Source organism: Talpa occidentalis, unplaced genomic scaffold, assembly GCF_014898055.3.
Source record: "Talpa occidentalis isolate TD23 unplaced genomic scaffold, MPIMG_talOcc4v2.1 talOcc4.14, whole genome shotgun sequence".
Taxonomy (NCBI): domain Eukaryota; kingdom Metazoa; phylum Chordata; class Mammalia; order Eulipotyphla; family Talpidae; genus Talpa; species Talpa occidentalis.
The window spans coordinates 76079923-76152011 of NW_023601433.1; the positions used below are offsets into that span (position 1 = coordinate 76079923).

At 43.0% G+C, this 72089-nt stretch overlaps 2 protein-coding genes across 5 annotated transcripts; one reads left to right on the top strand and one right to left on the bottom strand.

Moving 5' to 3' along the window:
- Positions 1 to 8479: 8479 nt before the first annotated feature.
- On the bottom strand, positions 8480 to 44660 carry MORC2 (MORC family CW-type zinc finger 2). 4 transcript variants are annotated; one of them, XM_037510906.2, is made up of 27 exons: positions 44042 to 44660; positions 37570 to 37623; positions 35831 to 35865; positions 30772 to 30840; positions 30171 to 30261; positions 26347 to 26455; positions 22872 to 23031; positions 22642 to 22753; positions 22023 to 22148; positions 21397 to 21476; positions 20639 to 20721; positions 19700 to 19785; positions 18412 to 18552; positions 18160 to 18314; positions 17903 to 18031; positions 17270 to 17375; positions 16825 to 16957; positions 14927 to 15001; positions 14462 to 14842; positions 13771 to 13902; positions 13265 to 13319; positions 12729 to 12870; positions 12377 to 12601; positions 12194 to 12287; positions 10021 to 10209; positions 9835 to 9897; positions 8480 to 8741 (listed from the first exon to the last, which is right to left on the bottom strand). In XM_037510906.2, the coding sequence occupies exons 1-27, from the start codon at positions 44107 to 44109 to the stop codon at positions 8673 to 8675; spliced, it is 3162 nt and encodes a 1053-aa protein (XP_037366803.1). In that variant the 5' UTR covers positions 44110 to 44660; the 3' UTR covers positions 8480 to 8672. The 4 variants fall into 4 exon arrangements, with proteins under 4 accessions (XP_037366803.1, XP_037366802.1, XP_037366805.1 ...); XM_037510905.2 differs by having other exon boundaries at positions 9835 to 9927; XM_037510908.2 differs by lacking the exon at positions 9835 to 9897 and having other exon boundaries at positions 10030 to 10209; positions 44042 to 44659.
- Positions 44661 to 45075: 415 nt separating this feature from the next.
- On the top strand, positions 45076 to 55252 carry TUG1 (taurine up-regulated 1). The gene is made up of 4 exons (XM_054694683.1): positions 45076 to 45174; positions 45576 to 47938; positions 48991 to 49704; positions 51149 to 55252. Exons 1-2 carry the CDS (start codon positions 45076 to 45078, stop codon positions 46038 to 46040), a joined length of 564 nt encoding a protein of 187 aa, XP_054550658.1. The 3' UTR covers positions 46041 to 47938; positions 48991 to 49704; positions 51149 to 55252.
- Positions 55253 to 72089: the final 16837 nt, after the last annotated feature.

Genomic DNA, 72089 nt, shown 5'->3' on the forward strand with positions numbered 1-72089 from the left:
TTCACCCCCCAGCATCTCTGGCCTGTCCCCCAGCTCTTGTATGCATAAGTAAATCTTTAAAAAAAAAAACAAAACTCAAAGTCAGTCAGTGTGGTGTTGACACAGAGGAAGAGACAATAGCCCAACAGAATTAAATAAAAATCCAGAAACAGACTCATACACATAAGAACATCTGATAAGAGAAGTAACACTGTAGTTAATGGAGAAGCGACTTCAGTAAGGAATGCAGGGCCAATCAGAAGGGAAAGAAACTGAAGTTCTATCTCACATACCAAAAAAAAGTCAATTCCATATTAAAGTCAATTCTATATTAAATCTATATTTAATATAAAGATCTATATGTGAAAGACAAACTATAAATGTTTTAGATGATAATATAAAATACTATCTTCATGACCTCAGGGTAGGGAAGGATTTCTTAAACAACTTATATGAAATGGAAACAATATAAAAGATTGTTAAATTAGTCTACATTAAAATTAAGAATGTCTATTCATTTCAAGAGTTTTTTTAAAAAAAAAAAAGCGGTTGAGCGCTGAACAAGCGCCGGTTCGGAGCTGCTGCCACCGGAGGAGGGTCCCAATGGCGCGCAGAAGCAACTGGTGACAGACTGTACCCACTAAATAAATCTTAACAAAACTATGACAAGGAGTGAAAAAGGATTGGAACACAGATAACTTATAAAGAACTTGTATCCAGAATATTTAATTAAAAAAAAAAAACCAAATCAGTAATAAGAAGACAAAAGAATAGAAAAGTGGTTAAAAATTTTAAGCAAAGCCCTGTCTTAAGAAAGAAAAGATGTTCAATCACATTAGAAATCAGGGAAAAAGAAGTTAAACCACTACACATGCATCAGACTGGCAAAAAAAAAAAATCAAGTATACCAATAGAAGTGTAACTGAGGAAGCAGGATAAAGCAGCACTTTGTGTCCCTGTTCATGTAAATTGATAAAACTGTTTCCAAAGACAATTTACTATCACCTAGTAAAGTTAAAACAGGTATGACCTATGATTTGGCAATTCCAAGGATTCTAGGGAGAAAGCCCAGCATGCAGGCAACAGGAGACAGAAATGTCCACAAGATGTAGTGCAATATTAAAAAACTAGAAACAACCCAAATGTGAGTCACAGAGGCACAGATAAATAATTGTGCTGTTCACAATTCACTCATTTTCATCACTATATAGTATTCAGTAGTGACGGGCTATGCAGCAGTGGCGATGAATACATTACAGCTACATCCAATAGCACGGATGAATTTCTGAAACATACTGATAAGAAAAAGCAAATAGATAGTAGTAAATAATACATTATGTACAGTTAAGTCCAAAAACAGACAAATTTATTTAGGAATACAAGCTGAATATAAAAAGTACAAAAAGAGCAAAAGAAAGATGAACACAGAATTCAGGATGGTGGTTACTACTGAGCAGGGAGCAAAGGGGAGAGGATCCAAGAAGTGGACACAGGAATTTATATAGTAAAATAATGTGTTTTCTTAAACCAGGCGATGGATATGCACACTGTATATTCTTTCAAGTATTTTATATTTTTACAGTATTCTCTTGTAGCCACTGTCTAATAAAAAAAAAGTAACCGGGGCCTCCCCGGTGGCGCAGCGGGTTGAACGCCGTGCTGTGGAGCTGTCTGCAGCCTCTGCAGCACGGGTTCAATCCCGACCAGCCAGGGAGAAACCCACATGGTGCGGCAGACCTCTCCTGCCTCGCCTGCTGCTCCCCTCAGCAATGTCTTTGGCCCATCTGCCTGTTCTGCACCCTACTCTGTTCTTTGGTGAATTCTCTCTCCCTCCCACACCTCTGACCTGTACCCCAGTTCTTGTATAAATAAATCAATCTTTAAAAAAAAAAGAAAAAAAATAACTGTTAAAACAGTATCTTAAAAAAAAACAAAAACAAACCCATAGAGTTTTACCACTAAATCCTGAAAATGTATTTGACAATCTAGTCAGGGGTGGGGTGGGGTAGACCACAACCCACATTTCATTCTGTAGGACTGGTGCCCCTATGCCACATGGGTGGGGCAGAACTAGCAGCCTTGGCTCCATTCCAGAGGCCCCAAGTTAAAAACAAACCAAAACAAAAACCAGGAGGAAACTCCTTTCATGCATTTTAAAGGTGATTTACCAAAACCAACAGCCAAAATCCCGACCAGTGATAATGTGGATTTCCATCCACATCAGAGACAAGACCAGGACATTCATCATTAAAAGTATTTTTCTTTTTCGGATGGTCTCCCTCATAGCAGGAATTTAGAAAACCTAAATAAGGGACCAGGAAAAAGACTAATTATAATAAAATCAAAATCAACAAGCAACTATAAACCAGAGACACACTGGGAGGGGCGGGATGTGAGGGGAGAAGGGATTACAATCAAAATAAGGGGGGGTGGGAATTGTATGGGGACTATAACCAAGATGAAAGTGCATACATTGTGCAAAAATGAAAAATGATGTAAAAAATACATACAATTTTTTAAAAGTACATATATTTTTCATCATTTCAGAGGGCCTAGCTAAAACAAAATGGAAAGTATTGCTATATTAGGGTACCAGCAAATTTGGACACTATATCTAAAAAAAAAAAAGTAAGTGTATTTAATTACCAGAGTTCATAAAATAGAAAATAAAACTACTGAATCTTTCTATAGATTAATAATCAGGAATACAGCTGGATATTCTATCAGGGCTATCCCATCCACAATAGTGACAACCACCAAACATTTAGGAATATAGAGTGATTTTAAATTTCAAGTAAGGACAAATTCTAAGAATAACCTGGAAGCGTGTTTAAAAAAAAAAACGAGACTGAGCCATCGAAAAGCTGATGACGTACAAAATGTAAGTCTGGCTAGGCCCTCACTCGCATGGGAACAGCTTGCGATGCTGTCACTGCTATGCTTAGGGGGGCATCTCAAGACCAACAGTCCCCAAGCCAAACTGTGAAATATAAATAATGAGCAAGGGGCTCATTTAGACCTAGTGTGCTTTATGGTGACCAACGCAAGAAAAATTACTTTGGGCTGGCCAACCACGGGTGAAGCTTGGAAACCACGTTGGGCGCCAGCTGTTAGAGCAGCCCCCATATAGAACGGGTTCCTGGCTGTGGGTCCTCACCCGCACGCTTAAAAGGGATTTATGAATACTCCACTGCAGGCACACACAAAAGGTTAATAAAAGGTTTATTGACAAGGGAAAAGGAAATAAGGAAAATGTACAACTCAGGGAGAAAATAGGAAAATAAAGTCTTTAATGCGTCCTACCCGATCTGACGACCTGGAAACCCAAAGGCACTCTCAGAGCTGGCCGGACGCTGAGAGCTGGTGGAGAGCCAAAAATGGGGGATCCCCAAAGCCCACGTGTCTGCCTTTTATATCCACCTGGCGGCTTAACCCCACCCTCAGGTCCCAGCCTCCTTCCCTTTGGTGGTGATGGGATTTGGAGTTCCCAGTGTCTTTGGCTTTGGCCTGGGGTGGGGGTGGAGTCCACAAAGCCTGTATGGAATTAGCTTTAGGTCATCCTTTCCCCCTAACAATTTCATGAGTGAGGCCAGCATACGTGAATTTCCATTTGGGGAAAACAAGAAGACCGACCATCCTGCCTCACTGCTTGTATTGAAATACACTCCACAAGGAGTGGAGGTTGAAACAAAAATAAAAAATTATTGCAACAATATGTAAGATTGGAGGGTGGGTTAGGGGGTTATTCCAGGTTGATAGGAAACCCCCCAAACTAAAAATGTTTGCCTTTCATACTCCAAGCCGAGGATAACCGAGCAGGAAAGGGACCAAAGCCGTGAAACCCAGGAGGCCCGGGTGCAGGGGGGCGGCGGTCTGCAAGGGGGCAGGACCCGCCAGAAAATTACCTGCATGTGGCTACTTTAAAACCTGCAGCTTCCTCTCCAACTGTCTTGTAGATACAAAAGCTCCGCACTCTAAGGATGTTTACACCAACAAAATGTTTTCTATAGTGATCAAAAGAAGTCGGAAAACCACCGAAAAAAGAGGTTTCTCCGGCTTTAATTATGAGACCACCAGAAAAAAATTCCCCAAAGGGCGGAACGCGGCTCCACTGACTCCCCAAGGTCTTTCGCTAAGAGGTGCCCCTGGTCACATGCAACCGGGTCGCCGCAACCCGACCTGTAGGCCCCACGGGCCACCTCGCACACCCAAGTTAGATGTCGCAGCCCTGCACAGACTCTAGTCGGGGCGCCCACGCCCGCGCACCCCTCCCCTGGCGCTGGGCGCTTCCAGGGCGCAAGCGCCCGAGCAGAGGGGCACGTGCTGGGCAGGCAGGCGCCGTGCCTCGAGGGTCCGAACTGGCCGCAGGGGGCGCCCTCGGCGGACAGCAACCGTCGGCTGGCTGGGGGTTTGCCGATCCTCACTCAGGGCTGTGCCTTGGCCACCGAAGCCTCTGGAGACGGCCGACTGCCAGGTTCTGGCTGCGTCTTCCGGGCCAGGTGAGAATTTGCAGGCAGCCCTCGGGCTCGAGGTGTATCTAGGCAGCTTGTGATTTAGTGTGAGGAACTAAGATTCTCTTAAGTAGCATCTCTCCACCACAGCCGCTCACACCCAGCAGCTTGCTTAACATGGTGGCACACTGGGGAGGGGAGTAGGAACCCAGAGCTTCAGTAGAGGGGCAGAAAGAAGTGGGGGAGGAAGGGCAGTAAAACTTTAGTGGATTAACGCTAGTCACAGCTTCCCAAGAAACATGTTGCCCAGCAGGAAGGGGCCCTAAAATAGCCCATGGAAGCATCTCAGCAGAACCCAGAAAGGACAAGCAAGGAGGAGGGATCTGTCAGCTCCTCCCTCAGGTCCAGCTTTGCCCTACAGCCCCAGGAAGGCTGGATTGGAAGCCTTTCCCGTCGCATCTTTAGGGGATACTGAAACTGGCCAGATGGTTAGGACAGACCCGCCAAGACCTGCAAGCAAGCAGGTGACAAGCAGTGAATCTTGGAAACAAAGATCGGGGGTCAGGGAAACAAAGCAGCTTTGGACCCAGTTCCAACATCAGTCAGGACCAGCTCCAGATTATTGGCAGTCTGAGCCAGAAAACCTTTATTGTCATCCAAGCGCCTTTATTTTAGAAGAATGGGGAGTTATGGGTGGACAGTGATTTGTCCGAGGCCTTGCTGGACCCAAGAACCCTCCTTGGGCCAAGCACATTCCACATTACTGGATGAAAATCGCCAGACTGAAAAACAGGCCTGGCAACATTTTGGCTCATTGCTGAGTCCTGTGCTTCCTAGGCCCTTCCACTGTTCAGACCCTGTGGAGAGGGTACCCCAGCAGTGCCTCATTCTTTTGGACAGGATTGTAGTTCCTTTGGAGCTCTACAAGCCTTGACCAAAGCTGGCTGTTCAGCTGCTCAGAGAACCAAGAGCAGTGTGGCTGTTGCAAGGGAAGCCTCAGAGGTTCCATCTTAAACAAAGGGCAGAACCCTCCAGTGGAATTCTGAGGCTATTTCAGACATGTGGCATCCACCATCCAGTCCATTACAGCCTAGCAACAGACAGAATTTCCAATAGAGAAAAGTAGCTGTGAAGGCACCAACAACTCAGGTCAAGCCTTGTGTTCTATGTAAACGGCAAATAACTTTGAGCTTTTTCATTTATCAGTCCTTACAACTGTGAACTCTTGGCCAACACTGCTTGAACCACAGGTCTGAAAGACAGTCTACTTCTTGTAGGCCAGTGGACCCAACAAGAAGAGCCAAAAGGCAGTGTCACGCATGGATATATAGGAGGACCCAGAGAAATTTTTCTCAGCCTGTTATCAATCCATTTCTTTCTTTGGTAAACAAAAATGTCAAACTCATGTCCTGACCTGGAATTGATCCTAAAGGGGTGTTTTTAATTCTAACCATGGGACAGTTCTGGGGTAAAGGGGCTTGTAAACAGTGAACATTCCTCTGAGTTGTTCACCCCTGTTTTTCATCTGATTCACAAGAGTCCCTGACAACCCAAGATTCAGAACTATAGCCCTCTACCAGAAGAGAAACAACTGGCCAATGAAGATGCCCATTTCATGTTAATCCATTTTTCTTTCCAACTAGTAAACAGTTAAGATGGAAGAGACTGCATACTGCCAAGTGAATGGAGGAAACACACTATTAGTAGCTGAACTGGAACTAGTTTCTGTAACCTATCTTAGAATTAATGCATCCATCACTTACCAGCCATCTCCTTCAGATTTTATACTATATATACACAGGTCTGACTTAATCAAGACACACCACAGCATTTTCAGAGAGATTAGAAATCCAAATGTTTGTATGATTGTTAAATGACAGTACATCCAAAACATTGAAATGCTATGTGGTTGTCCAGAATTAAGTAGACCCATATAAGCTATTCTGAAACAGGTGGGAGACGGAAACAGAACAGAGTAGGTGTGTGTTTGGATACTCTCTGAGGGAGGAAAACAGGTGTTGGGTGGGAGGAGATGCCCTTGCTTTTTATCATCTAATCTTTTATACTGTTTATTTTTACCATGTACATGTATCACTTTAAAAAAAAAATTCACATCCATCCGATTCCTTGAAAACAAGGGTTTCTGCACGCATTCACCTTCTTGTGGCCTTGTACCAAGAACTTTCCTGCCATAGACCAACCAAACCATCTTCCTCCTCCCAAGTCATCAAAGTTCCAAGATTGGTCTCATGCTAGGGAAGGGAAGAGATTCTCTGCATTTGCTTTTCTAACCAGAATAGCAGAAGCTGTGCCTGTGGAACAGCATAGGCATTCAGCCTAGCTGTGGATTTAGTCAAGGTGGGCACACTCGGAAGTGAGTATTTAGAATGTGCAGTATTTCAGCTTCTGTAGGTGTTGAGGGTGAAGACAAAAACAATGAAGATGGTGGAGATGAGAATGACGAATTCAAAGCCACAGCGGTAGAAAGAATGAAGAGGAATGTGCTGGATTTTACAAGAGAAGAAAAGAGACTGAGTTCCGGAGTTGCCAGCAAGTTTATAGTATTGCATTTTGATTACAGATGTGTCAATAAAAAACTTGAGTATTACCCTCTGGTAAAAATGCAAAACCAACTTCCTTTTAGATTAAAACAGTAGGTTAGGGGACAAAATTAACTGTATATGGACTGGTGTGGAGAGAGCTGGATGGGAGGGGAATCATCAGCTCAAGAAACCCCAAGACCTCAAAGGAAGAGGCCAGGTATATGAGCAGTTATTTCCCCAAACTGCCCTCCCTGAAGATTGTGGTTCAGGGAAACCCTAAAGTCAATAGGTGCTGTGCATGTACGCAGGTGGGTAAGAACTTTCGATTCCAGTGTGGCTTGATTTCCTCACCAGTATGCCCAGTCTCTGCAGACAAAATGGGGTGGCATGTGAGCCATGCTGACCTGGGGTGGGTGGACACCAGAATCACAGACCAATAATATAGTACCATAGTTCTTGTGCCTTCAGAAATCCAATGTCCCCAAATAAAGAGTATAGAGAAGAGAGCTGGGAGAAATCAAACCAAAAATTTTCCAATGGCCATTCAAAAGAAAACTCAGCAATTCTTGCCTTTGTCTTTAACCCTGAGAAGTTGCTGGAGGAATACAATCATACGAGTTTGAATGGACAGGGAGGGAAGGCATAGTGTGCTTCCTGCAGGGCTGTCTCTGGAATCCCTGCAGCCCAACCTCCCATACCTGTGGCTCAGTGACCTCCTCCCCGTCTGCCCCAGAGCAGGGACACTGACTGGGCACAGTGGGACCAAGAAGAGGGGAAGCAGTAAAAACAAAAAAAAAAACCAGCATCAAACTGCAGATCAGCTAGCACATATGTGGCAGCTGTGCCTCCCCAGGACCCTGCCACATTCAGAGACCACCAGATCAGCACCAGGGGTTCTGAAATGCAGGGTCCTACTGCATTCAGACATTTGGTGTGCTACCCAAGTCCACAGTCAGACCACAGTCTCATCTCTCTACTTCTCCACCTGGATTCAAATAATTTGAGGCTGAAAACCTCATTGTCCACAGTTACCAGAAAATCACTCCTGCGGGGAGAACTTGGGGAATGGACAGGTGAGCTGAAGGACTTTTCTTTCCCCAAGTGTTTGGACAACATTACAAACAAGATGATTGACAGCTGCTTGGGCCACCACTCAAATCTCTAACCTGAGATGTGAGCCATGAGAGGGACAGCCACTAAATGCTGAGCCTCCTCCAGATCAAAGTCCCCTTGGGGGTCCCTGGATCAAAGCCCCTAGGGGGAGCACCACTCTGGGGGCTTCTTTCCCAGCCCCATCCCTCAGATCCCAACTTGTTCATTCTCTAGAAGAGAGACCAACCCTACCCCTGAAACCTCTCCAACCACTGGATGGTGCTGGATTTGCCGCATCTAATGAGGCCAGGAGTGAAAAGCAGCAGCTTAGGCTTCGTTGGCATCCTGGTTCTCTGTCCTTTGCCCAAGTATTACCAAAAAAAAAAAGTATGGTCTCACAGCAGGCACAGCATCTTGTTTCTTTTAAAAAATAAATATTTATAAACTTAGGGAAGAAGATTCAAAGAATCAGAGATCTTTTCCTCCAAAAGCACAAATGTCCCACATGAGTCAAACCAAGGCAAGACGATCATCCCATGAATGAAATACCACCCCCCAGGGACTCTGCCTTTAGGGGCAAGGGAGCTGATCTCTGGCTGTCAATCCTTTAGTCCCCCTTGGTGATCAGGTCCTCAATGTAGGCATCCAGCTCATCATCTGTGTTGATGTCAATGTCCTGGAATAGAAAGCAGCAGAATCAGCTAGGGGGCCAAAAGGCAGTGGGAGGCCCACCTCTCCACCCTCTTTGCAGCCCATGGGGACTGACCCAGAGTCACCCTACTTCCCTCCCACCCCACCTCCCCCCATATAAGGGCTGTCCCATCTCGATCATGCTCCCCTTCCCCATCCTCTGTGCACAGATGACGCCCAGATTTCTTTCTCCTGCACTGCCTTAACCCAAGTTCCCAGCTGCCTTAGATGTGCTCAGGCTTCTCAGACTCCATATGCATCCAAAACAGCTTACCCGCACCAACCCACCCCACGTTGTTCCCATCTCAATACAAGTCACCCCTTTCCCTCCCCCAGGGATTCAAGACAAACCAGAAAAATCACCATTTTCTCCTTTCCCTCAGTTACTGCAAGTCTTCCCACTTCTCTCCCTGCCACCACTTAAGGTTCAGGCCACCAGAATCTCTCACCCCAGACAACTATGGAACTTCCTCACCAGTGTCCCAGATTCTAACCTCCATGCTCTTCCAGGCCCTCCAACACCACCCGGAGTAAATATCTTAGATTGCAAGCTAGACCATGCACACCCCTCCAGTGACTTCTCACCTGGAACAGGCCCTTTCTCTCCTAGTATCACCCACAACTACCCACCATGGGACATGGGTCCTGCTCTTACCTCTAACCAAAATTCTCACATACTGATCTTGCAGGATTGGTTCTGCTCTCACTTCAAACAGCTCCTCAGATAGGCTTCCCCTAAATACCCTAGTAAAGTGGCCTCCCTGATTTATCTCCTATTACTTCACAGCACTTCCCACCTTCAACAACTGTCTCTTCAAAGAACTGTTGGGCTGTGAAAGCCAGGGAACTTATCTCACTTGTCTAGTTCACTTGGTATCCACAGGACAAGCATAGAGCAAGCCCTCAGTATTTACTACCTGGATGAAGAACTGAGACCCTATGGGGCACTACCAGCTTCTGGGTTACCCAATTCCATCTGGGCGTCATCTGGAAAAGTGAGAACTTCTGTTTTATGGCTTGGAGGGCTCTCAAACCAGGTTGTACAGGAAAATATCTAAACAAGGGCAAAAGTCTGATACCGTGGGTCTGGCTGGGATGAGGCCCAGGCAGCCGCACCACCTCCAGCCCTCCTGGTCAGGATGCTGTGCAGCCAGAGTTGGAACCACAGATTCCTGTGAGTGGGGAGAAGGGAACAGGAGGTGCCCAGGCCCCCCTCCCTTAGACACCAGGTGGTCCAGCTGCAATGAGAGGGCTGCCTGGCTCACCTCCTGCACCTTTTGCAGGAGCGCCACGATGTTGGTCCTCAGCTTCTGCAGCTTCTCCTCTGTTTCACGGAGCTTTCTCTCAGAGGTCCGCAGGCTCTCCTCAGAGGCCTTAGCTCGTGAGTCAGCGCGGCTCTGGTAGGAATGGCACAGATTCTGGAGCCCCACTTCATACTGCTTGAAGTACTCTTTCTGTAGGGAGAGAGGCAGAGGGTGAATACATGAGCTACTAGAGGTTCCCCCACAACCCTTCTAGATGGGCACTGGTGCCCCAAACTAGCTGAGCACAAAGACAATTGATCTGAAGGGATGCTAAACCCAAGACTAGTAGTAATTCTGGCTCTAGAGTAGAGAGATCTTAATGCCAATCTCGGGGGACTGCCATGAGAACAAAAATGGGAGCGCACACTCAGCTTTGGCAGACAGAAAGCTGTGGTAACCCAGGTGACATGAAAGAACAGCAATCACTCTCCCAACTCAATCATACCTTTCTAACATCAGAACAGTCCTTTCAGCAATCTGTTTCCAGTCACACCCAACAATATCAAGACCAAAAATTCTCTTCCACAAATATTTATCAAATACCCAGAAACCACAGATACCTCTAAATTTGCGTAATATATTTATGGAGCATCAGATTTTTACTGTCTTTCCTAAGTAGTTAAAATGTCCAAGAGGTGGGATATTAATGTTAATTGGCAATTACTAAGGGCTATGGAATTCCTAGTCCAGCATAATGGGGAAAAGGACCCCATTCACAGAATAATGAACATTAGAGTCCATTGTGTGTATGTGACAGAGGAAAAAGTATATATTCATTATATTCAAGTAAAGCCTGAGTTACTTTAAACATTACAATTTAAGAGACTATAAAATTGACACATTAGTGGTATAACTCCATTTCCGAAAATAAGCTAAGCTGCTACTGCTCACTATATTTTGGTCTGAGCACTTTAGTCCACTGCACTCAGGCTTTATTCTGAGTCTGGCAAAAAATGTAGGCCAAAAGTAATAAATCTGACACAAGGATGCCAGGTTGACCTAGCCAACCTATAAGCCATTAATTCCTGGGATCTACAAAGCATACCTGCAGCCTAAACGAGGGCAAGAGTTGTGGCATGGACCTTATTAATATGACTCCCTGAGTTCTCCCATCTTACAGGGAAGCAGAGCGGCACCGTGAAAAAAGCAAGACCATTGTGCTAAGAAGCACCTGCATTCAATTGACTTCCTCTCCCTGAGACTAAACTTCTTTAACTCCTAGCCTCATTTCCCTTTTTACAAGGTGATAAAACCCCAAATTTCTTTCTCTGACGGGCTTTTAGCAAGAATATAGTTGTCACACAACGGTCCTCTATCTTGAATATATATGCTAATGCACAATTTTTAATTCCAATTCTCTTCTCCAGAGACTGACCCCAAGCTATTTCTACCATAAATGCACCCCTATTTGCCGTGGATAGCTTCCAGATCCATCTCCAGCCCTGGCCTTCCCACCCTCTTCACATGCCAGTCTCTACCTGCCCACTGCACATCACTAAAAATGTAGTGCTAATACTTAGCTCTACACAGCAAATCACAAATCATCTTCCTTACCCTCACCCCAAAGTTTTCTCTCTCAGCCAACAGCTTTGTGATCAACCTCAATTCTCACAGGACTGAGAACTGAGAATTCTCACTTGCCACTTGAAGGCAGGCCTCTCTTAGATGCTCACTACTGAGGTCCAAAGAGAGTTCAGGGGAGGCATCACACATCAGCATTTTCTGGGTTAAATAAGACCCAGTGCTTACTTCTACATGTCATGAGCAGCTCTACACCTCTTTCTAATAGTAGGCACTTTGAGCCTAAGCTCTTCACTGTTGCCTGGGACAAGTTTTATTCCCTCTGCTAAGAGAAAAAAGGATATATACATTATAAAATGTCAGATAAGAATGACATTATAAAATGTCAGATCAAAATGCTGTTCCTAAACGATAACTAAGCCCTAGCATCTTACAGCTTTCTGCATACCAGAGTCATGTCAAACTAAGCCACTTCTTTTTCCACATCAAGTCTCCTCTAAGTAGAAGAAAGGGAAACTGGCTTGGGAGTGGGGTTGGACATGGCTGAAAACTGACTATCACAACACCAAAGGGGGCTTGCAGAGTACAAAATCAGAGGTCAGGCCAGACTCACCAAAGGAAATGATATTAGCTCATCTGAATTCATAGCACTCAGCTCCTTCTTGGAGATGGGGAAACTTGGAGGCAGGAAATACCGTAAACAATTCCTAAACAAGAAAGAAGGTGGGGTCAGGAATTCAGAATGGCATGGCAGAGTGGAGAGATACTGCCAGTTCCACAGTGGGGAGACACGCACCGGAGGATCTGGACGAGCAGGTCAATGGTCTCATGGTTGGTGCTCGGGGCAGTGGTGTCAGGCTCGATGCGAATGCAGTCAGAAGTAGAGGGCTCTGCCATGGCTACAGCCTGCTGGGCCACCACTGCCTCCTCCTCCCCCCCACCCTCCTGCTGTGTATCAGGGGTCTGATGCTCCGGAGAAGGGGGTTTCATCAGCCGCACATCCTCGCTGCCTTTCTCCACCCTAAGGAGGACACAGGGCATGTGTCGTGTGTCCTGGGCTCCCAGGATGAGCTTCCTGCAGAGGGGTTCGGGGATACCGCCTCCCCCTGCCCTAGCCAGCATTGTCAACCTCTCGGAAGGGGCATTACCAGCGGTCTCTTGGTGTTGTATCTGTGGGCACGTAGTCAAACTTCACCTTCCACCTCACCACATGCTTGCCCACCTCCACTGCTGTGACACGGCCCGTGTACCACTCCCTGTTCACACGCACCTCCACATGCAATCCTTTATCTGAAAATGGGGACAGGGTACTAGTCAGGAAACTAAACTATAGTCCCCTGACTCTTGACTCAGCCAGAACCATATTTATCCCAGGATTCACAGGGACAAAAACCCCTAAATGCTTGCCCCTGCTATGCCAGGGACATGGAGCCCAGCCACCCTGGTCTCCTTTCCCATCTGCAACAAGGGTGCTAAGGAGCACTAGGATGAATAACTACCAGAGAAAAATGCCAAGGAATTTATGCTAAACACGAGGGTCTGTTATCTACAGAATTCTCTCTGGATTAGATCTGAAACCTGTATTACATGAGAGCCCAGAAACACTTCAGGGTAAGCTGCTAATGGCCAAGGGATGTCACTTTCCACTTCTGCACTGGCTGTCAGGTACCTCCCCCAACCTCACCTTTCTGAGCCCTCTTGAGATCAGCTGGGTCCTCTTCCCCAGCACTGTCTGAGAGCTGCAAGGAGAACAGACTCTGTTAGAGGTATCTCCAGTGTCGCCCAGAAGTGTATGATCGCATAATCTGCCGTCATCTCATGTTGTCTTATATGGCAACTTAAATCACCATGCCTTGCCGACAACCACTCTCTAAATCACCATCCTTAGGCAGTATTATCTACCCTTTGCCACTGTCATAAACAAGAGAGCAGGTAAGGGCAGAACGTCATAAATGGACAGTAAAGGGTTTCAAGGCCTCTCTGATCTTTGTCAGTGTAATCTCGGGACCGTGATTAGAGTGAGAAGCCAGTCTCACTGAAAAGCATACCTGATGCCATCCTGTGTGACTGAGAGTACTTCCAAGACGAACTGGGCCTCAAGTCACAGAACACAAACAGAACTGGTGAAGACTGCAGGTGGCAGATGGAGACCCTGCAGAGGGAGCTGAGAGCCTCATCACCACCACCTACCTCATTTGAGTCCTTCTTTTCCTCCTTCACAATAAACTTGCCCCGCTTGGACCTTTCCTTCCTCCTATCAGCCTCCTCCTCAGCTTCTTCCTCATCAGAGACCGCAAGAGTTCGCTTACGACTAGGAGTAGCCTAGAGTAAGGAGAGAAAATGAGGGGTTAGTAGCCCTTGAAGTGCAGGAAGATTCTATATGGTCCACAGAATCTTCAGAAGAGGACTTAACTATTCCCCAGTCTCCTTCAGGAACAAGTCCCATCCGATTATTACTCAATATACAGCAATCTCCTGGCCCCTATGTCCATTAGGATATTTGCTAAAAACTGGAATGGGAAAAGCTTTCCCTGTCAGCCTACCTGTCTAGCCAGCTGTGACCACCCTGAAACATGTCAACCAGTGCTACAGCCATCCAAGACTGTCACGAGGCCAACAATTTATGCTATAGATGAGAAGCCAACAGAGGCAACTTAAAACATGGGGGCAATGAAGACGATCTCTCTGGACAGGAAACCAATTCCCTCTATACCCCTAACCAAGTCCTCTCAATTATATAGATGTCATCTTTCCATAGATCGCAGGGACACTTTGGATTCCATAATCTCCCCTGAGGATCCCCCAGTATAGCTTTGTCACTGCTCAATTCCAATTTTACATCACTGAGAATGAGCTAGAGGCTGGAGGAAAAACATCTCACCGGAGAGGGTTTACTGGGTGGCTCTGGCTTCTTGACCACTGGAGTCTTGATGGCTCTGGGGACAGGGACCTCCCGAGGACTTTTGGAATTAGGAAGTGGAGATGGTGACAGTGGCTGCACCAAAGAGGCAATCCGAGGTGATGTCTTGACTGGATTATTAGCAGGCTTTCGGGGTACCTCAGGTGGCTGCAGCAGTCTGGAAGTACTGGCCTCTTCCCGAGCTGCCAGGGCAGGGGGCTTTGGGGTACTGCTGATAACAGGAGCCTTTCGGGGCTGGTTGGTTGGCCTAGGAGTATGCAGGGAAGGGGGTCTGCTTGGGGCATTCTTGATCACAGCAGGTAATGGGGGTGACCGAGGACGCTGAGGTCTACGTGCTGGTTCCTAAAAGAGGCCCAGAGACAGTAAAAACTTGATCCTAGCTTGAGACACCTAAAGAAAAGCCCCTCTCCTGTCCTTGGGCTTTACCTCTGTGGAAGGTCTGGTGGTCACTTCCAAGGGCAATTTCTTCAGGTCAGCCTGGGAGCGGATGGGTGTGGTTTTCTGCAAGGAAAACAATTATGAGGTTGTTTGCATATCTTGGTACATGTAAGCAAATTTTTTTGGACTCCCACTATGTGTCTGGGAGAGTGAGCAAATAAAAAGTAAGGGTTATTGTGCATTTCCTATTCTCACTGGGGAGACAAAAAATACGGTCAGTCTTGAATGTGGACTGCATAGGTAAAAGCCCAAACATGATGGAGAATGGAGAACGCTCATCTGTGGCAGCCATGTGACGCAGGCTGTTTCAGTGCTGCTGCTCTGGAGCCTTCCGGCAACTATCAGCTCCAGCCTGGCTCTATCAGGGGTTAATAACTATGAAAATCCTAGAAACATGGGTTCCCTTGACATCTAAAAATGCTGGCTTGGTGGTGGCATGTGATGTGATGAAATTACAGTCTAGTGGATGAAAAGGGAAGGTTATGGATGCCAGGTTTAAAACATTTGGCTGTGGTTCTGCAATGGAAGAGAAAGGTGGTAGAGGAAGCCTTGACCATCAAAAAAACGTATCTCGCCAAGGAACTCTGCCTTCTTCCTGTGAAAATGCACTGCTCCAAGCTGGCGAAAGAGGCAATCAAGGCCACCCTGGCTGAATGCAAACTGTAATAAGACCCAAGACAGGAGAGGAGGAGAAGAAATGAGCTTTGGTAAAGCCCCCAAAAGGTGACATGCTATTTGGCCTCCTGCCGTGCAAGTACAGATGTTCAGAAGCTCCTCATGCTGGTAAAAAAAAAAAAAAAAAGCCCATCACACTATGAGATGTGCACATCTGCTGTCGAATCATGGTTCTCATGCAAGAAAAATACACAATTCTGTTGTTCTGAATCCTATGGTTTCATTCAGCCCACTTCTATGGTCTTAACCCAGTTCATTATATTTGAACTGCGTGGCCTCAAAACTGAAATGAGTAAAGTCTCAAAAGTTTTAACAGACTAGGGCCTCCCTGGTGGCGCAAGGGGTTAAGCACTGCACTATGAAGCAATCCACAGTCTTTGCAGCACAAGTTCAATCCCCGGCCAGCCAGGGTGCAACCCATATGGCAAAGCAGACCTCTCCTGTCCCGCCCACTGCTCCCCTCAGCAGTGTGTGTCAGTCAGTCTGCTCCCCACTCTGTCTCTGGTGAATCCTCTCACCCTCCCGCATCTCTGGCCTGTACCCCAGCTCTTGTATGCATAAATAAATCTTTTTTTAAAAAAAAAAAGTTTTCACAAATTATAAACTTCACAAATATCATTTTACTTGGATCTCTTTTAGAGAAGATTAAATAGGACACCTTGTTATTATGTGAAAGAACTAGTTATTGCACATAAAGTATATCTGCACATATATAAGAGAAAAAATATACAGACCATCAGCAAATTATGAGATTCCATGTGGTTAATCCAGCAATTGAGACACTGGGAAAAAGTGTAAATGGACTAAATTCCTATATAGAAGGAACCAACAAAAGATGTGTAAATATTGATGGATTAGGACAGAAAGGACAGGTGGGATTCAGGACAGGGAGTCATACCTAAGACATTCCCAGACAGGGAAAAGCTTTTGTAATAAATACATTTGGCTGATATCATAAATATGTAAGACATTTATTTACCAAATTTTAAGACATTCTACATGAACTGGACCACATCATAATATATAAACAAAATAGTTTTTTGGTTTTTAAAAAAAAAAAAAAAAATCAAGGCATACTACATAATCACTGTAGCTGGAGGTTGGGATTAAAAAGTTCTGACAACACACACAGGTGAGTGGAGAGCGTGAGTAAGCAGGGGTCATTCTACTGACACAGGCTGGCTCTGCCTGCTATCCAATAACCCACATACCTGAAGGGCCTCCAGCTTCTCCTGCTGCTGGCGTATTTTCTCTGTCAGCTGCTTCTGCTTCTCTTCCTGTGTCTTCAGGTCCTTTTTGAATGTTCCCAGGGGAACCTTCTGCTTCTGTTCAGAAGCTTCACACCTATACAGAGAAGATATTAGGGACATTTTGGCAAAACAGGGCTCCAGGTAGGCGGGTCCTTCTTCCTCAGCCAACCATGCTGTCTCTCACCAGAGCAACCAACTCAGAGTTCTCCAAGTACACTGAATTAACACTCACTGTAGAACACAACCTGCCCTTACTTCCAGAGCACTTATTACGTGTATCAAGACAGAGATGTAAGGATGTGAACACTGACCTCAAGAAGCATAGTGAGTTATTTACCCCAAAGAGAGAAGAGAATATGGGTGTGTGTGAGGGGCACCCACAATCTCTTTGTGAGAAAGTGCTCACCGGTCCTGCTCAGGATCAGGGTTCATGGAGCAAACCCAGGTGTCAGGGTAATCTTTTTCCACACTACTCAGCTGGAAGGGGAGGGTACGCCACTTAAGACACAAATCTGCAATACAGAAAACATCCCACCCAAGCATGAGCTATGCCCACCAACAATATCTATAATCTGGCTCCTCCCAGTCAAGCCCAAGGCAAAGATGCTTCAGCCTTTCCATACAAGTGTCTTCACACTGGTTCCAACTCTGTGTTCCTTACAGAAAGTAATTATTCTCAGAGATAGGGATTCCAGCAAGGATGGAAACTATATGGTGGACTCTCAACACCCCCTTAGACCCTGCCCCACTGCCTCTTGTGGCAGGATCCTGGCTCAGTCATCACTCACACTATAAACAGTGTGGCATCAAACCAAGTAAGATCTGGCAGGTTAGATGACTTTCTGCCTCATTCAGCAAGGACAGTAGATTTGGGTTCCAAGACCGAGCTCAGAGCCATCACCAAACACACTCATGTCCCTTGTGAGACCCTAAGTCCCTGAACGTCAGTATGGTCAGGAGGCAGGCATGGGGATGGAGAGAAGAGGGTGATGGACTACATTGTAAAGGGGTCGGGTGGGGGTTCCCACCACTGACTCACCACACTGGATGGTGGTTGGGATTTCCATAGCTCTCCTGCGTTTGTATCGAAGCTCACTGGATGGTGGCTGGTTCCAATTGGCAGAGAGGTAACCAAACTCATCCCAAAACTTGATGATTCCCCGCTGGGCTGGAAGACAAATACCCACACAGCACATTAGACACCAGTCTCCTGCTCCTCCTAAATTCATCCTTGTTAGGTAATGAGAGCATTCTAAGGCTAGAAGTGAAGAAAAGAGGCAAGGGCCAACCCATTACCAATGGCAATGTCTTTCCAGTACTGTGCCAGGTGTTCCCCCATTGCCCGCAGCAGATGCCGGTACTCCTTGGCATCAGCAAAGTCCTGCTTGTTGTGTGTAGGCTCCAAGACCAGATAGGGCACATCAACCACCCCAACAACCCCGCCACATGCCCTGCAGGGAGAGAGAAGACACAGTTTTGTCACTCCACTGTTCAGAGATTCCTTGTCATCTACCCTGGGCTGGAAACCTCTCCTTGGGCAGTACTCACATGCCCCCTTCCAGCTGTGGGCCCACTTTCTCATACATTTTGATCAACCGGCTACAGTTGTAGATAAACATGCCATCCAGGTCCCGGTGTTCAATATTAACCCCAAAAACAAAATTCAGTTCCTTAGGTTCTTTAAGTGCTCTGAGAAAACAAAAAACAAATTCAAGATCTAGCAATTAGCTCACAAGCACCACGGTGTTTAAGATGTGCTAAACTTCAGCTTAAACTTGAGGCAAGCTAAACAAAAGTTGTGCATTTCCATTCAATGTATAACCTGTTGGACTTGATAGGGAATATGTGTCAAGCAGCAACTCTAAGCATCCCTAATTAAACATATATAAATAACTTGGCTGGCTTTTGATAATAAAACAAGGATGGATTTAAGTCTGAATGGGATACACCGAAGCTGCTGCAAGTCTTGAAAAGATAATTGCATGGTGGAATAAACACAAGGTTTTTTGCATATTTACACCACACTAATGTGACAGTAGTTAATTTTAAAGACAAAAGTTCGCAAGAACAATGAACATGTAAGAAAAGAGGCCAACAAAATGTCAACAAAATTGTAGAAAGTTGAAAAGCAGATGAGCAAACAGAGGTTTGACTGAGATGGAAGAAACCAGGAACCTACGGCCACCGTGGTAAGGCAGTCAACAAGAAGCCAGGCAGGAACTCAAGGCCCAGCAACTAGGGTGGCTCCTGACATGAAGGTAGGACACATAATTTAATGACCTGGGCAGGACAATTGCCCTTTCTGGATGTAGATGAAAGAGGCTCCAGATCTCAATCTCAGCATTATCCCATCTATCCAGAGTAAGTATATTATTTGTCCTAATATATCAATAGTCACCCAGTAGCTATCACTAAGTAGTAAAGAAGAGATTTGAATTTTTATTTCAAATGTTCCAAATTTTTCAAGTTTTATAGAATGAAGAATTTATATATCCTCCAAATGAAAAGAACAAGAAAATAGTAGAGAAGGAAAAAAGAGATGAGATTGTTGCCAGTGAAGAAAGTTCGGTGTTCAATTCAAGGTACTGGCCCTGCCCTGCCACTTCCTGGCCTCAGAAAGAACCTAAGACCTCTCTCACTAGTGGGCATTTCACAAGCATTTGAGATCACAACATTAATGATTCCCTCAAAGCAATCTTTGTGATGGAATGTCGACCTTCCAGGAACGTCAACCTTCCCATTCCTGGTAAGGGATTCCTCAAGATTGTTATTGTCAATAATAGGTACAAAAGCTACGTTATTTTAAAAAGACACAATGTCAGCCTTTGGTACTCACCGCTGCTTGGCCTCTTTGATGCGCTTCTTGACATCAGCTTCTCTGCGCAGGGTAATGGCTGTGTTCTGGACCTGTCGCAACATCACCTGGAAATGTACATGAGCACCACGTGAGGAAGACTGTGCTCTGGGCCACAACAGGTAAATAATACCACATCTGAAACTTCTCACTTAAAATCACACAGGTGCAAAAACATACCTGGAGATTTCCTTTCTACAGAAAAGACATAACTAGGAGCAAACTCAAAAGCTGTGTTTCACTTGCCCAGGTCTGATAACATAGAGGAAACACCCCCCAAATGAAACAACAGACCATTACAGAGTTATGTGCTGGATTGCTGAAGCAGGAAGTCGCTAAGTCTGCAGCTTACATTCTGCTGGTTGCTGGAGTGGAAAGTTCCCATGGTGTGCTGCTTGCCAACAGTAGTAGCCATGGCTACCTTGACCCCCTTCCCAAACAATAAAGAAAGTCTATCACAGATGGGGTAACAAGCTTCCTCATACAAACTGTATAAAACCTTACCATTCCTGCAATCCCAAGCTCAGACTTTTGGTAGCTATCCCACTGAGCCTGCCAGTGTGACAAATTTCTCTCTCACCACCTCTGAGTGCCGTCTGATTTCTCTGGGAAATTGCCATAACAAGATAGAGGACAGAGAACTACTCTGACCCTGACTACTACGTGTGACTTGGGGTAAGTGACCCTCTTCACTTCAAAATATCTTTTTACAAACTAAGATACAGTGTTCTTCTCATATGGTTAACATAATGAAATGATTAGCCAAGATTTTGGAAAATATTATGCTTACCGATGATTATGGGACCATCTTAACATACCATTTTGGGCTTTAGGGCAAGGGGCACACAACTAGCCTAGGGCTAAGCCAGGTCAGCTCTGAGATGCTAATGCTAGGGAATGGCCAGAGGCCTAAGGCCTTACCCTCGAGTCCCGTGTGAGGTCTCCACCTAGGCGTAGTTCTAATGTTCGAGCTTTGCTCTCCGCTTCCCGTGCCTTTTCTTCAGCTGAAACCCAGAAAAAACCGTGATAAGGAACTCAAAGGTTCACAACTCTTAATCACCTCTCTTGAATCCCACAAAGCAATCTCCGATGGATAAGAAGCATGTACACGGTCAAGGAACAGGGGAGCTGGAAGAGCAACTCCCCTGCTTGGACAGCAGTAAGTTCAAAAAACCAAGAGGTCCCAAGAAACAGGCACTATTTATACCTGAAATATGCTTTTCAATTTTTACAAATGAATTAGAACAGTCAAAAATCACCCAAGGCAACTAGAGTTAAACCCTCAGCATGAGCTGGAAGTTATCCAGTCCTCAGTTAATCACTCTCCATCAAGCTGCTGGTAAGTCCTACTCAGCATGAAGATTTCTGCCCTGGAGTCAGGATCCAATTTCACAAGTATATGGGTCAGAGTTCACTCCAGGCAAGCCAAGGAATTGCTATTGTTTTAGGTAAGTCCCTATAAATGGCTGAAGAGAAAACAGAATTTGGGGGGGAAAGTGCTGAGGGGAACTGGTAACAGAGAAAGGTGTACAAAGAGGTGGACCAGTAATTCCGGAGGACAGTGCTATCCCTGGGTGTCAGCTTTAACTTAGGCTATAAGCAACATCTCTCAGACAACCCCCACCCCAGCATTCCCTTCTGCACAGGGCCAGTGTGGGGTAGGGGTGAGGGGGCATTACCAATCCGGGCTACGTGCTCAGCTTTCTTCACCTCCTGCTCTGCACGGGTCTTGAAGCGGCTTGATGTGTACTTGTACATCCTGAACAGGGGAAAAACAACTTAAGGGCTGAACTAGCAATGGGGCAGTACAGCAACCTGCGCAGCTGAGAAAACACCTTGCCTTGTAGCCTTCCTACCTCCTTCCAAACTGTACTGTCCCACCCTCACCTTTCCCCAAGATGAGACAAAGGCATGTTCATTCAGAGATAAAAACCAATTACTCATTCCACTGGCCCCTTACCTCCTGGCTCCATCTTTGATAAGCAACGTTACTACTCCCCAGGTGTCCACAGTAACACACCTCAGTCATCAGCCAGAGCCTTTGCTTCCCAATATAATGTTTCAAGATTCCTGAAGCCAAGATGTTCTGCTCACTGTGTCAGGCAGGGTACCCTCCATACCACAAAGGCACTCACACTCAGTATGCTTTGCTAGCCTCCCTCCACAGCCTATCAGACACCCCCACCCCTCTCTTGGGAACCTCAGTAAATCACAACCAGCTTAAATGCCCAAAGTCAACTCTGTCAGAGCCTTTCAACCAGCATCACTCCAACAATGCCCCAGAGAAATGTGTCCAGAGCCCTACCTGGGCTTGTACAGGCAGCAGGAAAGCCTCTTGGTTTGCACTTTGTGCCCATGGATAAAGATCCTCATTCGGGGATCAATGTAGAGCACAGCAGCATAGGCACGGAATGAGCGTCGCTCTGGCTTCCTGAAAAAGCAGGAAGGCAGGAATGCTGTCACCCACCCCAAGAGTCTAACCATGTACCCATGGGAGGACAACCTCGCTGCAGGCCCTGCTCCTTTCCACCTCATATCTCAGCTACTCTTGCCACTCTGAAGACGTGCTCCCTCAGTGTGGGCATCACACCCTGGCCCCTCACTTCCCCAGCACAGGTAGGTAACCCACAGGCAACTGACTGGGCTCTATCACTGCCCCAATGCAGAATCCAGGAATTGCGCTCTCCTCATCAGGTCTGTTTCTTTTGTTCCATCAAGGAGTTGAAGCAAGGGATCATTAGCCTTCTCTTTTGGCTTAAAGATCAGATTTATCACTTCTGCCTTAGAGCAAGAACATGTGGCATTCTCAACTGAATACTGGGAAATCTGGGGAATGAGCTTTTCCCCTCTCCCTCCTGAGTTTTACCTCCCTGACAGAATAAACACCAGTTCCAGGGCTTTCTTCTCTTCCCAGCCACACTCACGTGCCCTCTGGAGAAGTCTCTGCCATTTGGATATCTCGTGGATTTGAGATTATGTCTAGCTCTGGTTCTCCATTATCCATGAGTTTGAGATTGAAAATGATCACCAGCGTTCCTGGGAACAGAAGCCCTCCTTTTGTTTGCCAGCACCCACAGACCAACCCTCTGCCCTGCTTCCCCATACTACTCATGGCTGCTGCATTTTAGGGGCTATAGGCTCACATCCTACTCACCACTGCCCCCAGGAATCTTCATGAACTGGGTCATCACTTCTTCCTCATTGCGAAAGGGAGAATACTTATAAATGAGTTCTGTCTCAATGGAAAACTTCTCCACATTGTCTGTGACAGGATCCCGGGTCCGAGCATGCCAGGTGGGCAAAGGGACTATCACCTTTGGAGCAAGCACAGCAGGCACTTTGAGGGAGGTCCCAGAAGAATGTTCCACCAAAATGTACATCCATCTTGTCCCTCCCCACAGTAGTGCCACACTGCCCCAGAGGCTGGGTCCAAGCTCTGCAGCCTGGAACCAGAGGTACTGTGGCTTCTGCCCTTTCCCAAAACAGCCTCACATTGCTGTTTATGTCCTGAGGATCTCTGCACGGACAGTTCCTTGCTTGGGATGTCCCTGGTCATTTTCCTAATTTGGTAATAATACTACTCTTTCCACTAAGGAAAATTTACTTGCAATTATCTGGTAAATCTGAAGATACACACAAACATAATCCACAACTCAGCAATTTCACTCCCAGGTATATAACCTAGAAGAAACATCTCTACATATGTACCAGCAAATTTATGTAAGAATAACACAAATATCCACTACAGAGTAAATACATTAAACCACAGTATATTTATGTAATGTAATACTACACAGTGATGAAAATAAACAAGCTACTAGCTACTAACATAATTTAACAATGGATGAATCTCACAAATACATTACATGAGAAAAGCAAAATACAATAAACCAATTCTATAGTATAAATCCACTTACATAAAATTCACAAACAAAATTAACCTATTATTCAAGAATTACACACAGGTGTCAAACTATAAAGAAAAACAAGGAAATGATCATGACAAAAGTTACCTGAAGGTCGTTGCTCCAGGGGTGCAATAAGGAATATGACCAGTGAGGAGCATACTGGGGACTTCTATGATGGTGGCTACATAGGCGTTTACTTTCTAATTACTCCCTCAAGTGTACATATATTTAAACACACTCTTGCATATGTATAGTATTTTATGACTAAATAATGTTTTCAAAAATTCTATCATTGAGGTCCTAGTTGTACCTAAATGAAGCTGGGGGGTGGGAGAAAATCCTAGTCTTTCTTCACAAACTGTACTTCAAATGCCACTTCCCCAGAGACCTCAATGTCCTCCCCATGCTCTGAGCCAGAGGCTCTCAGAGCCCCGCAGATGGTAGAGGAGAACCTCTGTACAGCAAACTAATTGAGGCACTTCAGATACACAGACTGGAAAAAGGATTTTGTATTTTAACAACTGTGAGGTTGATAAAGAGTTGAGACATTTAACTGGTTTCTAAGGAACTTCCTGTCTATAGTATTCAACCCTAGGGCTGGTTTGGACACATTCCTCCCCAGCTGAAAATGATCTTATTTTGAAATCTTGGCTGAGTTCACACTAGAGTACAATCCAAAATAGTGACCTTCCAGAACCAAGTATGGAAAAAACTTCAACCTAGCTTTATCACCAGGGGAATTGAGTTCCATTTGTGTTCTGTGAAATTATACCCCACTCTGCACCTCTCATTCTTCACAGGCGTCCCAGGTGACAGTGGCATTAGTTTAATCCATGGTCTACTTCCATCAGGACCCATTCCTGCCATCGAACACTTCTCCTTTAGAGTCAATGTTACCATTCTTCTGGTTTTCCTCCTATACTTCTGGCATTTTATCTCCTTTACCACTTTTTCCTCCCCCAACCTTTAAATGCTGGCATGCCTGAGGTTCCATATCCTCTTCTCACTGTATTCACTCCTTTAGGTGAATTCACTTACTACATCAAGAATCCCTGAGCATGGACCTCCTCCAAGCTCCAGGCTCAGGCTTAACTTGACGAGATCAGAACAGAACTTATATTCTTTCCTCCAAATTCCTTTCATTTTTCTCCTGCTCCAGACAGCCCCATAGGCAGGAACTGTAATACACTGATCAAGAACCAAATCTGTGGATCCATTTCCTAAAGAGATGACTCCCCCAATTTCTCTCATCTCCCTACTATGAGTCCCCCTAGACTACAAATAGCCAGGGCCTCTCCACTGGTCCACTAAGACCCCAATCTTCCCAAACCAATCACTACACGATAACCGTATCGATCTATTTAATGAGAATCTGATGTCACATCCTTGCTTAAATTTCCTTTAATAGTCACTTTTAATAAAGTGTCATATGCACTAAGGTCCTAGGGTCAAGTCTAACCTGGCCCTCCCTGCTCTCCAGAGACTGCCACCTGGCAGACTCTGCCAAGTCCCTTCCTACTACTTTACCAGCTCTCAAGATCTTGAACAGACTGTTTCTATTGACTTGAACCCCCCCTCCTGCCACATTCAGGCCATCAGGAAACATTTCTGAATAGCCCAGCCTGGGCTGAGTTCTCCAGCCCTATCTCCTCCCAGGAGCCTGCCCTCCCCAGCTGCAGCACTTCTTTCCCTCCAAAAACACTGACTGAACTGACATATTGCATCACAAAGGCAAACAAAACTCACTAATTTGCTAAAGATAGTAGAAAAAGACAGCCTTTCATTCCCAACATGAACTAATTTGCAATGATTTAGGTGCACATCTAAAGGCAGCTAGTACAAGTTAATCACAATTAAGCAACAGAGATGAATCAGACTAAATCTTTGAATTCAACTATATGCTTTTGTGACCAGTGTGGACCTCTCTCTACAGACCCTCAGAGTTCCCTCTCTCAAGTTCTGGCCTCTATTTCTTACACATGAAAGGAAAAGTTTAGTCTGAGGTTGGGCCTTGTTCCCTGCTTCCCCCTCCCCCGCCCCCACCCCAGCAAAAGAGAGGCCACAAACCTCATCAGACTAGTTCTGCAAATAACAAAGCTATCAGTACACAAAGACAACCATTTAAGCATGCGGTTCATTTAAATGGTTAATTACCAAAATATTTTAAAATTAGAATATTCTGAGTTCATTAGGGCTTCCTTCTAGCATAGCGATAATCCTGAGTATCAGCTGTCATTTAATTACAAGTTTACAGTGATATTTTCCATATGATCACCTGTTTTACCACCCACCTGGGGCTTTGTAGATTTCTGGCTTGTAGCTTCTGATACAGGCAGTTAGAATAATATATTTTCTCAAGAAGAAAATGCAGTCATAGCACATTCCACAAAATCACCATAATATGGGAAAGACAGTGTTGTTCCTATTATTATTGCCAGCTGTGGTCTCCACCCATACTCAAGGAGGCCCAAAATACTTCTGATAAAATAACTTTCCATGGTGACACCCCCATACCTCAGACTAAATTCGAGCTATAGCTCTAGGGGAGCTACAAAGCCAGTTCTTGGTTTCTGCTAGTTACAGTCTGATTCTCAGAAATAAGGCAACTACTCTGAAGTGCTTTTTGAGATTTCTCTTCCTCTCAGATTAAGATATCTGCATCAACCAATTCAGACCCAGGAAATGTGGAATGGTGACTCAGATCACAGAAATGGGATTTACTTCATCAATGCCTTCCTCCTCGTGAAAGGTACGAGACAGAAAGAGGCAGGTCATGGTGTCGTCCTTCTTGGTGAAGAGAATGAAATCCTTCCCAATGCGCATTGAGCCCCTGAGAGAAAAGCAAAAACAGATTATTTTCCCAGGGATTCATAAGTTCATTCTGAAAAACGAACAATTGCACCCTCTAGATACGACTAAAATTGCCGGGGGGGGGGGGGGGGGGGGGGGGCCTCTCCTAAAGGCCTCTCTGTGTCTCAGGATCCTGAGCTGAGTTCCACAGCCCGCTTAATTGACATTCCTCCCTTTGCTCTTCCGTGGGCCTTAGTCCTTTCTTATAACCTTCTTACCACACTTATCCACCACACTGGGCTGCCACAACCCTTCTAAGGCACATGCACCACCTATCTCCAGCTCAGGTCAGTCTCACTGCCTGTCTGTTGCCACGGCGGTAACAAGTTAACTCTGCAGCCTGTGCCCTGGGTTCATTCCAGCTGTGCAACCATTACTAGCCCCTGACTGTGCCACTATCAGGTTTCACTCTAGTAACTGATGCCTTCAAAACATCACCTCCATGCTCACTATATCTCCAGTTCCCATCCTATCTTTCTTTCACTGATAAAAATTCCTTCTCCTGCCCTCTCATCAAACGGCAGCACCGTTATGCTCACAAAAAAACAGTATGAACCCAAGGCTCAGCCAAACTTAGGGACTAACCATACAAATTAAAATTCTTGATCATAATTTTTATTAGTGGGCAGTATGAGGGGCAACCCAAAGCCTCCAATTTCAAAGAGGTTTATCTAATTAGTTCACATCCTGTAACTACAGCCATCTTTTCTCTCAGGATTGTTTATACTTCAAGTTCATTATGATACAGGCATGTCCCTGTTTTTGAGTGCAAGGGATTTCTGGGAAATGTGGCTCAAGGCTGACTTCCACAAATCAAAAGTCTGAATGAATGAAATGCATCCTCCCTGTTTGGTCATAGTTAAGCCTTCTGAGAATCAGGCAAGAACAGGCCTTTCCAGACAGGACGAAGCACCACTGGAAAGTCTGCCCACTGAACAATGAATGGGGCTGCTTAGCTCTTTTCTTCTGAACAGCTTCTGGGGCTTTATGGATATTATCTCATTAGTCTTCATAATAGCCCACAGAAGTGATGGCACTGAGAAATCTTAGTACTTTGTTCTGTGTTCAAATACAAACCAGAAAGGAATGCCAAATAAATGCCATGTCCTATTTCCCCAATGCTCAGGAAAACTCCCAGCATACTCTCCAGAGACACCCTGGGGGCTGCTAAATCCTGTTTCTCTTCTTCCACTTCCCAAGATGCTGGCAATGCTCCTTCTCCTGACAATTTCACAGTCTTCCTCTTTCTTCCCTGAAGCTTACGTGTGGCAAAACAAGGCACCTTATTATCTTGCCTCTGTCAAAGCTTACTCTTGCCCTAATTTGGCAAACACTTCCACATTGTGCCTCTTTCTTCCTTGTCTTTAATCCTGACCTTGGAGGCTCAATAGCAACAAATGAAAAACACCACCTCTCTTAGCTGGCTTCCCTGCCTTTTAATTCTATTCCACTACCAATAACTTTCTCCTGGAACTCTTTTTCAACATCAGCATTGATTTCAAGATGATTATACTCTGAACACTAGATGGCTCCATCTCAACAGGTACTTTACAAAAGACATTCTGCTGAAGTGTATTAATAACACTCTCAACTTCTATAAATTTTCTTGCCCCATCGTCTAAGCATTTTTAGAGCTACATTTCAAGCCCTTTGTCAGAGATGAGAACCCCCTTTTCTAGCTTAGAAAACATATATTCAGGGGCCTCCCTGGCAGCGCAGGTGGTTGAGCACCACACTGTGAAGCTGTCAGCAGCCTCAGCAGCATGGGTTAGATCCTGGCCAGCCAGCAAGAATCCCACATGGCAAAGCAGACCTCTCCTGTCTCGCCCGCTGCTCCCCTCAGCAGTGTATTTCGTCAGTCTGCCTGTTCTGTTCCCTGCTCTGTCTCTGGTGAATCCTCCCACCCTCCTGCGCATCTAGCCTGTACCCCAGTTCTTGTATGAAAATAATCTTAAAAAAAGAAAACATATATTCAGAGAGGTGAAATGGCTTACCTGAGCTACAGAATTGCTAAAACCAGGTAGGAGACCTTACATGGGAAATAAGGGCTTCTTACCTCACACTAACCTGTTATTGAGGACTGAGATCACCTACACCAGAATTATCTGGGGGAACCTATGAAAAACACAGAATTCCTAGGCCCTATTCCATACTCACTGAATTAGAACAAGAATCTGCCACAGAAAGATCAAAGAAATAAGAAGTCAGAAACCAAACAAGACTTCTCACAGCAATGAGAGCATTTATTCTTGAATCTACTTGGCATGTATTACACTTCCAATCTACAAAAGAGGAAGCTAAGAGGGAACTAGCAAAGTAGCTAAGGTGAGATTTGAACTTTAATTTGTCTGACTCAAATGAGATGGGCAACAGCTCCGACTCTGCAATCAAAATGATGTAGGGTTCATGTGTCAGCTCCACATTTGCGCATTTTTACACCTTAGTCATTTCACCCTAATAATCCTCATTGCTCTCCCAATTATGTTTATTGAGGCAAAGTTGGTTTACATCATTTTATTTGTTTTAGGGGCTACAGGCTCAAACCTCTACAAATATGTTTTCAGACCATGCCCACCTTCAAGCCCCAATAATCCTCTACCATGCTCCATTGGGTCCCTTCCTCCCCAACTCCCACCGTGCCCCTCCCCTTTCTGGTTGCCTCAATTTTGCAGTCAGATGTCAACAGTTAGTAAACCTCAATTTCTTCATTCCAAAATGAAAATAGCAATATTCATACCTCATAGAGCTACAGTGAGGATTATATGAGTTTTTAGCACAGTGCACCTGACACATAAGTGCTTGTTCTTATGATTTCATTCCTGCCCTGCAGACAAATCATAATATTCAGGTACCAGATCCTTAAAAGTTTTTGGAAAAACTCTTTCTTGCCCACACACCCAAAGCACTCTGCACCTGAGACAATAACCTAACTGCTGATGTTACTACCAAACCACCCCGCTCGTGAAAAGAAAACGACATTTCCACAGCAAGACTGGAAACTTGACTCAGAATTCCATTTGTACAAACTCCAATTCCACTAAATCTTATTCCATTCAAAGGTATGTACAGCTGGAAGTGAGCATTTCAGAAATAGAAACCTTTCTCATGGGGCTTCACTAAAAACCACAACAACACATTCCAAACACCAAACAAGTGGGAACCAAGGGCAGAGAAAGAAATCCCAAGAGATCTGAAGACATTAGGTAGGTCTCTGCTACAGGGGCTAACAGGACATATGTGGAGACCACATACAGGCCTCTTACTCACACTGGGTCCCCGACAGCTGGCGCAAAGTATGACAGGTGGCAGGTGCTCAGGGAATACTGTTATGCTGTGAAAATACCCTCTTCACCCTCTCAATCCTAACACCACAAAACAATCACTAACACCCTCAAATACAGGGTGAAAAATAAAAATCTTCAGTAGGAGAGGTAAAGTTCCAGAATACAGTGCCAACAGAAACCTACAGCTTCTCCACCCTAACTGGCTTTAGACATTCATATATTTCAATCTGTCAAGTAGTTTAGGATGCAAAATAGCTAGTAAGCCCCCAAGCCACTACTTTTTTCTGACTTCCCTCCTGTTTCAGTCATACAGTGGAGGATCAAGGAGGAGGAATGTTTTCACAAACAAAAGTAGGCCAGCATCACTTAATTTTTGTTTTGGGCCCCATGACAGGTTTCTAGTATACTTACGATTTTAACCCATTCCCATACTGCCCAATCTGAGTGGACTCAGGTGTTCGTTTGGCTGACTTCCCAAATTGGATCACACTGGCAGCATCACCTGAAGTGTTGGGCACAAGAAAAAGTGAAAAATTTGCATTTTTTTTCCAGCCTCCTCAAAAATCAAAGGTCTTGATATATCCTTGTTAAAGCAGGGCTGTGCAGCTACCTCTGTTCAAGGAAATTCACAAGCATGAGGCAAATGAGGCAACCGCTGATTGGCCCCTCAGTACTGACTTAATTATGATCTTGTTCTGTTACTAGAATACCATAAAGCTGGTGGAGGCCTCTGTCATTCTGTCCCCAGGAAGTTGTACAAGTTAATAAATACAATATCAAGAGACAGGTATACTGATTTACTTCTGGTTGCCTATCTTCCAATCTCCCATACTAGGACAAGACCCACTAAATACACCAATGGAATTAAGCCTGTGATGTTGCAAGAGAGTGCACTCTCCCCAGGTGGATTTTCTAACGACAATAGTGAGGGATCAGAAAAATGTTATACAATAACTATTTTATAAAAATGATTACATCTTCCCAAAAGCAACACAATCATCTCATCACTTACTTGGATCCATTCCTGCTCCATCATCCAAAAAGCAAAGCATAAATCCTCCTCGAAGGTCATCTCGCCTTTCTGTTAAAAAAAAAAAAAAAAAAAGAGAACTGCCATTACTGGAGTACTACCCACCAGAGGGTGGTAACATGGTTATGATCACAAGGTAAACCAATGTAAAGCTTGATTCAAAAAGGTCAGGTCACACCTAGCTTTTCCTTCTAGACCTAGTTGATGAGTTAGACATCAGGACCCTTATGGGGTGGAATTCCCATCAAAAGTACTCCAGTGCTTTTCAGTTCATGATAAAGCATGAGAGAATTTGTAAGAAAGGCAGGGAAGACTGACCAGCATCTAATCACACCCATGCATAACACACTGAATATGCGTATATTTCATATATACCACAATCATTTTTCTGCCTTTCTCTACCTCCTCTTCTACCTCTGCTCTCTGCCATGAACCACAAGCTACTACAATACTCCAATTAGTGCTCAAATTCAAAAGGAAATCTACTCTGTGGGTTAAGTCTGAGGTAGCCTTCAGACGAAGCAATAAAATAAAACAGGCTATGAACAAAGAGGTGGCAGCTGCTATCTAGAAGGGAACATAGGGCCTTCCTGGAGGTTTAGGGTATTAAGTCTCAGCACTGTCACCACTGCGGCCTGAGTTCAATCCCCAGTCAGGGAGCTAACCCACAAATGGCGCAACAGATCTCTCCTGTCTCACACACTGATCCCCTCAGCAGTGTATTTCAGTAGATCCACCTGTTCTGCTCCCCACTCTGTCTCTGGTGAATCCTCTCACCCTTTGCACCTCTGGTCTAGAACCCTAGTTCTCATAAATAAATAAATAAAATAAAAACAAATCTTTAAAAGAAAACTGAAGGGAACATAACTGATTACAGCATTCTAGTGGGTATCTCCTGCAGCACCAAGTGGTACCTCATGGTTGCCTCATACAAGCATGTCACAGGCAATGGAGAAGAGACTCCCAAACAGGGACGGGGAGATAATGGAGTTTCAAGGTGCCTTTTGACACAATATTGAGGACTAGGCAAGCAAAGGAGGAACAATACAGGTCTTAGAAGAGCACTTCTACTAAAAGAAGATCTGTGTAAGGTACTAAGGGACAAGCCCAAGACTGCTTTGACTTTTTTAGTCAAAGGACTTCCCCCCCCGCCCCCACAAAGATTTATTTATACAAGCACTGGGTACAGTCAGAAGCGCGGAAGGGTGAGAGAATTCACCACAGCCAGAGCGGGGAGCAGAGCAGGCACTGCCGAGGGGAGCAGCAGGAGGCAGGAGAGGTCTATGCAAAATGTGGGACCCTCGTCCGGTGGCCAGGGAGCAGCCAGGGATCAAACCGGTGCTGCAGAGGCTGCGGGCAGCTTCGTAACCCAGCGCTCAACCGCTGCTCCACCGGGGAGGCCCCAAAGGACTTTTTAGTCTCCTCCAAGTTGTAGCTCACCAAGTTTATACAAATCTAGGCAATCTCTTTGTCCTCCCCTTGGGCTAAAGATTCATGTGAGTCATGACTACCTTCTGTTAACTGAACTAGTTAATGTAATTTAAAATGCTATTTCAGAATTACTATAAACCACAGAGATTTTCAAGTATCAGTGTTCAGGAAACTGAACTTTGCTGGAACTTTTTTATTAACACATGCTTCTTGAAAGTTCAAGGTCAAGGATCTTCCTGGGGGTATTACTGGTAGACAAGAAAATTTCTCTTTGTGGCAATGCCTGAGTCTAGAGAATCCAAATGAGATCTGGCAAGCAGGAGTAAGTACAAGAAAAATGCAAAAGGGTTTCAAAGTTTCTATCTGGAGGAAGTGTCACATGGAGACAAAGGAGGTCAGGTAAAGGATATGGTAAACGATTCTAATTCTAGGTAAGAGCTATTTGCTGTACACAACAGCCATAAAATGTACATGAAGATTCTGCTTTGAGATCTAGAAGCTGGTATGAGCATTTGAAAAGTTCCCAAGAATTACCATCAATTCCTGTATACTACCTAGGAACTACTTCTAGGCCCTTGTGTTAGAACAGGACTCACAAGTTGTTTTAAAACACAATCATCACTTAACACTGGGTCTGGAATCACTTTCAGCTCAAGGACTTCATTTCAAAGCTTTTTTATGTGATTTAAAGAGGCGTAAGAGGGATGTGTCCTGGACACACAGTCCTACAGCCTGTAAATAACCAGTGGAATCTAGGTCCATGGTAATTGTCTCAGGGCCAAAGCAAGACAAGTTGACACAACAAAATCTTCTTCAACTTTACATACAGGTATTGTGGCATCATCAGCTGGCTAGAACACTTATCCCAATCACATGTTTACTTGATGAATATTTACTGACCATTTCCTGCATGCCTGGGTCTGTAATAAGGATAACAGATAAATAACTGCCTTCATGAAGCTTACGGTCCAGTTGATACGACTATCTATAGCAAATCAGGTAGCCAGGAAGATTTAAGCAGAATGAGACGGAGAAGAGTTACTGGGTAGAGAAAAATGTAGTGCATAAGAAATCACCTGAAGAACTTGTTAAAATACAGATTCTGGACTCCATCCTGGGAGGTCTAATAATATTGGTCTGAGAATTTGCATTTCAAATAAGCTCCCAGGTGATGCTCATGTGATCCATTGGTGAACCACTCCTGAGAAGAACTGAGTCACAGCACATAAGAACCAGAAGGCTTCCCTGGTCAAAACTATTTCCCCGGACATTTTACCAGTTAAGAGATACATTCCTAACACCTGATAATTACTTTAATCAGTCCAGAAGCGCTATCTGAAGACTCCAAGAAAAGGATTTTGATAAAGGCGGGACGTTCTAGAGAAGAGTGTCTAAGCAGCTGCAGGTTGTGTGCATCCTTCCCATGACACATCATGGAAGCTAGAGGGAGGGCAAAGCCAAAGGGCAAAACCAAACTGCCTTCTTTGAAGTTGTTCTTCAGATACTGCTAACAGCTATGAAAGAACCAACTTGGAAGCCTGCAGATTTAAGCTTCCCCCAAGTCTCGCTTCTCCAAATTAACAAGACATTCCTCCATTCAACTCCCACTGGGGAAATGAAAAGAAGTGGGGAGAGTGAAGATGCAAAATGGAGCTAGAAGTAAAAAGTCAGCAGTGTTAAAATGTCATTTTCAAAGCTATAATAAAATGATATCCAAAAGTTTTTCATCATACTTCATAATCTGAGCAGTATTTATTTCCATTACAACTGTTCTCATTTTCCATTTATTTACATTAAGTTGGCATCACAAAAGAGATCTTTCTTTGAGGAGATGGCACTTTCTATACAAAGAAGTAAAGAAAGTCAAAAGAACCCAAAGTCTACTTCTGACAGGCATATCACGATCTGGACCCATTTAGTAGGACTGCTTTGGTTACATGATCACCTCCAGACTGGTTGTCTGGTTCCTTTCTTACCCTTCTTAGGTTTAAATACAACCTTTTCAAATGTGACTTTGTGATGATTGCAAAGTATCAATATATCTGATGTTTGGGGAGACCAAGTTCAGAATTGGAGAAAGGAAAATACTTTCTCCCATACACCAACAAGAATTTCACAATATTAAGATATTACTGATTCTGTTATTCATCTTATTGAGATCTAAATGTATGAAGTTAAGAACACCTCAGTCAAGACTCCCAATCAAGTTAACTGGAGTAAATCAAGTCTTTTACCAAAATCCAACAGTGTTTAGTGCTTCTATCACACCATCTAATCCTTAATTGCCTTGAAAGTTCCCACACGAGCACATTATTGTTCTCTAATCATCCGTACAGAGTGCTAACTGTCTTCCCAATTAGAGACCAAATTCTTGGAGCAAAGGTCACATCTATCCTCTCATTCCGCCCAAAGCACAAAAATAACTGCTAAACACATAATGAATGCACACTGAACCCTTTCCACTTAAATTGAAATCCAACTGTTCTGCTGTATTCTAATTGTCAAAAACTAAATTTCCTTGCTGAAATTTGCCGAACAAAGGTGTTAAGAGGGAACACAGATGATCTTTTTTAAAAACTTCTTCCAAACAGACAAGTCTATGATTTCTCTCTTCCATGTCATTTGGAGTAGAAATCCATTCTCTTGCTTTGCCATCTGTGCAATAATTACAACAGCCACCATTTTCTTCAGAGGAGCTGTTACCACTAAAGCACACTGAGCTGCAAGTCACTGTGCTTTAGGAATGGTATCTCCATCTGGCCTGAAGGTTTACAGCCTCTTCTAACATTCTTCTGGAGTCCCTCTTTTCCCTGTACTTTCTTCTAAAAATAAAAAAGGCCTTATTTTCATTGCTTTTGCAGTCTTTTAAACAGAAGGATTTCAAAATTTAAGCAGTTTAGCTGACTTCTAGCTGTTATTTGCTCCAAAGTCTATCAGGCATGAGAAATTCATCGTATCTGGGGAGACTTTTTTGTAACTATGACATTGGAGGTTCTGAGTTACTTCTTAGTTGTACCCTTGTTCCAATCTATCAAATGACATAGGTCCATGAAGAGGGGACTGATAACTACATAGTCCCCACAAAATATACCCCAGTCTTCTCAGAAGCCAGTCAATGTTAGTCACCTCAAACCTTTAGAAGACTTTAGGAAAAGTTTTTCAGAAAAACATATCATGCTAGTCACACTGTATTCGAAAGCCATCCTCCTCTATTTTTCTTCCAAAATTTTAGCATTCAAATGACAAAAAAAAAAAAAAAAAAAAAAAAAAAACCATACTGGCACAAATATTGAACAGGGAGAAAGCAAACTTTTTTACAAGGCCAATAATAATTCATTCCCTAACTACTCCATCATGCCCGTAAATCTCCTAAATACTATTTTCGCAGATCTATAGATCTCAGCACCCCTGTTAGTTTATTTACACCAGTATTCTTCATTTCTATTACATGCCTGACCAGGGATGCTCAATTTCTACCTATGAGCTTAAGTAATTGTGTCTTGAGTAACCAGGCTACAGAAACCAGTTATTTCCCACTCATTTCTTCTTAGACACAGCACTAAAGGCATTGAAAGGAACAGGACATTAAAAGAACTAACACCTGACTTACCTGCATAAATATCTATTCTTGTGGCATCAGCATCTCTGCAAAATTAAAAGGGAAAAATCAAGATCCAAGTAAGAATATGAAATATCAAAATGTGTATTATTTTGAGTGGAGTGCAAACTATTTTGAGTCTATTTTTAGGAAGTCACACAAAAATTATGTACATTAAAGCTATACTTCCTTGCAACACAATTTTCCTTATATATCTATGAAACACTTTTAAGGTTTCAATTTGAAATAATCACATGCCATACGGGGTATGAACTTTTTTTTTTTTTAATAGAGATGTCATAGTGAAAACATCCGCTCAATGCAATCATAAAATATCTTCCAATAACTTGTCCATCATCTTTCTCACAAAGTTATTAAATGGAAAAAAAAGCCACAAAGCCTATAAAAAAAAATCAAGTCTTGTGGTATACACATCACAGTCGGCAGTCTGACTCACAAGCCTATACATAATCTTATCCTCTCAAACCTTAAAAGTTGGGGTTCCCCATTAGACTCCAGCAATAAGCTGAAACAGAAATTCAGTCATCAGTGAAGGATTGGAAGTAACTAATCCAATTCTGCTAACTACAGTCAAGGAAATGAGGAATGGAGATTTTCAATAGTTTTTAAATGCAAAAACCCACTCAAATCCACATAGCTCTAGAGGTATGTAGTCTTATAAAAATCTTTTTCAAGTATGAACGCTGGCAAAATTTGAGCATCTGCACATATATACACACTCCCAGGAATCTCTAATCTACGATACTGTGCACAAAAGAGCAGCCTGCCACAGCAAACTATGGTCTCACTAAGCTAACAAGTAACAAATTCAGAGTTCCATTAAGCTACATATTTAATTTGAATGTAAAAATTATGAGTCAAACAGGATTGAAATAAAATGGGAATTGTCTTGTTGAGCTTATTAAGCAGCACACTCTCATAAGCAATCCAGTTAATAATAATAAAAGTAATAATACTATAGGTTTGTATTAACATAGACAGAAAATTATCAGCAAGCTCATTACTGAGAATCTGTTTAGAAATACTTCTGTTGTTAACTCTTAACCTCTTCTAATCACCAACACCTGGTTAATAAAAAATTTTATATTTGCATTCAATTTTATGACTTTTATCTGCATTTTCATAATAAAATTGCAAACATAATACAATTACAAAATCTTGTTTTGGACTTCACTATTTGTTTACCCCCAAAGCAACCCTAAGTTCTATTCTGTCTTGCACAGTAACATTTAAAAGCTTCCATCACTAAGAACTGTATAAGACATTGCTGAAGGATTTCTTCAAGCACAGATGCTAACTATCAAAGATGTTTTGATGAACTGGAGTCATTTGACAATAGAAAATACATTTTGGGGGGAGACGCAGAATAGGAGGTGGTGTACTGTCCTGGTAGCACAAATTAAATCAATTTGTCCTATTAATTTGATTCCTAAGTGTCTATATTAATTCCCTCTGTTTCACTATAATTATCTTGTTATAACAATACACGAGGGAAGGTAGCTTTGGAGGGCCTAAGTTCACTATTTTTAGGCTAGAACACAGAGCAATGAATGAATTACAGTTCATCAAATATCATTTAATATGCTTTTATTAAAATAATACTTTTTGGATAAGCAGCCTCTCAGGCGTTGCAGCTGCTACAGAGCTAGCTTCCTCCTGGTCTTCAGAAACCAAAGGTCACAGCTACCCAAAAAGTTTCAAGGACAGACTATATACCTAAGACTACCTACCTTGCATTATCAACCAGTTCAGCAAGAGCACCAAACAAGAATTCATGAGTAGTTCTGAAATGATAAATAATACTAAGAATCAGCAAAGAATTATGTAATTGAATGACAAATTCTAATAAAATTCAAGGTTTTAAAATACTAAAAAGCTTTTAGGAAAATAAATCAGAAAGTGAGATTTGCATTATCAATTTACAGAAATTTAAACTTCACAATTCAAGTCCTTCCACAGTTTACTAATCCTCAAGTAATAATCAAGTCCTATCTACTCAGAAATGTTTAGTCTTACTATGTGAGTAAACCTACTATAAAGCATTAGAAGATTCCTCTCAGAAGTACTAAGAGCAATATTCTCATTCTGCTTAGGAAAAATGCTGTATTTTACTTTTCATTGCCTGTAACCAGCTGTCAGTTTCTGCGTATCTCTAAGCATGCTTACTGAATAATTTGTTAGCATTTGTTTTACCATTATCTTGTGTGTGATGTACCTATAAAGAAAGAAAACCTATTCACTTTTTGCAATTTATAAACAAAAACATTCCATTTCAAAGTGAGACAAAAAAGAATAACCTATTAACTTTCTCTAACTTTCTCTAATTCTGGCTAAAAGCAGAACATTTTCCACATTAAAAAAAGGAAATCCAGGCCTCCCCGGTGGCGCAGCAGTTGAGTGCTGAGTTGTGAAGCTGCCCGCAGCCTCTGCAGCACTGGTTCGATCCCTGGCCACCTGACGAGGGTCCCACATGGCACGCAGACCTCTCCTGCCGCCTGCTGTTCCCCTCAGCAGTGTACTTCATCGGTCTGCCTCTTCTGTTACCCGCTCTGGCTCTGGTGAATTCTCTCACCTTCCTGCGCTTCTGACTGTACCCAGTGCTTGTATAAATAAATAAATCAATCTTTAAAAAAAAAAAAGGAATTCCAAACTCCTCTTGAACAATTTTTTTCCACAAAAACTTGGGAGTGGTCTCCTAAGGCCCCTGTTAAGAAGTCAATTATCTCTTCTGTGAGGCTGCTCAAAGTTTGGGCTGGGTGAAAACACAAATTACCATGTTATTCAGAACTCTAAATAAAAATGTTATTTATGCATAAGATACATCCTTTAAATTCTCTTTAATTTGTGCTATTTCCTCTAACAGTCTTCATCAAATATAAAAGCAGGATATGTCTACCTAGAAACATTAACTTCTAAATAAATATAAAATCATTAACCCATATATTACCATCAATTTAAAAAAATTTTTAAACAAATTTAAAAAACTTAATCTTTTTTTGGTATATAAAGTTTCAGCCAGTAAAGTGAAAATGTCTGCAAATTTAGAATGAAAAATATCAATATTAAATAACTAGCATGTAGGATCACTTACTACTACTGTTTAAAACTATAAAACGTTTTATAAAATGAATGCCCAACAATGAACTGTTCAGGAACACCAGTTTTTCCTCCTCAAAATGGAAATTTAGAATTAAAATGACAAGACTTTTTGGAATTTTAGGAAGAACTTTTCCCCATGAGATCAGTGAATGTGTCTGTTGCTAATCCAAAAGCAGCACCTGAGTATTTTAACAAAAAGTAGAAATTTTACATGCAATTAGTCTAGGAAATAAAGCTCAAACTCTTCTGACCAAAATCCAATCCTCAGTTTATAAGGAATAGAACAATTAAGGAAAAAAAACTACCCATATTTTTAATCATCTTAAATTCTTTAGATTATCATCCAAAGAAACAAGAAATGTATCCTGTGATTATTCCATGAAATAAGGAATAATAAGTTTAAAAATTAATGTGATTTGCTGAAGTTACAAACATTTGCTCTCAAATTTTCAGCCAGTCATTTTCTGTTTGACTTAGAAGTGACTTGGAAACTTAGAGAATTTAGTTTTCCATACTATAATATTTTTTAATTTTTAGGACTATTATGTACAAATATAAACCAATTTTTTGTACTACTTCTCATTTCAACATCTGTACTTTAACTTGCCAAGGAATTTCAGAAGTATGCTCAGAAATTATAGCTCAGGAAAAAAAAAGAACATAACTGAGGCTACAACATGAATGCAGAAATGCAGTGTGTTTGGAATAGTAAAAGGAAAGAAGGAAATACCTGGCATTTGGAAGAAAATGGTGACTATGAATAATCTGGAAAACCAATTCTGATACCCGTTGCCATCAGGGCAAAGATATGAAAAGCAGAAATACAGACGACTACTCAGCAATATATATTTATAACTGCTTCACATAGCCAAAGACATTCAGAATTTAGTAAGATCTCGAAAGGACAAAAACACCTCCATGTTCACTGTTTCTACACAATATTTAGAAATGTGCCTGTACATTTAAAAACTAAAGAAAATATCCCAAAGATCTCTATTGTTCCACACAGTATTGATGCTGTACCACAAATATAAGTTAACAAATATCTTCAAGATGTTGCTAAGTGGTACTTTTGTGATAAGTACTGACACATCATAAAAGGGGCCTTTTGTGACAACTCTTGGAGAGATAATACTCAGAATCTTCTCCAGACCTGCAACTGATTAATGGTGGCTCTACTAACAAATGCTAAAGCCAGAGTTCTAATTATCTCTTAAAATCCTAAGACCCAAAAAACATATCAGTGGTTTAATTTCCCCCTTTTTCCCAAATAACATTCAAAAAAGTGTGCTCATTACTAGCTAATACTTGCAGTAGAGATATCTGGATAAATATTAAAGGAAATTCTTTTCTTCACAGACCTAAATATCTTTTGCATGGGATCTAAAAAAGATCAATCATCTGCAAAGATTTTTAACAAACACTTTCATTTTCAACAGATTGTGGCTTTTATGAACGTTGTTTTATGATCAAAACAGTTCTGCAGCTCAATGTTTGCAGTGATAAATTGAGGTGCAACTCTACTCATTTTGTAAAGAAAATGGTCTCCCTGTTTATTTCAGCCTGAAATGAAATCAATAGATTCACAATCTCATCACGATGATACAGTTTACATACAAACGGCTTTAATATATTTAGAGTGTAAACCTACATTTCAATAGGATTATGTAAGTCATGAGAAATATTGTCTCAAAACTTGACGGGTTTCTTTACATTCACTCAACAGATGAAACAACCAAAAAGATACGGCCAAGATAGTAAGTTATTAAATGTGCCAACAGGAATGTCCTTTCCCATAGAAAGCAGGCATCCTTTATTGAAGCATCCTGCTCTACCAAACCACTTAGCAAAGAGAGAATTTATTTCTGCATCTTCTACCAAAGCAATATGACTACAATTGCCTCAAGAATCAATCACCTAGATTGCTCCACTTCCAATTAGCAATCTCAAAACCTAGTACACCAAAGAGCAGCAACAGCATTATATTTATTTAAAAGCCCTTTTTATTTAAAATAAATCTTTTGTCATCTAAGCAAAATCTAGTATTAAAAGACAAAGATAATGAGACTTTCCCTTAATTTCTGTTTTAAACCTTAATGTAACCAAGAGAATAAGCATCACTACAAACCCAATACCAAAAAAGTTTAAATTACTGTTCAAACACTCCAACAAATGCTCCAGAATTTACTAAGAACTTATCTCTGTAATGACGAGCACCCAACACAAACACAGTGACCAACTTTTGGTTTACATAAGCTATTACTATAAAAATAATCACCATCATCTAGTCAATGTTACATACAATATTAATTACTTTATAAACTTATACAATCCTCATAATCAGATTAGCCCCATTTTAGACAGAAAAACTGACGCTCTGAGCAGTTGACCTGGCCAAAATTCTCAGTTAAGATGCAATCTAATCAAGGCCTGACTGGCTCCCAATCCCATGCTCTTTCCACTGCACCACAGATTGCCACCACTCTAGTCTGAGTTCCACTTGCAAATCTACACTAAATAGGAGGTAAGAAAGGGCTACTTCTTTCAAAATTAATAGTCTGGTAATAATGTAGATGTTAGACACCTTACAATAGTTTTGTTTTAAAAATTGCAACAAAAGAGGAAGTATTATGACAAATCCTTCCTTTTCTGAATTTGACTTTGCAACAGTTAACGCATGATACATCTACCATCACTTCAAGTAATGAGTCACAGCTTTTGAAACTTGAAAGTGTTTTCATCTAAAAATGAACTTTCAATCAGGGCACCACTATTAAAAAAAAATCTTAAAATTAGTTGCAAATCAGAAACTTATCCTGTTCTGGGTTCGTTATTTCCTTCCAGCAGGACTGGACACATTCAAAAGTAGACAATTTCAAGATGTGATCCATTAAGAAATTCCAGAGCTTCCAAAATCATATATCCAACCTTCAAATATTCAGGCAAGAAGGTAATTCTACTTCAATATGGTTAAGTCAAATTCACAGAAAAATTTTCAACTTCACTTTAAACAAGTGTCTTAACTGACATCTGATTCTTTGCCATGGCTCCATCTATTTATTGGTAATAAACTATAAAATGGGAAAAGAAATTTTAAAAAGAACAGAAATATCCCAGAACCCCCATATTGGAGGCTTATTGAGATAAACTAAAATTAAAGACTTTTCAAGTGGGAAAGAAATCTTAATAAACAAGGAAAGAAGTTCTTGAAGGTGCAACAGACTAGTCACTACTGCCTAAAGGCAGAACCAAGATTGCCGCCAGATAATTCTGCCTTAAATCCACCATTTAGCAGCAGTTTATGTAAACCTTTAGCATGTAAGGTAATCTCTTTGAGCCTCAGTTTCCTCAAATGCAAAGCTATAATCCTTATCCCAGTAGGGTGGCTATACAGAGTATTTTAGACCATGTTTAACTGATGCAACTGTTATTTTTTTTTTTTAAACAAAGCCTTTAGAAAAGGCAGAATTCCTGCTGGTGGTCTTCAAATGCTATCATACAGTCAATCCAAATTTGGCTCCTTGTTCCAAAATGTGTCAATCACAATGATCTGTGAATATCTAAGTGAGCTTGTTCTCAATGTGGAAGTTCAAATATTGAGAACTGCTTGTTCTCAATGTGGAAGTTCAAATATTTATTAAAGGATACCCAAGGTTTTGCCCAAGGTGCTGCTCCAGCTAGCTGAGAAACCTCTGATCAACAATGGATTGCTAGATTTCAGATTCACCAGGCAAAGCATAATAATCCACTAGGTGACACTAAGGGTGGGTACTCTGATCTCTGATGCGCTCTAAAGCTCAGTAAGTTTCCTAAGCAAAACCAGGCTCTCATTGTTTGGCAATTGACTACTCAAAAAGTTTCCTTGATAGAAAAAATAGCTAACAAAAAATTATAGGCATCACAAATAATATGTCCTTTCCCATAAATGGCGAAAAATTATTGTACTAAAAATTATTGTATTGGATCATTGACGTGCACGTTCTGAATCCGGAAGATGGTTCTTCAGGTAACTTGAAGCCATTCATTTATTCAATCATCTCTCCAGGTTCGAAAACGGTAGCATACTTACCTTCCTCTCAAAACGGATAATGAACATATAAAAACACAAAATAGTCACTAACCTTCTGATTACTTCTAAGAGAGAAGGCATAAGGATTAAAACTACAACATTCCAGACCAAATGTGGAGTGATTATTTCTTCATGAACACAGTATGTGTTCTGCGATTTGCACAAAAACTGGGGAAAACTAAAAGTTGCCATTTCTTGCTAGCTTATACAAACTATACTGGATGTAGGGAAGGATTTCCCAAGAAGACACAGCCAACTGCTGAATAAAACTTCAATTTCTTGTTACAAGTTGTCATTTAGGTATCTTTTTTTTTTTCCCTGTTAAAAAACGGACTTATTGGGCCTCCCTGGTGGCGCAGCGGTTGAGCGCTGGGTTGCGAAGCTGCCCGCAGCCTCTGCAGAGCCGGTTCGATCCCCGGCTGCTCCCCGGCCACTGGAGGAGGGTCCCACATGGCACGCAGACCTCTCCTGCCGCCCGCTGCTCCCCTCAGCAGTGTACTTCGGTCCTTCTGCCTGCTCTGCTCCCTGCTCTGGTGAATTCTCTCACCCTCCCGCGCTTCTGACTGTACCCAGTGCTTGAATAAATAAATAAAATCTTAAAAAAAATAAAAATAAAAAAAAATTATAAAAAAAAAAAACAAAAAAAACGGACTTATATGTGCCGCTTAGAAGTTTGTTATAACCCAACTACTTTGGCTGTTATGACTAAAGAGAAAAACCAGCTGATTAGAGTCCAACTTTTGGAGATCCAACGAATAGTACTTGTTCAATTCCTAACAACTACAAAAGCAACATACTGACTCCAAAGAAATAAACGTTGCATCTGCTCAAATTTTTGATGCAATAAATGAAGCTCATATTCTTCTGGATTAGCAACAAATACTTCACTGATCTCTTCTTCATTATAGAGCTCAAGACTGATCCACTGATACATCCCATAAAGGAAAAAGCAAAATTTTATGGAGATAGTAGTTCCATATCACTATCAAGGAATGAGTTATCAGTGACCTCAGTGGCACCTACAAGATACTTACGAATTTGTATGCAGATATTCAAAAGTTAGTTGAGCTCGATTCAAACTGCTGTAATTTGTGAAAGCCATGAGTGCAGTGAGTTCTCCAGTCCTTTACTCGCTAATTGGGAGATCAACTTTTAATAGCTTTTCCAGGATTTCTTCCAGCAAAATTTGGTACGTCTGTGCGCTTTACAGTTCGTTACCTAGTATCTACCCAAAATAGATAAGAGAGACGCCAGAAGCTACAATCGATTTCCCCTTTATTTTTTAAATCTTCTCAAGGACTATGACGCAATATTTTTAAGAGAATTACGTCATAAATCTGTAGTCTTAAGGAGCTTCCGTGTTAACTTTCGGGAGTTCAATGAGTTCAGCGTGGACGGTCCTAGAACCGACGTGGGGTCCTCGAGTAGGAGATGTTACCACTGTTCCATCTTCTCGTTCTTCCAGCGTTTTTTGTTCGTTTCCCTCGGGCAATTTACCAATCCGGAAACTTACCAACCGGAACGGCACCCACTTCTGTCACAAAACTCTGACATCACCCATGTCTTCCAGCACCAGTGATCCCGGGATGCTTAAACTGGCCCTCGCCCGGCGGCCACGCCGTCGACGGGGCACATCCGGCCTCGGGCCCGGCTTCACGCCCAACCGAAAGAGCGAGCTCCTCTGCGCGTCGACGGCCGCCTCCTGTCTCCAAGCCCAGCCCACACCCGGCCGGCTGACCGACCGCGCGGCCTCGCTCCCCTCCGGGCGCCGGGACGTGACCTCACACGGCGCCGCCACAACGCCTCTGAATTGACCCGCCCAAATCACCTCAGGCCGGGCGCGCCCCTCCCCCACCGCCTCAGCGCGCGGCCTCGGCCTCTCCGGGCCCTTCCGGGCCTCAGCCCCGCGGCGTCCTCCTCGCGGAGACGAGTTAGTCCCAGCGTTCAAGGCCCAGCTGGAGGGCAGTGGCGAGCGCACCCCCCGGCCGGGCGTTGCCCAGCGCTCGCCGCTGCCTTTGTCCCTCCCCACAGAATTGGAACCCAACAACCGCAGCGCGCTCTTGGAACCATGTGCTGCCGCCGCCGCCTCCGCCGCCGCCGCCGCCGCGAAACCAGCAGCCTGCGCGCCGTGCAGGATGAGATGAGGACAGGACTCAGCACCACGAAAGTCAGCGTCTAGGGCTTCACCGCTGCTACTCCCGCAGCCACCGCCACCACCGCTTTGTCTCCCGCACGCAACCCGGGCCGCCTCGCGCACTCCCCGACGCCCCAAGCCCCCGAGGCCTCCGCGGCGCTTTCGGCCAATCGCGGAGCCGCAGTTCCTCCCGCCCCCGCCCTGATGCGACGGCTCCTGATTGGTGGCGCGGGGGTGGTCGCGTGACCGGATCTTGCTTAGCCGGACCCGCCCCTGTCACGTGAGCGCGCGCGCCTCTCTTCCTGCTTTCCTGACCCTCTCCGCCATTTAAAGAAACAGTACCGGGGGCGGGCCGAGCGACGCAGCCGGGACGGTAGCTGCGGCGCGGACCGGAGGAGCCATCTTGTCTCGTCGCCGGGGAGTCAGGCCCCTAACTCGAAGAAGCCCTGGCGCGCCCTCCCCCCCTCCCGGGTCTGGTAGGGCGAAGGAGCGGGCGCGCGGTCGATCGAGCGATCGGTTGGCGGCTCTTTCTCCTGCTCTGGCATCCAGCTCTTGGGGCGCAGGCCCGGCCGCCGCGGCGCGCGCCCGGTGGCCGTTGGCGCTCGCGCCGCGTCTTTCTTCTCGTACGCAGAACTCGGGCGGCGGCCTATGCGTTTGCGATTCGACGAGGAGTCGTCCGGGTGGTCGGCGGCGGCGGGCAGCTGCTCCGCCCCGCTCCCGGGGAGGCGGCGGCGGCGGGATTTGGCGCGGCCGGGGAGGCGGGGGTGGCCGCGGCCGGCCTGGAGGCCTGGCGCCACCCTTCGGGGCCTGCTAGGACCCAGTTGGGGGGGCAAGAAGGAGCCGGGGGATGGTTGGTGGTGGGCTTTCTGCTTTGCCTTTTCCTTCTCATGCCGCCTTAGTGAGGGGCGGGAGCTCTGGCGGCAGCTCCGGGGTGGGGAGACAAGCTCCGGAGTCGGAAGAGCTGGGTTTGCTTCCGGGCCTAGCCACCAGCTGGCCGAGTGACCTTAAGCAAGTCACTCTGTAATTTGTCTGCGCCTCAGTTTCCTCCTCTGCCCGTCGATGTTTGTGGGATTGAAAGCGCTTTGTAAACTGTAAAGCGCCCAGTGTACGTAAGGGATGGTATTGTTTGTTTGTTTTAAGTTGTAAGAAAACCTGGCAGTTGCCCATTCCTTGGATTTTTGAACCTGGAAACCTTGGAGTTGGATATCCCCCAAACTCCCTGAAGTTGTATGCAGATGCTAGTGGAAATATGCATCTTAGGGGAGTGAGGATCCATCGCCAGCAAGTTTTCTCAAGGGGCTGTCACCCAGAAAAGTTAAGAACCACAAGTCCTTTATGCCACAGGGAGGAAACTGAGGCCTACATGTCCTTTGGGACCCTTCACAACCAATTTGACGCCCCCATGTGAATCCCTGAGATATGTGAGCTGTTTCTATGCATAATGAATATTCTGGGTAACAACACTCCACTGCTTGGCTTCTATTCTGAGTCCTTTGCTTTCACCATGGGGTGCCTGAAGGTTGGCTGATGCATATGGCATAGTGGCACCTATTCTAAAAAGCAGCTAAAACTAGGAGTGGATGTGTTTTCTAGTACCAAGAAACCGTTTTAATCTTTGGCCCGACAACTGTTTTCTGCTGCTTATACTGGTGCCTGACGACCTTCTGACTTTCACTGACCATTTCCCACCACCATAGTTGCCATCCGTTACTTGCTCCTACTTTATGTCCCTATTCTGGATGGTTGATAGTGAACAGGCTATTTTATTTTATTTTAATGGTGCTGCCAAGTCCAGTTAGTTAATGGTGCAGATGACTTTTAGCAAGCCAGCTCACTCAGACTGAACCAGTTGGGGAATTCCTGAAGCTATTTGGGTGTTTGTATTAATTGAAGGTTAACATTCTCTGAAAAGTTTTGTTAGAACTTCTGCTGAACCTCAAAATCAGTAGATTTGGAAGTGTTAAAAAGCTTGACTTTTTCCTGGCCTGCCTTGTATTCTAATTGCTTGCAAAAGTGTTACTAAGATGGCCAAAGCGCCACTTTTTGCTTCTTTGTTGTCACCCGCTTTTATCAAATTCTAGGCCATCATCCAGCAAACACTATAAAAATGTTTGAACACTTGGAGTTCAAACATTTGCATTTTGTGGAGTGGTGCTTACCAGTGGTACAGCTCTAAACACGTGAACACAAACACATTTAAGTGTATTTCGTCTGGTTAGGTGTGAGCCAGTTCTGCTATTTCATACAAATGTCTGAAAAATCAATTGACTGTTCCTTTTACCTAAAGGGCAGAGACAAAAGACCTCACTTCCAGAAAAATGACTGTTTGGGAGGAATATGTGTTGGTCATTTAGCTCTTTTGTAATTTTATCTGGATGTACCTCAAAGAATCGTAAGACTGATAAGATGCTTTCCTCATGAGAAAGGAGGAGAAAAAACAACTGGAACTCAAAGCTTGAAATTCTGTGAAAAAACATGAGATGTCCAGGATAGGAGGTTTCTCTACAGTGCTCTGCACTCCCTGAAGCAGACAGTTCTCAATGTAGCCAGAGGGTGGATTCCAGATTTTCAAGAACTGGACCTGGCACCTGGAAGAATTTATCAGGATGTGGCAGAAACTCTGGCACTGGATATTTTTATTTCTGAATTTTGGATCTGTCGACCTTGCTTTGAGAAAAGAGACGACGACTGAGCAAGCACTGCCACCAACAATGACTGTTACTGGGAATTAGGAAACCTGAGTTTCTGCCACACCCTTGGTGTAAACAGGACGACACTCCATCCAAAGTGAACTACGGTACTTGTCGTTTTCCATAATGCCTTACTCTACCATCTCTGTGCTTTTTTTTTTTTTTTTAATTTATTTATTTATACAAGAATCGGGGTATAGGCCAGATGTGCGGGAGGGTGAGAGGATTCAAGATCTCTATACTTCTATTCATGATCTCTTCTTAACCCAGAATGCCTTGCTGTCAGAACTCTGGTTTCCTCACTATCCAACTCAGATGCCTTTACCCAGAAATGGTCTTTTTTTTAAATTGAGTGCTCGCGTTTGTCCTGTATCTTGTATTCAATACATATAATATCAAAGGTATTTAATATATATAATACTTTGCAAAATACTTACTTGCATGCATTTGCTCTTTTTCCTAAAAGCCAGTCCCTTGAAAGCAGGGGCCTGGTCTTTGTCCACACCTGCTACCACTTGGTGAAGAACTTGATAGAAATTTAGAGAGCAGGAATAAACTCTGTTTTCACCTAATTACTCTTAGTGAGAAGTCAAGTCACTCAATGTGGGCCATGTGTCCTCCTTTTTTTCACATTTTCTTATTTTTTAATTGTAAATTTAAAAACAGTAAGGGAGCCCTAAAACAAAGAGAAACCAATATGTTACATGCAGATGGGTACAAGGACCAGGGCCAGGATACCTTATTATCTACCACTCAGTATATAATCTTGTTAAAGTGAAAATTAAGGGCAGCTTTTAAAAGGATGAAAATTTAAGGGAAGCACTTATATCACCTGTGAAGCCATTTTCTCCCCCACCACTCATTGCCCAGCAGTCTGAATACAGTCAAATTACTCCCCAAAGTATGTGTTCCTGTTTGTTACTTGCCTGAGACAGCTTATTCTCAAGAGTCAGGAAACAGTGTTTGCAGAGAACTGTCTGCTCTTGCCATTACTGATTGTTAATCATAAGACATTTTCCTCCCCATCTATCACCTGTCAGCTTCTAAACCAGGCTTGTAATACCTGTCAGGCAGCTAATGTGCTGCTAGCAGACCTACCTGTGTTAAGGGTCTTCTGTTTGTAACTCCGTGCATTTGTTACTTATTTTGTCTCTTCCAGTCCTGTGCCTCCTGATTGCTGAGTGTTCACCTGGATATCCTGACAACCTTCCTTGTGTTGTTCCATCAGTCTACACATCGGGTACCTGGATTTTTGCCCTTGGTGATTCCTACCACCTTACTACTGAAGAAGACACCATTCCAGTGGACCACTGTGACTCAAGAGGCTTTTTAGCCATCATGATGTGGCCTTCACCTCGACTCCTGTCCTGTTCTACCCATATTCAGCACCGCCCTTTATAGTGAAGTCAAACTCAAGCCAAATAGTTGAAGCTGTTTTATTACAACAACGGCCCAGTTTGTTCCATGAGTGTGCATTTCATTTTTAAGTTAAAGTCTTCAGAGACACGTAAATTTGGACCAGGGGACTTTTAGTTGTCAACACTGAAGAATGGCAACATCTTTTTGAAAGAATCATTGGGCCACACCCCGCACTCTCAAATGATCAAAGCTCATGAAGTATCTAGGATCCCATCAAGGTTACTGGACCCTGTTTTTCCATTTCATATTTGCAGTAGCCTACTGAATGAGAAAGCAGATAATCTGACCATTGGGATTAAGACAATGGCACAGTGAACTCTAGCATCTTCATTGGGATTACTCAGGAACCAGAACTTTTCACACATGTGAGAAATTCTACCAAGGAATCCCTTTACCTAACAGCATCTCACAAAACTCCAATCAGATTCCAGAAAAGACCTCTTGATATATCCAGGTAGAACCCATATGGTAATCCCTTATGTTTATATAGCACTTTACAGTTTCAAGCACTTTTTACATGCATTAATCTCAATTACGAAATTATAATCCCTTTTTGTAAATAAGGAAATGGAAATCTAAAAGGTTATCCAAGGTAACACAGCTATAAAGTGGTAGAGACCAGGCCTTCTGACTCCCAGTCCAGTATTCTCTTTAGAATTAACCTCTACTTTACCTACAGTGTTAAAAACATCTGGAGATTGGGAACCCCAGAAAAGTTTCAACTTCCTGATCTGTTGTCCTCAGTCAGACAAGATGTCATAAATGTGATAGCTGCACCTAGACCAGAATTCCGTGGCAGCACCCCTAAGGTTTAAGGACTGTCTCCACGGTGATAGATTACCTAGTCTACAAGACAATTGTTTATCTAATTAGACTACCCAGCATGAAATAAACCTGCTTTTGGAGCTTTCATCTGTCTTTATGGAGTTCCAGAGATGGCCTAATTGGTGAAATATATATGGTCCTTTATACCCACACTAATATTTACTCAAAATGAGCCATATACCTAGAGTAGTATTGTTTTTATGTATGGATGGATATATGAGATACACATATTGTGCAGGAACTTCTGTAGATCAGTAAGTTGGTAAAATATGTGTGCCCTCATAATGCAGTGTAATACGTTGAAGAATCTCAGAAGGCTTGTAACAAAGAGCCTCATTGAGCTCCTTAGTCCAGTATGTGCTAAGTTTTAATCAAGCACAGAATATTTGTTTTGCAACATTCTTTTTAATGGAATGGGGAGACTGCTTTAGAGCAGTATAGCCAGTGCTTCACAATTGCCAGCAGATTACCATAGAGATCCAAGAATAAGCATCTTTGAAACCCCCTTTTACCTTTTCATTAACTGCTTAAATTAGTATGTCTTCATCATTAAGAAACCTGAATTTTAACCATTATTTTCTGTCAAAAGAACCTCTAGAAGACTTGGGGGGAAATGGGGGAAAGTTAATTCTGCCACCAAATTGGATGAGTTCTGTGACATTTATCAATGTACTACTTTCTGTCCCTAGAATTGAAATGTCAACCTATTGTAGTTCAAGGGCATTGATTCTTAGGTGTGGGAGGAGGAGGATGGAGGAAAAGGAAAAAGGGTAGAGGAGATACTTATTAAAACTTGAGCTTCGCTTGAAGTCATCCAACTGTGGGCCTATTGGAATGATAATTTATGAAGAAATGAGTGCATTTTGCAGCTATATGCTAAATGCAAAAACCCCAAGGCTGTTATCACTTAAACCTATGGCCTTGTTCTGTGATAGTCATTGCAAGAAGTGCAATTTCAACTCTCCATTTTGTAATGTGGTCCACTTTAGAGAAGGATTAATAGAACACCTTGGCTTACCATAGGCTTTATTCACACAGTTGCTGGTTTCTATGATCTATTTTTTGTATTTCAGCATTTTGTGAACAACTTACTCTTAGATCATTGGTTTTCCAAAGGCTTTGTGGCCATGAAGCCCACTGAATGAAAACCATGTGGATGCCCAGAGTAAAAATGAAGCTGCTCTGGATGAAGCAGGAGTGGGGGGCCTGAAACCCATCACAAGCATCTATCTTTACCGCCGTGGTGAGACCTCAGGAGACTTCTTACAACATTCACAATTCTTCAGAGAACAGTTTGAAAACTACTGCCATTGCAAACAATATTTTGATCTGAATGACATTCTCATCTGTACCTCTACCTAACATGGTAAACATTCTTAGGAATACTTACTGTGTATAAATTCAGAAGATTGCAAGAAAATGATCATATTTTTGCACCCCCACCCCCCGAGTAGTTACATGGACTGAAAGTGGTGTCAAATGGACATAGATTAACAGCTTTCTACAAAGATGGACTTCCAGTGATTCCTGGGATTGGACATACCCAGAGAACAGTTCATACACTGACAACCGCTCCTTAGTCAGCTTCCCTCACACACTTCAGATACTATCGTGGTACTTGAAATACATGACTTCTAAGTCTCAATCCTCCTTGGTACCTGAATCACCAGGTGGTGAAGCTAATGCCTCATTGAGGCCATATTAGATCAACTTGAACATTGGACAGCTCATCCTCGGCCATGGTACCGTACTTCATGTGCAAGGGATAACCATTATGAAAGAATTCAAAATACTGGCGACATTACTTAAAAGAGTACCTGGTTGTCATCTGTTTCTCAAAATATAAGTCACTATGACTCAGCCAGTGGCAGTTGCACTGACCCTTGGTTTCTATTCAGTTTAGCTGCTGCTTCCAAGTAAATGAGTGAATAACCTTTTATTAAAAAATCTTCATCACTGACGTATCTGCCTATTCTGCTTCAAAATTATATATACTCAGCTCTAACTACACATAACACTGGATCCAGAAAAGACAAGCTTTGAACATCCATTCTTGTGTATGTGACTTAAAATGCGGCAATTAGAAATTTTTCATCTAGCCCATCAGAAGGTGTCCTTTTAAGATGGGTCTTTTGATGTCTGGTACCAGTGACTGTCGGGGCTAGGTATTTAGATGTAAGCCCTTTGACCAGGCCGTGATAGCTTCCTTGCTGAACATCTCAAATTGCATTATCCTTTACCTTTTCGCTGGAAATGTACACTGACTTGGAAAAAAATCTACAACGCCTACAGCTAAGGATTTTATCAGACTCAAGCTTCATACTGCTGCTTCCTAATGTCACAAGATCACAGCCCTTTGTTCTTGCAGATGTTTTCATGGCGTTTGATCCATCTCAAAACTTTTATACTGATTCAGAGTGGCTGACTTCATTCCTTGCCATAAGATACTTTCAGGCATTAAGACAACTTACCTGTTTCTACAGGAAGGATTTGAATTCCCAGACCAGATCATATTAAACAAGTAAACTTTGATGCATGTCATGAGAAAAATCACATTCCTTCTCAGTCCACTTACGGGCCAGCTTTCCTCAACTAGTATAATGAATGCACTGGTTAAATGTTAGGAATGGTTTCTTTCTGTCTCATCCTTTAAATGAATCGTGATTACATGACTCAGTCTACAAATCGTCAAACAACGCCTAAGTGTGGTTACACTGTCCACTCTCAACAAATGAAAATAAGATCTGGATAACTAGTCTCCTTACATATACAACTATTATTTGTAAAGAAGAAATCATCTACAAACTGTTTCTCTGCTACCTTCAAATAGCAGCTCAATGTTTTCTCTCCCGTACTTTCCAGAAAAACTGATCAATACCACCAGTCATTCTCTTTAATCCTGTCAAAATGAGGGGCTTATGGTGAGGATGATCTGATAGAGTCTAATGTATGCTGTATATAGAATTGATGGTTTAATTAAAAAGGAAAAAAAATGCCTACAACTCAAACCTGACATCTGACCTACTATCTCCATGCCTCAGAACTCATCTAAGTCTCTCAGCACCATTCAACCAATCTGAGACCATAACACTATAAGATGATTCTCAGATGAACTGAGTTACAGAGGATGAAGACTTGATTACCAAAGAAAGTAGGGCTAACCTTGATGAACCTGGCGCTCCCAACCCTATGGCTCCCAGGTGTAGCATAGGCTTCTAAACACAACCTCAGTTCAGTATTGAGGATATAATATAGACTTCTCCCAAGCTGAAAGTTTTGGGGCAGAGCAGGAAGTTGGAAGCTACTGCACTTGATTGGCCCTTTAAGATCAGAATAAACCCTATGGATTAACCCTGGATTAATCAGGGTACAAACTTGTTTACAGAGCTTCGATATTAATCTGCCTGTTCTTCCAGATCATATCCTGATTATTGGTATGGCTGGCCCTGCTGAAGGAACCCTACTTGCCTCTACCTGACTCTGCTCTTGCCTGCCTTTTTTTTCTTGGCATGTTGCTGCAATCAGACTGACTTTGCCTTGAGAAGACTACAACATACCCAGTTCCACCAAGGACTTTTGAACAGAGACAGCCTGCATTTCACCGTACCAGGACTTAATGTTCACAAAAGAAAGGATCATGCTGTACATTTCTTGACCAGCAGCACATCCCTCCTCCCTTTTTAAGTGCAGAATAAGCCTCTATGCCTATATATGATCATTTTCAGCTCTGGAACTCTTGTCTAGCAGAACTAAAGGAGTATAGCCGATCAAAAGCACTGTATGTTCCTCTCTTGCAATAACAAAGCAATGAATCTGAAATGTACCACTTTGACTTGACAAAGGACTTGAAGGAACACTAAGTTTTCCATTAAGCTTAAATTTACCACTGACATGAATAGCCTCACAGAACTGTTTGCCATTGGGAGGCTCTTGTCCTTCACATCAGCAAGATAGTTGGGCTCGCAGACTCATGACCACTGAGTTTACTTATATAAAATCATTGTAACATCCAAAGTATACTACTGGGCATGATTTTTCCATTCAAATGGATTACAAACTTCCTGAGGACAGGACAAACTTAGTTCTCATGATGTTTTTCCAAAAACTTTTATTGTCAAGGAAGTAATGCCAGCTGTTACCATTCATCTTTATGAGCAGAGATTAAACCTTTTTTTTTTAAATATCTGGTCTCATTGACATCAGTTTTTGATGTCTCTCTCTTTGTAACAACTTCCTGATGCTTCCCAGAGCCACCTCCTTACTTTCAGGCCACATTTGTCAGACTCTCTGACCCCAACCTTAGACTTCATGGATGAGCTTGTAATTCAAACCTGATCAGTCTGCATAGTCCATCTCCTTGACCATAATGACTGGTTCAGGAATGGTCATGTGATTCAGATTGCTCCAGTGACACTCAACTGTGGAGTTATACTGAACTGTGGAGGAGATGCTCAGAGCTCTGTTTACTGAGGTTATTTTGTAGGATTAAAAAACTCAAACCAACAGGGCCGCCATGTCAAACAAGCCTGTGAAAGAATGAAGCCAGTGCAGAGGAAAGCAGAGCCAAATGATGGAGAGACTTGAGTCTTGATGGCAATGTTTGTGCCCCTGGATCCAACCGTGCCTGAAGCTAAATACCCCCTGGACTTTTCAGTTATGTGAACCAATAAATGCCCTTTTTTGCTTAAGTTACTCTGAGTTGGGTTTCTATTGCTTGAAATTGAGTCCTCAATAATATAGTATCTACCAGTATTGAAACTTGGAAGATCCAAGAATTTAGTAAGCTAGAAGTAATGGCTACCCTGAAATAATTTTCCAAACTGAAAGGCAAAAGAAACTAACAATGTTTAAGATGCTACAGAAGCATAAAAAATGCTTTCATGGTAGAAAAACTAAACATCAGTAAAGGGTTAATTAACACAAGGCTCATCCATAAAAGAAAATCTATTGACATGAATGAAGTACAGTTATTGTGTGTGGACATGGAAAAATGGCTATGATATCTTAAACGAAACAATAGAAAAGTATATAGTATGAACTCATTTCAAAATTTGTGCTTATAATGCATAGAAAAGTATTGACTTTCAACAGACTTTCAACTTTATACGTTCCTGTATTTGAATATTTTTACACTACCCATTACTTTAAACTTTATTTTAAAGGAATTATTAAAATTCAGTGCTTAATGGTTTACCTTGACAAGCTGCTTGTCATTGAGCCTGTTTTGTTAAATGTAAAATATCTACCTTTATATTAGTGAATTTAGATTAATATGTTCAACGTCCATTCAAACGATCAGATTTTGCACTTTGAGATTTTCAGAACTCTAATTATTCAGTAATTTTTTGAGCACATTTCTTTAAATGCATGATTGTATTTGGTTATCAGAACTTCATAGTTTGTTACTATTCTAGTTCCCAGTGTTAACCTACCTCTACTCCATAGTTCACCGTACATAAAAAGAAAGTCACATTTTCTTTGAAATCCTTGAATTTTCTGATCTCACTGCAATCAAGGTCAACAATGCCTTTTTTTATTGATAAATCCACTACATATATCCTGGCTGCTACCCGTTGTAGTTTCCTCCCATCAGTTAAATATAGGCTTAGTAGATCATCTATTGAGTTTTGCCTTCCCCAAATCATTTCCCTTTCCTTTAGTGGTAGATCCCTACTCTTCTGTGGTAATGCTACTCCATCCCATTCTGTGGTTTTACTGGAAATAGTTCAGTATTCTGGCCTTGTGATCAAGCTTGTCCAATCAAAATTCCCCTCCAGGGGGCCTCCCTGGTGGTGCAGGGGTTAAAGACAGAGCTATCAAGCCATCACCAGCTACTGCAGCACGAGTTGGATCCCTGGCTGGCCAGGGAGCTAACCCACATGGCACAGCAGACCTCTCCTGCATCACCTGCTGCTCTCCTCAGCACTGTATTTCAGTAAATCTGCCTGTTCTGCTCCCCACGCTGATGAATCCTCTCACCCTTCCTCACCTCTGGTTTATACCCCAGTTCTTGTATGCATAAATAAATCTTTAAAAAAAAAAAATCCCCCTCCAGGCCTTTTGCATCCTAGGAGAGGTAACACAAAATTGAAGGCAAAATTTGGATAATCAGGTAGCTGTTGATCATAGGACAATTTGAAGTGATTAAGATCAAGATCATTGAGGCAGACTGGTTACTTGGATTACATTGGATAATTTAGTGAGAACAAGCTCAGACCCGAAGAAACTATTGCAGGTTTCAAATAAATCCAGGGCCTTACTGTGCAGCATGAATGAGTCCCTTAGTGCTTCTCCCTTACCCTAGACATTCCTGTTAGTTATAAGATCCTCTTGGTGTGTCATGTAAATAAACCTAAAAACTACTTCCACTCTGTTTCCCTCATTCAAGGGAGCAGTAAGTGTTGCTAGGACTGTTGTGATGCCTTCTAATGGTGTCACTCCCTCCACTGTTAGCCAGCTACAGTCCATTTTCTGCAGAGGTGCTGGAATAGTTTTTGATACGCAGATCTGATTTTGTCACTCCCCGGCCTGAAACCTTTCAATAGTTCTCCCACTATTTCAGAGATTTTATCTTTCTGAGTCTGTTATCTTGCTTTTCAAGCCTCATCTTTTACCATTTCAAAGAGGAATAGTTCAATGTTGTATATTGGGGTTTCCTGCGATATTTCACTTGAAAATTACACATTTTTAAAAACAACACAAGTAGGTTCCATTAAGATGGGAAAAGTCAGAACCCATTAATAATTCAGAACTATTCGTGTTACTTATTGTTGCTATAGCTCCAGGTTTTCTTCGAATATTCTCTTTCCATGAAATTTTTTAATTAAATCTGATTTGTAACTTCATACACCCATAGCAGGTGCCTAGAAGGCAACCAAATCCCTACCTCACAATATAATACAAAAATAAATATTAGAAGGTCTACAAATTTAAATGTTAAAGTGAAATATTGGAAGAATTCTTGGGAAATGTATAATTTTATAATGGGTGATCAACAAGACAGGAAAACTACAAGTCATAAAGGAAATTGTAGACATTTGACTATATAAAGCAAATTTTGAGAAAACAATAGCTTTATAAAAGACGCATGGGGAAATATTTCCAACGTAAGTGACAGATTCATGGTTCATATCCCTAATATACAAAAAGTTCCTACAAACAACTATAAAACAATCACACGAATAGAGAACTCAGAAGAAAGACCCAGAGTAATAGTGACTACCCATTTACTTGGTGCTTACTATATGAGATTCAGGTGATTTACAAGATTAATTTTTTTAATCCTCCCAGTTTGCCCTATGATACAGGTAATATCCCTGTTGTATAGCAAAGGAAACAGGATCAAAAGAATTAAGTAACTTTCCAAGTCAGACAATAATAGGTGCTCACTCATTTTGAGCTATGATTCAAAATCAGTTGGTCTCACTCTAACCATTATGCTCTTTGGTATTTAAATTCACATAAAAGAGGGCAAAGTGGAAATGTAGTCAGTGAGAGATGAATCAAAACAAATAACAAAGGGGGCCTCCCCGGTGGCGCAGCGGTTGAGCGCTGGGTTACGAAGCTGCCTGCAACCTATGAGGTGCTGGTTCGATCCCCGGCTGCTCCCCGGCCACAGGAGGAGGGTCCCGCATGGCGCGCAGACCTCTCCTGCCGCGCCCACTGCTCCCCTCAGCAGTGTACTTCGGTCCTTCTGCCTGCTCTGCTCCCCGCTCTGGCTCTGGTGAATTCTCTCACCCTCCCGCACTTCTGACTGTACCCAGTGCTTGTGTGTATAAACAAACAAACAAACAAATAAATAAATCTTTAAAAAAAAAAAAATAACAAAGGTACCATTGGTCACCTATCAATGTGGTAAAATTTAAAAGAATGATGTATTGATGTGCTGAAAAGAATTAGGGTAAATGAAAATGTTTATACATTGTTGATGGAAATGTGGATTATTCCAATCAACTCCTGGCCAGGGAGTTGACCCACATGGTGCAGTAGACCTCTCCTGTCTCACCTGTTGCTCCCCTTAGCAGTGTATTTCAGTAGATCCACCTGCTCTGCTCCCTACTGTCTCTCTGGTGAATCCTCTAACTCCCTACACCTCTGGACTACATCCCAGTTCTTGTATGCATAATTTTAAAAAAAAAAATTTTTTTTAAAGTTTAAAAAAAAAAAAGACAGTTGGTTAGTTCATACATTTTTAGGGTTGTCTGTGATAGATCTTCGGTTCCGAGTGACTGGCCCTCTATCTTGGATAGGCCACTCCATACAGAGAAAGTACTGTCCTTGAGGGTGCCACATGCTAACAAAAACTGGTTGTCTTCTGGTTCTGTTCTTCCTAGAATAAATACCACATTTCCCAGCCTCCCTTGCTGATAGACAGAATGCATGTACTAAATTTCTGCCAGTGGGTTATAAGCAATTTAGGAAATTTGTGCTTAAAGAGTGTATGACTACCTCCTCTTCCTTTTGTTCTGTCAGGCAGATGTGGGTTTAATGGCTAGAACTTGAGCATGTCACTGCTGAAACATAAAGAAGCTGTGTGAAATAATGATGGAGCAACAATTTAGAAGGAGCCTAGGTTCCTGATGAATGGAGTCCTCATATCAGGCCTGAACTCTTTACCTCTGGAATTTGTTTACAAGATAGGCTTCTATACTCTACGTAATTGGTGTTTGAGGTTTTCTCTCCCTTACAACTGAGCCCGATCTTCCCACAAATAATTTCATGGAAATATGTCTTAGGAACATCTAATTACATTTGTTCTAATTTTATAGTACTGGAGTAAACTACCCCTTCGGACTCACTGACAAGAAGGTAGTGCCCTAGGTGGATGACTGATCGGGTCATGAACCAGTCATATACCTCCCATCATAAATTAATAAATGAGCCCTTTGTTTTATTAGCAAGACACCTCTCCTTTTATGCTCAGAGACCCTACTGCTCTTGCTTTTTTCTTCCCAACATCTACCCCCACTTCTTTTGCACATCCGTTTTCCTCTGGGTTTCAGCCCACCTCCACTTCCTGTTTGTATGCTAGCTACCTCTGGCTCCAGAGTGAGCAATCTCCTAGGCAGATCTACCAGAGTGCTGCAGCCCTTTGGTGTGGGCATTTGAATAAAGGTATAGTATAACTCCTAGGCCAAACCAACCTTATACAAGCAGCTAATTCTGGGAGGTTGTGGATGACAAGTTTAAATAACTGAAAAAGATTTCTTTTTAATTATTTTTTTAAATCCACTGAATTTAAAATTATAAGATTGCATACCTGGCACTGCTGGCAACTAACTTCCCATCACAAGGAGATTGCCTATCTGAAAGTGGGACTTACATAGGGGACTGAGAGAGAAAACAAAATCCTAAACACATTGTTCCCTGGATGCATCCATGCCTGAAGCTAAACTAATCCTGGACATTTTTTACCAATACTATTCCCTATTCAGTTTGAGGGGTCTACTCTTTTCATGAAATGTTTAGTCCTGACTATGCCATCCATTTCATCTTATTACCAGCACCCAGGATATAGAAAGTGCTTAAGAAATATTATGAAATAAATTTATTAGAAGCAGAAACACAGAATCTCTTAACTCCAAAAGACTGAGCCACAGAAGTTGCTGCACTAGCAAAGCTAAGGATGCTGACAAGTTACTTAACCTCTCTGAGCCTGTCTATTCAAATTTTTTTTTTTTTAGTAGCTGTTTTCAGATTGTGAGGATTAGGAGAGATAATGAAAACATAGTACTAAAACTGTTCTGGCATCTAGTAAGCCCTCAGTAAATGGCAGTTGTTAGTAATAATGTTATTAAGGCGATAATACCTGGAGACCTCTCAACTCAGCCTTGCCTCCTTTTCACCTCAACTTGCTAGTGTCCATGACACACACATATTCCAATCTCTTACAAGGAAAATTGGTTTCCTTATCACCTTTGGAGTGCTGGTGGCAGCAAAACATGTCATGTTCAGTTTCTCTTGTGGGCTTCCGTCCTTGGATGCCCTCCATGCCAGTTGGCCTGTTAGCAAATGTAGAGGAAGGAGTCCAATTGTCATTGCTAGAAATATGACCTTTCTCATCTATATCAGAGCAGGCAGCCCATTTGGGAGGCTGCACATTCCAGAAGGACAAGTGACTCACCCCTTCATTGGCCAGGGCTCCAGACTGCTCCTTGTTTTAAAACAGTACAGGTTTGGGGCCTCCCCAGTGGCACAGCGGTTGAGCGCTGGGTTGCGAAGCTGCCCGCAGCCTCTGCAGCGCCGGTTCGATCCCCGGCTGCTCCCCGGCCACCGGAGGAGGGTCCCACATGGCGCGCAGACATCTCCTGCCGCCCGCTGCTCCCCTCAGCAGTGTACCTCGGTCCTTCTGCCTGCTCTGCTCCCCGCTCTGGCTCTGGTGAATTCTCTCACCCTCCCGCACTTCTGACTGTACCCAGTGCTTGTATAAATAAATAAATAAATAAATCTTTAAAAACCACACACACAAAAATAGTTTAAAAAAAAAAAAACAAACAGTACAGGTTTGTTTAAGTCAAAGTCTCGATCCTTCATACCAGTATTTTTATGTTCAGGTATAATTCAGAATATCCCTAGAATATGGCTCTGTCCTAGGTTGCCATCCAGAACTGCTAGACCTTAGAATCAGGGGAATGGGCCAAAACCAGATTTCACCATGTGGTGAGCACTCAGGGCCTGGGGACCTCTGGGGTCATCCTTGCCATCCTAAGGTAACAGCCTCAAACAAAAACTACCCAGTCACGTTTGCCTGATTTGACACTTGGTTTTGTGGACAGGAACTCTGATTTCGCAGTTTCAGAAGATCCCTTGGATTTGTTTGGTGTTTGTTGTTTGCCTCGAGAAAGTATTTAAATCCAAACTCTGTTTTAGGTGGTCCCAGATTTGGGAGACACACACAGATCGTGACTTCAGAGTCATTGGAGCAGATATAGATAAGGGACTAGGATAGGATAGGGTTTGGAGGAGGGCTATTAAACCCAGACTTCCATCACAAAGATTGGCTGACAAGATCAAAAGACAATGACAATAGTCCTCAAAATGGCATTCAATCTACATCCCACTTCAGAACATATTGATATCATGTCCTATGAATTGACATTTTTTAAAGATTTATTTATTTATGCATACAAGAACTGGTACAGGGCCTTCCCGGTGGCGCAGCAGGTTGCGCGCTGCGCTGTGAAGCTGTCCGCAGCCTCTGCAGTGCAGGTTCAATTCCCGGCCTGCCAGGAGAAACCCACATGGCATTGGCAGATCTCTCCTGCCTTGTCCACTGCTCCCCTCACACTGCTCCACAGTGTCTTCGGTCTGTCTGCCTGTTCTGCTCCCCGCTCTCTCTGGTGAATTCTCTCACCCTTCTGTGCTTCTGACCTGTACCCCAGTTCTTGTGTGAATAAATCTTAAAAAAATAGAACTGGGGGCCCTTCCCTGGCGGCGCAGCAGTTTAGTGCTGGGCTGCGAAGCTGCCTGCAGCCTCTACAGCGCCGGTTTGAACCCTGGCCGCCGGGCAAGGGTCCCACATGGTGCGCAGACCTCTCCTGCTGCCCGCTGCTCCCCTCAGCAGTGTACTTCGGTCCTTCTGCCTGCTCTGCTCCCCGCTCTGGCTCTGGTGAATCCTCTCACCCTCCCGCGCTTCTGAATGTACCCAGTGCTTGTATAAATAAATAAATCTTTAAAAAAAAAATAGAACTGGGGTACAGACCAGAGGTGCAGGGGGTGAGAGTATTCACCAGAGAGAGTGGGGAGCAGAACAGGCAGATTGACTGAAATACACTGTTGAGGGGAGCAGCGGGCGGGGGAGACAGGAGAAGTGTGCTGCGAAACGTGGGTTAGCTCCTGGCTGGCCGGGGATCGAACTCATGCTGTGCGGATAACTTCACAGTGTTGTGCTAAACCCCTTGCACCACCAGGGAGGCCCTGAATTGATTTTTTTTTTCCTAAAGATTTATTTATTTATTTATACAAGCACCGGGTACAGTCTGAAGCACGGGAGGGTGAGAGAATTCACCAGAGCCGGAGGGGAGAGCAGAGCAGGCAGACTGACGAAGTACACTGCTGAGGGGGGCAGCGGGCGGCAGGAGAGGTCTGCACGCTATGTGGGACACTTGCCGGTGGCCAGGGATCGAACATGCACTGCAGAGGCTGCAGACAGCTTCGCAACCCAGTGCTCAACAGCTGTGCCACCAGGGAGGCCCTGAATTGACATTTTAAAGTGAACCTTCTGGTTGGCTTGTGACCCTCACAATTATATTGCAGGATATTCTATATGTGTTTTGCAATATTTATTTTCCAATATGACCATTTAAGTTACACCACAAATTTTAGAGCGTATTGACAAAGCAAGCATAAACCAGAGTCCAGGGCTACAATAAAAACACACACATGCGCACGTGTGTGTGCACACACACACACACACACACATTCCTGCAAACTACCAAGCTTAGACAGCCCAGGAAACCAGCCCCAGAGGCAGGACCTCACTGGGGTCTTGGTGAAAGTATCCTGTGGTATGAGAGAAATACATCTCCTTGAAGGCCCAACCCAGGGACTGAGTAGTTAGTTACACAACTTCTTCCCATCATTTACTGGCCCAAAGCTAGTCCCCCAACTATATTGAGACGTTTTATTATCTCTAATGATGAGAAAACTTGCTGTGATCAAAAATGAATGTGGAAAAGTTTCAAGAAACCTCGAGTCTATAATAACAGGCATCCTTGGCTTCAGCGGAAAAGCAAATTGATACCAAGTTGTTCTTAGCACTTGGCCAACTGGATTCTTGTTTCCTCATGCCTGGGGCACCCAAAAAGGGAAAGAGGGCTCAGGCTGTATTTATGGCTCTTTGCCTGGATACCTTTCCCAGTTCCCTCTTTTAAGGCAAAGATCCCTGCTCTAACAGCCTCTGTCCCCCAGAGCCTGGCCTCGCCTATGTGGACCTGTTTTATGACAACTATACACTCTTGGCTTAACTTTCTATGCTTGTTCTTGGATGTAATAGCCTAAGAAGGAGACGCAGAACCTACTTCCCTCCCTCATTCCCCAGTCTTTCTCCCACATGGAAAACTCAACTCAGATTTCCATGTGCCTCCCACATGGGTCTTACAGAAAACCATTTGTACCCATGGGTGGGTGCCATATATGGAGGAAGGAGAAGCTTACACTTTTGTCCCAGCACTGATTCCTTCCTTTTTCCAGTCCTATAGTGCCCACCTTCTCCTACCCCTGCCTTGTAAAATTTCATAGGGAGAAAGGCCGCTCAAGATACATCAAGACTCATACAAGATAAAGGACTGTACAAATTTAGAAACATGCTGATCACTGCTAAGAACTTGAGCCAAGATGTGGTATTACAGGACCAGCTACCTAATTTGGTGGGACTCAGTGTCAAATGAAAATGCAGGGGCCCTTAATTAAAAATTTCAAGATGGTAACAGCAGGACATAAAACCAAATGTGAAACCCTCCTCAGCAGGGGGTCCTTTTTAAGAATGGGTCCCTACATGACAGTATGTCTAGGAGTGGGCTATTTCACTGAAATATCCTTTGATTGACAACCTAAAACACACCCATGTCACCCAATCTGCCAGTTCTGGCCAGCATTTGGCATCATTACATAAGTGGTAACAAAGATCATTTGCTAGGACTAGGAATAAAACTAATTCCTCTGCCTTTATTAACTCAGTTAATAGAACACTCATTGCAGAGGAGAAAAACCAATCCCTCGGCTTATAGGTGGGCTTCTACCCAGGTTCTTAGCCAAAGCCCTATCCTCTAAACCATAGATCTCTTTCAACCTAAAACGATGTCACCCATGGTGGTGGATAAAGAAGAACAGAAGTGTTTTAGACACTCAAGTGAGGAGATTTTAACATAATAGAATAACTTTGGTTTATCAAAATCTCAGTATGTGCCAGTCTCTGTACTCTGCAACGTATCTGCATCATTTGACAGGTTTCTGGTAGGAATTCTATTCCATAGCCCTACTGCAAGAATTTTCCCATACCTTTATCTCCCTGAGTCAACTTGTCTGCTAGCTTTTGCTGGCTATGGGCTCATTGTGATGCCCGATGATGGCAATCACTATAGAGAGACTGTTCCATTGCTGAATACAAGAACTGGGGTACAGGCTAGAGGTGCAGGGGGTGAGAGGATTCACCAGAGACAGAGTGAGGAACAGAACAGACAGATTGACTGAAATACACTCCTGAGGGGAGCAGCGGGTGAGGCAAGAGAGATCTGCTGCGCCATGTGGGTAGCTCCCTGACCAGGCAGGGATTGAACTTGTGCTGCAGAAGCTGAGGATAGCTTCATAGTGCTGTGCTTAACCCCTTATGCCACCAGGGAGCCCAATAAATAAATCTTTAAAAAACAATTCTCACAATATGAAGTAGACCTCACAATATGAAGTAAGGCAGACAGACTCCTTGGCACCCCCACTGTGATCAGTGCTTCCTGCCATTCACACCAGCCTTAGTCAGCTCAGGCTACCATAACAGAACCGCAGAAATTTATTCTTTTCCCAGCTCCAGGATTGGAAGTTTGAGATCAGGTCAAGAGGCTCTCTCCCTGGCTTGCAGATGACTGCCTTCTTGCTCACAGGGCCTTTCTCAAGTGTCTTTGTGAAGGCAGAGAGAAAACTAGCTCTCTGGTATCTCTTCTTTTATGGATACTAATCCTGTCATTGAGGACCCTCCCCTTATGATTATATTTCACCTTAATTACTTCAGTAGAGGCCCCACCTCCAAGCTACACTGGAGGGTAAGGCTTCAACATGAACTTGGAGGATCATAAACATTCAGTCCACAGCAACATCTTTGTGTTACCCTTTCCCCTTCAGTTAGACATTGCCCTGAAGTGGGATTTGGGATTTACTTCTATCCAGTAGTATCTGGCAAAGGTGATAACACCTAATCACAGGTGTCATTCTTTGATTAGTTGCATGAAGTAAGACTCCATCTTGCTAACGAGCTTGCTCTAGAGGCTGTCCTTGCTAGCTTGTTGAAGTAGCCATGTTAGAAGAAACCATATGTCAAGAAAATACAGACAGACTCTAGGAGCTGAGTGTGGCTTCCAACCAAAGGATAACAAGAAACTGGATCCCTCAGTCCCACAGCCACTAGGAACTGAATTCCACCAAGAACTTGAATGACCTTGGAAATGGATTCTTCCCCATTTGTGCCCCCAGATGAGAATGCAGACTGGCCAACACCTTATGAGCCCCTGAGAAAAGGACACGGCTAAGTTATGCCTGGATACCCAGCCCACAAAAACTGAGATAATAAATCAGTGTTAATTTGTTACTCTGCAATGAAAAACAAATATGTTTCTAAAACCTACAATCTCCACTAACAATGAAAATTCCTTTTTTTTTTTTTTTTTCCCCACTTCTACCTGGAAGCAAGTTGTAGACTTACCAAGCATGACCAAGGGCATGTGCCAAACTGCTTGGCTTTTTTTTCAAGTGTTTTTTTTTTTTTTTTAATTTCTTGATTATGAAAAGTAATAGATGTTCATTGTAGAAAATTTGAAGATATGCCAAAAAGAAAATTAAAATTACCAGGAATAATTTCCTCCTACCCCCTCAGATAACCATAGATAAAACTTGTTGGCAAACAGCCTTTCCCAACTTGGTTCTACGCAGAGAAGCTGGATAAAGTTACAAACAGAGAACACTCTGTACAACTGTTTTGTAACTTGCTCTTTCCACAGTGTCAGCCCACATTTTCTAAAGAATTTGAAGCATCAGAGGGGTGATTTTGTTCTGGCATTTTGGTACCTTGCCAGACCCCACTATTAATGACCTCAGGTTTTTTCCTGAGGCTGTCCTTTGGCAAAGAGACTTATAAAGAGGAAACTGAGGCCAGAGAGGGGAGGACATGCCCATGGCCAGATGCCTGTCTTCATCCAGAGACTTCTCCCCCCTCCAAATTCTTCATAACATTGTAGTTTAACTGATCTATCCCCACAGCCATTGCCCTTGGAATTATTGTCAGAGTTCATGTATAAGTCATAGCCTCACCCCTAATTGAGGGGAATGCTCAGGGAATTTGGAATGGAAGGAAGCCAGCACCCCAACTGAGACCTAGCCAACCCACCACCCATGAGGTCTGATTCTCCCTTGGCCTTCACAACAATTGAAACTCAACTCCTTGAGCGCTATTCCAAAACTTTAATAGGGTTTGACCTTCTTTTCATTATGAATACAAAGGAAGAAGATAAAATAAGGGTGGCAGGAATCATTCATCCAATAGGGTTTCATTGAGCCTCTGCAAGTCCCAGCCCTATGCTAGGTCCTGCAGCTAGGGAGATAAGTAAGACTAGGTCCCAACCTTGAACAGTACATCTGTTATTTGAATTTGATATAACCAGTAAGTGTTACTTTTGCAGTGGAAAATAATGCTTGGTAGATTTTTTTTTAAAAGAATGCCTGCGCTAGTTTATAATGTATTAGCGATGGGATTCTTCCACTTGTTTATTGCTGCATAACAAGCTATCCCCCAATACTTTGTAGCATCAAACAACAACCATTTTATATACTAATGAGTCTGTAGGTTAGAAATGGGCAAGGCACAGTATGGCTGTCTCATTCTGTGTTTGGATATCAGACATCAGCTAGGATGCCTGGGATGGCCAACAATGGCTGGGCCTGCTCAACTGGGGCCACATGTCTGGGCCCTCAATTCTCCATGATGTGTCTTCTGGAACAAAAATGTTTAAGATGGGTCCTCATTTCCAGTCTGGCACCTGTGAACAGTTGGATATCCGAAGACAGGCTGGGCATCTTTCTGAGATGCTGCCTTTCCATGTGGCTTGTTTGGGCATCCTCTCAGAATAGCAGCTGGCTTCCTCCTAGAGCAAGCATTCCAAAAAAGAAGTAAGAAACTGACCTCTTAAATGCAATCAAGACAGAAACCATGGAGACTTTTTATGACCTGTCTCCAAAGTCACATGCCATTACTTCTGCATTATTCTATTCATCAGAAGCAGGTCACTAAGTATAGCCTACACTTAATAGGCCCTTAAAGATAGGAGTATCAAAGATTTTGTGGACATAATTGTTTCAAAAGCACCTTGGTAGTAACACATTACATTTCATACCAGGCACTAGACACCTCCACTCTGCTCTCAAACCAGAAGTTTTGTTATAGGACAGGGAGAGGGGCAGCCCAAAACCCCGCAAACCTGCCTATTCTAAATGGGATCTGCCATCCGCCGCATCAACACAAAACATAGGAGACTTTAATGGGAAGGAACTTTAATAAAACTAGGAAACAATACAGGTAAGGCAAAGAGTCTATTTTCTAAATGAAGCACCCAAAGTTACCCGTCCCCTCTTGGGTAAAAGTCCATCCAAATGGGATTGGCCCAGAGCAAGGCCCCAAAGCCTGCCACAAGACTAAAGCATCTTCCAGTGGGGACCCACAGAAAAGGGTCACAAACAACCGGACAAGCCCGGAAGGAAAAGAGCAAAATCAACATCAAGATAAAAGCTGCCATTGTCACCTCCCCACAGGTCTCACCCACATCTGTGTCACCCAGTCCACGACCAAAAGACAAGCACAGTTTCTTCACGTGTCTCTAGGCTCCATGCGCCTCCTCCAGGTCTCCTGGCTCCATCCTGCTTCCTACCTCAGTCTCTTCTTCAGCTTCTCCTCTTCCTGCTCAGCTCCACCCTCCCTTGGGTGGGGCAGGGAACCTCCCCCTTTCCTGGGGACCACCCTGATACAGTTTCTCTCCTCCCTCATCCCATAATGGGCTGATTTACATTTCTCCCTGGTCTCTCCCAAACACCCCTGCCTTTCTACCCACAAAAATGTGTTTTTCTGATTATCAGTGTATTTTTCTGACTTCTTTGACAGGACTGGTGCCAGTTGTTAATATATTTGTTACACAAAACTTGTATGGAGATTATTATTTTTGTCCATATCCAGCTATACTGTCAAGCCAATGTGAAGGCAAAAATAAAGGCAAATGTCTTCATTTGAAGACAAGTAGAAACTACAAATATTTCTCAGGTACCCACTCTAAAAAAATTTACTTGAGGATGTATTCCAATAGTTTGATAAAGGAGTCCAGAAAAAAAGATTTGGGAAACAAGGAACAGTGGAAGTGAAGCAGGAAAAGATTTGAAAAACTCTGACCTGACAGTTATGCAGCAGGCCTAAAATACAATCTGTCAAACTAAAATTCAGGGTCTCAGGAACAAAAACTTCAAAAATAAAATAGGTATCATTGTGCAAATTGAATAAGTAAAATATGGAAGTTCTTAAAGACAAGTGAAGACAAAAGACTCTTTGACTACTTTGGTAATACAATTTATAGGAAAATACATACATTTGGTCATTCAAAAGAACAAGAATATATTTCTCATATATATTTGGTTTTCACATTTTCTGACTCACAGCTCCTAAAAGACTTGGAATTTCCAGTGTTGAGCGTGATAAAGGTATCTATTGTTATGTTAATGAGGGAACTTTGGGCCCACCCCTGAGAATACCAGCTATTTGCCTGGGGGATCAGCCTGTGATTAGAGGGTTCCTCTGGGGAGGAAGCAGGGGTTAAGGTTGAATTAATTGCCAAAGGTCAATTATTTAATCAATCATGCTTATGTAACAAAGGGTCACTCTCTCTCTCTCTCTCTCTCTCTCTCTCTCTCTCTCTCCCCCCCCCAAAAAAAAGGGACTTCAGAGAGCTTCCAGGTTGTGGAGATTTGGGGGGAATGGAAGCTCCACACTTTACCCCCATAACTTGCCCTAGCCCTCTCTTCCATTCTGGCTGTTTATGAGTTGTATCCTTTATTATAAATCAGTGGTCTAATGAATAAACAGATTTCCTGTTTGCTGCTCTAGCAAATTAATAAAACCTGAGTGTCATGGGCACTCTGGTTTATAGTCTGTTGGTGAGAAGCACAGGTGACTGCCTGGGTTGGCCAATGGCATCTAAAGTGGAAGCCTGTCCTGGGAGACTGAGCCCTTAACCTGTACACTGATGGCACAAGGAGTTAAGAAGCAACCTATGAAGCTATCCGCAGCCATTGCAGCACGAGTTCGATCCCCAGCCAGGGCGATCAACATGGCACAGCAGACCTCTCCTGTCTCGCCCACTGCTCCCCTCAGCAGTGTATTTCAGTCAGTCTGCCTGTTCTGTTCCCCACTCTGTCTCTGGTGAATCCTCTCTCACACACCCCCCCACACACCTCTGTCCTGTGTCCCAGTTCTTGTATGCATAAATAAATAAATGTTTAAAAAAAAAACTTATCACTCCTGCAATTTGGGGCTCAGACTTTTGGGAGCTATGCCATGAGCCCGCTGGTGTGACAATTAAATCTCTTTCCACTTCTCTGAGTGCCTCTGATTTCTCTGGGAAATTGCCATAACAATATGAGAGTGCCTCGCTTTGGGGAAATGTGTGATAGAAAAACAGGCTGGGAATGGTGGATTCTCCAAGACAGAGAAGTAGTCTTTCTGGGAACCTCAGAACCACCACTATAAAGTTGCAAATCTGTTTCCCAAGCTACTGCAGTGATCATGGATCATTGGCGATCAGAAGCTCCCCAAAAGTTGACAGCAACATTTCAAAAAACTGCATGTGAATGTTTATAGCAGCTTTATTCATAATTGCCAAAAACTGGAAGCACCCAAGATATCATTCAGTAGATGGCTAAACAAAATAAGGTATATCCATACAATGAATACTAGTAGGCAATATAAAGAAATGAGCTGTCAAGCCAAGAAAAGACATGGAAGAAACTTAAATGCATATTATTGAAAGAAGCCTGTGTGAAAAGGCTATATATGGTATGATCCCAGCTGAAAACACAAAATACAGAGACAGTAAAATTATTAATGGATGCCAGGTATGATGTGATTTATTATAAGAAATATATTCTCCCTATTCCCCCACAGAGTTCCTAAAGTGCTGCATATTTCCTAAGTGTTGAGAAAGATAAAGGTATCTTGTAGTTTGTTATGTTAATGAGGGGACTTAGAAAAAACCCTAGGAAGCCTAAGGGTGGGTTCTAGTTGCCAGGGGAACCAATTATGTGATAAGAGGGTTGATTTTCAGTTCCACCCTCCACATCCCACCCCAACCTCTGGGGACAGAGAGAAGCTGGAGACTGAGTTTAATCACCAATGGCCAATGATGTAATGTCTGGGTAATGAAACATACATAAAAACTCAAAAACACAGGGTTCAGATTACTTCTGGGTTGCAGGGAGAGTGGTGCACCCCGAGGGCATGGAAATTATTCTCACCCATTAGACAAAGGCTGTGCATAGTGACTTTTCCCCTAACATCTCTTCCATTTGACTTCATTAATTATATCCTTTCATAATAAACAGGTAACTAGTAAATGAAATGTTTCTCTAAATTCTGTGAACAACTCTAGCAAATTAATCAGTCCCGGAGGAGGGGGGTCAAGGGAACCTCCCATCTATAGCTGGTTGGTCAAAAGCATAGGTACAACCTGGATGTAGAACTGGCATCTGAAATTACAGACCTGAATCCCTAACCTGTGAGATCTGAGGCTCTCTCTGGGTAGGTAGTGTCAACATGAGTAATTGCTTGGTGGAAGGAATCCAGACTGACAACAAAATTTAAGTATGTATGAATACATGAACTCCTAAGTGAATGAAACAACTTCACTAAAGAGACTCTAAGACTAAAGGCAAAAGGAACTGCATATTAACACTGTATTCTCATTGATAATATTGTGTCCTATGTGGACACAAGTTAAAATTTCTGATACTGCTGTAGATATATACTGGAATGGAGCACTTAAGTACTGTAAATGGATGCCAGATAGTAGTGTTATAGGACAGGGAGAGGGGCACCCCAGACCCCCACAAACCTGCCTATTCTAAATGGGTTCTGCCATCCGCCGCATCAACACAAAACATATGACACTTTAATGGGAAGGATCTTTAATAAAACTAGGAAACAATACAGGTAAGGCAAAGAGTCTATTTTCTAAATGAAGCACCCAAAGTTACCCGTCCCCTCGTGGGTAAAAGTCCATCCAAATGGGATTGACCCAGAACAAGGCCCCAAAGCCTGCCACAAGTCTAAAGCATCTTCCAGTGGGGACCCACAGAAAAGGGTCACAAACAACCGGACAAGCCCGGAAGGAAAAGAGCAAAATCAACATCAAGATAAAAGCTGCCATTGTCACCTCCCCATGGGTCTCACCCACATCTGTGTCACCCAGTCCACGACCAAAAGACAAGCGCAGTTTCTTTACGTGTCTCTAGGCTCCATGCGCCTCCTCCAGGTCTCCTGGCTCCATCCTGCTTCCTTCCTTAGTCTCTTCTTGCAGCTTCTTCTCTTCCTGCTCAGCTCCACCCTCCCTTGGGTGGGGCAGGGAACCTGGAACTTCCCCCTTTCCTGGGGACCACCCTGTTACAGTAGGAGCCAAGTTTCTAACTTTTTAGAGTGGAGTTTACAGGTAAACAAGAAGAGGAGGCTAGAATGATCCATGTGATGATGAGTTAGAGTTAGATACATCAGTATGAACTCATGGTCAGCTTAATATAGATAATACATGGTTATGTAACAGTGTTATAGCCATGGAAAGGGGGGGGTTCCAGATTCCCTGCCCTACCCAAGGGGGTCCTGAGGTTCCCTTCATTCTACACACATATAGAAAAATGTATAGATATGTATATTACATATCAGCTGAGAGGTCCTAAAAGAAATGACATCCTAAAAGTAGCCATGAAACTATCTAATGCCCACATCTTGGTTTCTAATACAATTCTCCAATAAAACCAGGGCTCCTTTGAGAAATGACTCATTCTAAGACTGGAGGAGAAAACATACAAGATGAGCCTGGGGCATCTGTTTGTGCCAGAGATTAAGGAAGGGCTCAAAATAAAACTTATGCTATAGCACAGGAGCCAACTGAAAGAGCTTCTAATGGCAAAAACTGAAATAATTTGTGCAAAACAAAAAATAAAGTAGTATTAGATTATGACCTAAAGTAAGAAAAAATATCAATGAATGCATAATGATACATGATT

What these genes read in the sequence shown, in the direction of transcription:
- TUG1 (XM_054694683.1), top strand. Translation starts at nt 45,076, where the DNA reads ATGTGCTGCCGCCGCCGCCTCCGCCGCCGCCGCCGCCGCGAAACCAGC. An exon ending in CAGGACTCAGCACCACGAAA is followed by an intron (nt 45,175 to 45,575) that starts GTCAGCGTCTAG and finishes TCAGGCCCCTAA; the next exon opens with CTCGAAGAAGCCCTGGCGCG.
- MORC2 (XM_037510905.2), bottom strand. Translation starts at nt 44,109, where the DNA reads ATGGCTTTCACAAATTACAGCAGTTTGAATCGAGCTCAACTAACTTTT. An exon ending in TGGAGCAGGAATGGATCCAA is followed by an intron (nt 30,262 to 30,771) that starts GTAAGTGATGAG and finishes CCAACACTTCAG; the next exon opens with GTGATGCTGCCAGTGTGATC. An exon ending in TCCTGCAAAAGGTGCAGGAG is followed by an intron (nt 9,928 to 10,020) that starts GTGAGCCAGGCA and finishes CCCCACTCACAG; the next exon opens with GAATCTGTGGTTCCAACTCT.